Here is a 60,948-nt window from a genome sequence, read left to right as displayed (position 1 = left end):
GAGGAATGGTTGATCATAGCATGCACTGTTGGACTGAGACATTTATGGGACTCCTTATGAGATGGAGTGCCCCACATGATCATGCGGTACGCGCAGGAGTGATGCATGACTGGATGGTGTGACTCATGCATTTCGCATTCCGTGTGACGTGATTCACTATATGCCTTAGCGACATTAGGGTTGTGGCCTCCACATGCACATCGTGGATGGCCGGATTGGATACCGAAAATATTGGCTCTAGTACTGTGGGCACATAGGATGTCCTTGGGTGAAAGTCCCAGAACCTTTTTGGTACCAGGAGATGCTCCAACATCTAGACCGAGTGGAAATATGAGCGGGTGAGTGCCAAATACCAGTAGGCCATATCTCCCCCTATGTCATGGTCAGTTGGAAGGGGGTGTGGCCTTATCCGCCCAAGTGAGGGAGTTATAAGTTAGGTTGAGTTTAACCAGCTCGCAAATGGGTCCTCTATCGATGAGCCGGGTAGGTATTGGCAGACTACTGATCAGGCAGATAATGTGGTCTCTTCCACTCACTGGGCTGTACAGCTAGGGACGCGGCAGTCAGCATGGAGTGTACTAGACCTTGGTGATATCCTAGAGAGGAATTGTACTGATATATGTACTTGATAAGGACTAACATGCTTACGTTGCATCTTGCATATGACATTTAGCTACGTAGGCCTTGCATCACATGACCTTGGTATGGCCGATAGCATTCATGCCTTGCATCGCATAGCCTTGGTACGGCCGATAGTATTCATGGATTTACTCATATATTTCCGTATTACTCTGATATTGCATACTTGGCACTTGCCTTATGCACATACATACACCACCCTCTAAGCTTTTTCATAAGCTTATGTACGACCGTTGCGTGCAGGTGGTGTCGAATAGCAGCAGCGCTGAGGCGGCGCGTGTTGCAGATTATTTTGGAGCTTTTTAATCATCTTGTATTTCCCTTTCCATATTGACTCAAATGTTTCATTATAGTAGATATGTGGTGATGTTATTTTGTGACTTAGTTATGCTTGTGGTTATGCTCCATTACAAAAAAAATTCATATTGAAAATCCCCTTGTAGGATGCCAAGATCGGAATCTGGCATATCGGTGTCAGGAATCGAGAATGGGGCACTACGAAGGCTGTTGGCACCGGATTCGGTGATCCGAAATTCTGTGAGCCCGGTTTTTGAATTTGGGGCATGACAATTGGTATGCTTGAGTTGCGTCTTACATCGCATGGCCTCGGTATGGCTGACAACATTCATGCCTTGCATCGCATAACCTTAATACGGCTGATAACATACACGAACTTACCAATATTTTCACATTACTCTGATATTACATACTTGCATTCCTACCTTGTGCACATACTTACACCACCCTTTAAGCTTTCTATAAGTTTATGCATAATAGATGCATGCAGGTGACGCCAGGACGTAGTCGCAGTTGAGCAGAGGCAGGAGTGTACAGCCGAGCTTTTGGAGTTCCGATATTATCTTATATTTCTTTTTATGCATTGTACTTAAAAAGTTTTTTATTATAGTGGATACGTGGCGATGTTTCTGGTTGTTGTTGTTATGGGTTATGCTTATGGTTATGCTTGTTATGAAACAAATTCATGTCGAAAATCCTCCTTGTAGGATCTTAAGATCGTAACCTGGTATATGGGTGCTGGGAGCCGAGAATGGGCTGCTACGGAGGTTGTCGACACCGGATTCGGCGATAGAAAATTTTGTGAGCCCGGTTTCCGAGTTTGGGGCGTGACATAGAAAATATTCATTGGCACCTCCGGTCCTTTGTTCTTTGTATAATGTGTTTGGTAACATGATAAGTTATTGTAAAAGCCTTCAAAATGGAGAGCTAGCGATGTCCTGGGGGGTGAATAGGACAATGCCGAATAATTGAAATAAATGCGGAATATGTAAAGATTATAAAAATCTCAATCGCTTGAGTATTGAAACCTTGATTCCAAATAATTTGTAGGACAACCTTCACCTAAAATTTTAGGCAGGACAACTTTATTTCACGAATGTCTTTAAAATTAATCTTTTAAACTATTAAGAGAATATATAAAGATTACAACATTTACCACTAAAATGAAATAATAAATGACATCCACTCACCAAAATGAATAAAGCATTCACCACATGACATAAAGAGTTACAGTGGTTCGGTGCTTAAAACAACCACACCTACTCCACTCCCAAAATTATTACCCTTGTAATTTTGGCTTTCACAATAATAAGGTTTTCATAAGGTCACGTTAACAACCTGATACAGTTCCTTGTGATTTTCAAGGGCTATCACAATAAAAACCCAATTGAGATTTTCACATGCTATCTCAGACAAAACCTCACCGAGATTTTCACAGGCTATCTCAGAAAAACCTAAAAAGAATTTTAAAATGTATACTTATCTTCAAATGTAGTAGACGTAGCAGAAGCTTGTAACAGAAGGACTTCTTTCTTAAACGTAGATGTCATAATGTTTAATCAGATAGAAAGAGTCTAGGGTTCTATAGATTTTAAAAATGAAAAACCCAAATGTTACTTAATTCAATTCTCTTAGATCTCAAAGAAAAGTATAGATTACTCTCTCAAAATAAGACTTAAATGATCTTGAGAAAAAGGGAATTGAATAAGCTATATTAAAAAAATGTATAAATACCAACAAATATCTTGCTGAAGATTGGAGCTTCTCTCTCTTTCTTGCAGAAGAATTATAATAATTTTCGTTGTCATTTAGAATGAGAGAAAGACTCAATTTATAGGCAAAAAAATTTGAATTTCGGCTAGCCTAAGGTTTGCTTCGGTTGGTCGGAGTTCACCGGATTCGATTCAACGGCTCTCGGATTGTGCGGGATAAGATTTGTCCAAAATTTGATTGGCCCGAGGCTAAGTTCAGTTGGCTGAACATCACACTTCGGCTGGCCGAATTTACCATTCTGATGGCCGAATTCCCACGTATTTTAAAAGATTGCATTGCTGGAATTTTAGCCGAACTTTCTCGAGCCAGCTGGATTTCAAGCTTAGGCTAGCCAAACAAAAACTTTGGCTACCCGAATTTTCAACAGAATTTGTTATTTTTCTTCGAGCTTAAAGTTAGGTTGGACAAGAAATTCGGCTAGTTGAACCAGAAGTTAGGCTGGCCAAATTCCAAGGCAAAAACACTTATAAAAATCTAATATAATGAATTTTTGAAAGCACTTAATCCTAAGGTCTTTCTAAGGTTATACCACCTGAGATATAACGAATATTTGAGTCACCTTGTCTTGAACTTCGTCTTGAACTTCGGGCGACGATTTTTGTGAGAAGACGTGCCGACCTTGACTTGATCATAAGTCGATATTGAGTTGATCATATTCCTTGAAGCACTTTTGTCTTACAAATTTGACAATCTAAGTGTTCTAAACATAAAAGCAGTTATAATCTCCCCCTTTATCAATTTCATGAAAAAACATACAACATTACACAATACTACATTCATCAACAAGATCAATCATACACAATCTTTAATAACCTTGAAGCTGCCTATGTGAGCATCCTTGTAATCTGTGTAGCTCATAGCTAATGATGCTCAACTGAATTGATACTCCCCCTGAGAAATACACATATAACAACATTCTAGCAAGCATTCTAGTTCAAAGTATTCATTCCAATTATATAGTTCAATGTATTCATTCCATACTAGCATGCATTCAAAGTATTCATTCCAACACATATATTCCAACATATATACAACACTATTTTCCCCCCATTTTGTCACAAGTTGACAAGGGAAGATATTATAATAACATGAATATCAAAACTATATAATTAACATGTATTCACAACCCCAAGTGTAGGGTCGCGATGTAGTAATAACTTGTGAGAATGAGGTTGAATCCATGGGGACTAAACTTGTACGTATTCTGAAAAGAACTAAAACTAGAACTAAAAGAAGATTTAAATCTGAATTCTGGATTAAAAGAGAGTAATTGTGAATAATGTTTAAACTATTAATTAAAGGTGGGAACTAGGGTACCAAGGACACTTGTAGCTATTAAGATGTTACATTGCTTAATTCAATAAACACAATTGGAATTGGAGTCCTATCCTATCCAATTGGAAGATAAAGCAATTTAAATGAAATCTGAACTTTTCATTGACCTAATTCTTAATGGAGGAGAATTGTGAAGATTAGAAGGGATTCCATCACCCTAGCATGCCCAGGAGATGATGGTCAATAATAGGATTTACCAATCTTACTATCTCAAAACAAGAAAAGAAGATATCCAAAGCTATCACAACGTCCATTGTAATTTGAGTCACAATAAATCATAGAAAACTGAAAATATTCCTTTAATATTAAAGTAATCAATGAAGTTCAATAAGAACAAGAATCAAAGAAAAATAAACATCCCAACACGCTATAAGCTTCACCTCTTAGCCCTAGCTAAGATGTTTAGCCAGCCATAGACATGATTGAAACCAAATCTCTTAAACAAAGCATGAAAAATAAAACAGGGAAGAAGAAAAACTCTTTGGCTGCTGCTCCACCCTTGTGCTATGCTCTTTGAGACCTTTTCAAATCCTAGAAGATGCTTTAGAGCATCCTAAGGAGTCCTATTTATAGTTATGGAACTCCAACTTTCGCACTGAGTTGGAAAAATCTAGAAACCACCTCAAATTTATGCACTCTTCGCAGTTTCCCCAAATAGACTCGGGGTTTAAACTGCCTCAAATTTAGCACTCTGTGCGGTTTTTCAAAATATCTCGGAGTTTCAAAATATGCTTTTAAGGATAATTTCAGGATTATGTTTGTTTTCATGATAATTTCAGGATTCCTTTTTTTCACTTCAAATATTTGATTCTCTTCATTTCTCACTTGGTTTTCTTGAATATTTGGTATGTGAATTCTTCATTAATGACTTTCAAATCTCCAAATCTTCATTTAGTAATCTTTTGAGCATAAATTTTTCTTTTGGCATCGATTTCACCTTAAGCTTTTGAAATCACCTCGCACATGAAAACACGCATAATTAAATTGATTAAGCACTATCATGTTTATAAAACCAAGGTATAAATAGGGAGAAATATGCAATATTTCATATTCAACAACATGTAGCAGGTAAATTAGGAAAAATAGGACAACAAGATAAATATCACTGTAAAAGACATTGCCAAAACACATTATCCAAAATATCCAAATTCCATCAAACACATCATCCAAACTATCCAAAGTATCAAAACAAACCATAAAATAAGTTTAATACAAAACCATCATAAGTAAAGAAGATAAACTAATCAAGCTCAGTTCGATCTTGAAGAAGATGGTGCAAACATCGAGGGATCATTAAGCTGCAAACTCTAGTTGATGCAATGGAAGTATTTTTTCATGGACTTCATTGTAAACTGTTGGGTTTGAGCTAATGAAGCCTGTGATACATGTAGAGCCTCAACCTTCTCCTCTAGTGTAGATAGCCTCTCATCAAATTGAGAGGGATGATAGTCAAAAACAACCAGATCATCAGAATCTTCTAACACATTAAATATGTCATCCATGGTTGTCTCTGACTGTAAGTGCCATAATTTATAGCCCTTTGTGTTGTCAAATTTGTGGTGCCAAAGACACTGTTATGAAGCTTGCATCTGTGAAAAAATGCTCTACTCAAGATCAACTTAGGTTGACAAGCATTGTTCACAAGTCAAGAATCTCAAGATGCTTTCAAGTTCTACCTCAAGATCTCAAGAAGCTTTCAAGCTTGAGCTCCATCAAGACTTCAAGCTTCACTACTTTCAAAGGTCACTTGTCTCCTATGTTCAATGTCCTTACTTCACTCCTGAGGTATGACTGACCTTAGGTTGACCTTTAGAGTAGGCCATTTTGGCTACATAATTCATATGTTTTCTATAAGTAAGTTTGGCCTGTTCTAAGACTAGTCCTGGACTTTGTTCGACTAGTCCTAGCACTGCTTTGACCTGTCTAAGAAATTCCTGGATCAGTCGTATGTTTGTTACAAAAAATGAAAATTTTTTGTTAGGCTTCGACTAGTCCTGGGGACTGTATGACCAGTCATAGGTACAGTGTCGACTGCATCTTCGACTTGTTGTAGAGCTACGACTCAATGTACAACACTGAAATTCGACTTGCTTCGACTAGTCGTATGAAACCTATGACCAGTCGTAGGAGACCCACGACTAGTTGTAGACCACCTACGACCAGTCGTAAAACTACCAAATCTTATCGCGCCTGAATTTTTCAAATATCTATTGGTTCTACGACCAGTCGTAGAGGTCCTTAGACCAGTTGAAGACATGATTTGCTCACCTATAAATAGAGCATGAATCTCAGAATTATTTCATTGAAAAAAAAAGGGCATTTCAAGTTAATTTAATTCGGTCTTCTGAGAGATAAGTCGGTGCTCCATTTAAGCTAAGTGTGCATATTTAATATTCTCTTTCTTTAGTTTTCTTAATTGATTTTGTTCCTTGTATTCCAATCTAATCTGAAAAGAGGAATTGTTGTTTTCCTTTTTCTGGAATCAAAATCAATTAGAGCTAGCCCTTTTGTTTTAATTTAAAATCTATTAGAACCTAGAACCATTATAAAGTGAGTATTGGACATTGAACTTTGACATTTAAATCTTTACTCCGAATTGGTTCTTCTGGGTTGCTACAACGAAGGAGAAAATCAAGTATTTTATAATTTGTGTAATTTACATTGTTTGGTTTTATTTGAGGTTAAGCTAGAAAAATCTTAAAGTTGTTGGTTATCTGAAGAGAACTAGAAAACTCAGAAGTAAGGGTTTTTGAATTGTGTAAGCCCTTTGAAAAAGACATAATTGTGAAGGTTTTGGGTGAACTTGTGAAAACCTATTTGATAGTGAACGCTAATATCCCCTGTGTGAGGATATTAGGAGTGGAGTAGCATTCTATGTGGCTGTTGTTTAACAGTTGGTGAACACACAGGCGAACCACTATAATTCTTTGCATTGTGAATGTGTGATTTATATTTCTTATCTTTTATCATTCAGAATTGTGGAATGCATGTGTGAATGTGAATGTTATAAATTTTACATTTCAAGCACAGTGGGAAATGTTGTAATAATTTAGAATTACATTTCAGCATTATATTTTTTGCTATCTATTTATTACGTTGAGCTTCTGTTTCTCTATTTGTTCTAGAAATATGGTTATCCTACCATAAACTTTGGTTTTTGGTGTAAGGTTGTCCTTAGAACAATTTTTGTTTCTATTTCTCTATTTGAAGTTGTTTTCCATTCCTATACTGTGATTGGTGTATAGTGCTATCTATTCCTTGTTTCATATTCCACTGTATTTATTTTAAATTTGGCATAGTCCTATTCATCCTCCCCCTCTAGGATATATAGCTTGGCCATTTCAAGTGGTATCAGAGCCTAATAGCTCACTCTTATTGCTTTTTATTTGGATTTAATTCCTGAGCTAACGATCTAAGCTATATATAAGATGTCAAATTTTGATAGCCTATCAGTCAGTAGGCCTCCACCCTTTGAGGACTCCAACTATGCCTATTGGAAAGTCAGGATGAGGATCTTCCTCAAATCCATGGATAAAAGTGTGTGGCTATCGATAGTGAATGAATGGACCCCTCCTACCACTGAAGTAACCGGGATTGATGGTTCAAAATCTATGAAAATTACACCATATTTCTCTTGGACCACACTTCAGAAAACTGAGAGTAGTGCAAATGTTAAAGCACTAAATGCAATTACTTGTGCACTATCACCGGATGATTTCAAAAGAATTATATCCTGTGATTCTACAAAACATACTTGGGATATATTGGAAATAACACATGAGGGTACTTCAATTGTCAAGAAATCTAAGATACAAATCCTCACAACTAAATTTGAGGAAATACGTATGGAAGAAAATGAAATGTTCATAGACTTCTATAACAGATTAAATGACATTGTAAATTCTATGTGGGGTCTAGGCGATAAAATTCCTGAAAGCAAGATATGTACTAAAATACTACGCTCACTTCCTGAACGGTTCAATTCTAAAGTAACCGCAATCCAGGAACTTCGTGATATTGACAATATGAAGGTTGAGGAATTAGTTGGCTCATTACAAACTTATGAGTTAACCTTTAAGCTCCAAAAGGTAAATCTATTGCTTTAAAAACTTCTGAAAATGATTTAAACTCTGATTTAGAAAACTCTGAGGATGATATGGCTCTTTTGGCAAAGAGATTTTATAAAATTTTTAAAAGTAAAAAGAGGGTTGATTTTCAAAAAGCATTTGAGAAAAAGAAACTTAAACCTAAAACTAAAAAATCTTTAAAAGACAGTCAATGTTACAACTGCCATGAGTATGGGCATTTGGCTAACAAATGTCCTAATAAGGGCAAGTCAAAAAAGAAAAGTATGATGGCTACTTGGGATGAGTCCTCTGATTCTAAAGTCTCTTCTGAATCAGAAGATTCTGAAACTGAGTCAGGGTGTGATGTTAAGGCCCTTATGACTCTAGCCAAATTCACTTTTTCAGATAATGATGACTCGACTAATGAAGAAAATTTGAAAAGTGAATATGAACATGAAGATGATCTTCAAGATGCTTACAATGCCCTGTACAAGGAAAGTTGTAAAATTGCTGTGAAATTAAAACTTCAAAAAGAGAAATTTTCTAAACTCAATGAAATTTATGAATCTCTTGTTTTAGAAAAGTCTCGTATTTCAGACTGTTTTGAAAAGACAAAATGCGATTTAGATTTTAAAACCTCCCAATTTGAAAATCTTAAATCTGAAAACGAACAACTAAAACATGAAGTCTCTTCTCTCTTAATTTTAAAGGAAACCTGGAAATATGCCCAAGGTGATCCTAAATTAGAAAAACTCTTATCTGGATCGAGAAAATGTGGCGATCGATCCGGTCTGGGCTATGACAAGAGTGTTCCTCCTAAACCGAAGAATACTTCTCTCACGTTTGTAAAGGGAGAGATCTTAAACTTAAAAGGGAAAGATCAAATGTTTTCTAAAAACTTTAAATCTTTTCAAAAATGTAAAAGACATATCAACTATAAAAAGCAAAACCAAAGTCCTTTGGTAGAAAAGATAGTTGATCTACTTAAGAAGCTTCTAAAGTCTAACTCACTAGGTCATACTTATAACTCTTACAATCGAAAGAAGACCTACTATCCTCCTAAACCCAAAATGATTATGAAATGGGTTCTAAAGGTCACTTGCTTGGTTACCACACCGCTTTCAAAGCAACAAGCCATTCTAAGTGGTACCTAGATAGTAGATGCTCCTGTCATATGACAGGCGACAAGGCTTTATTCACCGATCTCAAAGACATGACTGACGGTTCAGTCACATTTGGAGATGGCAGCAATTGCAAGATTATGGGCTAAGGTACTGTTCAACTCTATATCCTTCCTTTATTTAAAAATGTTTTATATGTTGAAGGTCTAAAAAATAACTTGCTTAGCATATCTCAAATATGCGATAATAAGCATAGTGCACGGTTTTCTAATCAAAGCTGTGAGATTCTAAACAACAAGGGTTCAGTAATACTAACTGGACATAGAATGTCTGAAAATTGCTATATTGTTAGCGAATCCAGCTCCTCTAACAATCATGTTATATGGTCTATACAGACGAGACTAACTTATGGCACAAACGTCTTGGACATGTACACTACCGAAATCTATATAGATTGAGTAAACGGAAACTTATAAGAGGTTTACCCAAACTACAAAAATTAGATAAAATATGTGGTGAATGCTAGATTGGCAAACAAACAAGGAACTCACACAAAAAGGTGAATTCCATTACCGCATCAAGACTACTCGAACTTCTCCATATGGACCTAGTAGGACCTACCAGGACGAAAAGTCGAGGTGGCAAAAGATATATCTTGGTAATTATAGATGACTTTACCAGATATACATGGGTAGTCTTCTTAAGGGACAAATTAGAAACCTTTGAAGAAGTGAAAAAGGTTCTCAAAAGGATTCAAACTGAAAAAGGTTCTCAAAAGGATTCAAACTGAAAAAGGTTCTCAAGTTAGTAAGATTCGTAGTGATCATGGATCTGAATTTGAGAATACCGGTTTTGAGAAGTTCTGTAGCGATCAGGGAATATTACATGAATTCTCAGCGCCCAAAACTCCACAACAAAATGGTATAGTTGAAAGAAAAAATAGAGTGCTTCAAGAAATGGTTAATGTCATGTTGAATAGTATGAAGCTCTCTAAGAACCTTTGGGCTGAAGCAGTCAATACAGCTTACTATATTACTAACCGGGTTTACACTAGTAAAGGTAATAATAAAATGGCTTACGAAATGTGGTTCGATAAAAAGCCTACTGTCAAATACTTTCGAGTTTTTGGCAGCAAGTGCTATATTTTACGAGATCGTGAAAATCTAGGAAAGTTTGATACGAAGAGTGAGGAAGGGATCTTTCTAGGATATTCTTTAAATAGTCGAGCTTATAGGGTTCTGAACAAAAGGACTGGTGTAATTCAAGAGTCCATCAATGTGGTCATTGATGATCACTTAAGCACACCTGTCTTAAGTTCAGATAATGATGAAGTTCTTGTAATTGATAAACCTGATACTTCATCTAATCAGACTGATTCTGAACTAAGGATTGTTAAAGATCATCCAACCACACAGATTCTTGGAAACCCTCTCACTGGTGTTCATACCCGTAGACAACTTAAGGATATATGTAATTATGTATGTTTTACATCCCAGATAGAACCATCTAATGTAAAAGAAGCTCTTGCTGATGAAAATTGGATTGTTGCGATGCAAGAAGAACTTAACCAATTTGTGAGAAATGATGTTTGGTATCTCGTACCTAGACCTAAAGATAAACACATCATTGGAACCAAATGAATTTTTAAAAATAAGTCTGACGAACTTGGCAATATAATTAGAAACAAAGCTAGGCTAGTGGTACTAGGTTACACTCAAATTGAAGGTATTGACTATGATGAAACCTTTGCACCAGTAGCACGTCTTGAATCAATCATACTATTTATATCTATTGCGTGTTTTAGAATGTTTAAGATTTACCAAATGGATGTGAAAAGTGCATTTTTAAATGGTGATTTGCATAAGGAAGTTTATGTTGAACAACCAATGGGTTTTGAAGACCCCAAAAATGCTGATCATGTGTATCGTCTTAAAAAAGCACTTTACGGCTTAAAATAAGCTCTTAGGGCATGGTACGAGAAACTAACAAAGTTTCTATTAAGCTATAATTTTCAAATGGGATGTGTTGATAAAACTCTGTTTATTAAAAAACATGAGGATCACATCTTATTAGTACAAATCTATGTTGATGATATCATTTATGGATCTACCTGTACTGACATGACTATTGAGTTTACAGATTTAATGAAATCTCAGTTTGAAATGAGCTTGGTTGGGGAATTAAATTATTTCCTCAGGTTACAAGTAAAACAAAAACCTGATGGAATGTTCATTTCTCAATCTAAATATGCTATGAACTTGATTAAGAGATTTGGATTTGAGAATGGTAAGAACTTTGATACTCCTATGAGTACAACCTTGAAACTCTCAAAAAATTCTGCAGGTAAAAATGTGGATCCAAAATTATATCGGAGTATGATTGGTAGTCTATTGTATCTAACTGCTAGTAGACCTGATATCGCTCTAAGTGTTGGTATTTGCACTAGATATCAGTCTGAACCTAAAGAGTTGCACTTGACTGCTGTCAAGCGGATTATAAGATATGTCGCAAGTACTGTTAATCTCGGTCTCTGGTATCCTCATGAGACTAGTGTTCAATTAGCTGGGCACTCGGATGCTGACTGGGCTGGTAATCTTGATGATCGAAAATCAACCAGTGGTGGTTGTTTTTTATATCAAAAACTATTTAGTTTCTTAGTTTAGTAAGAAACAAAGTTCTATATCACTTTCAACAGCTGAAGCTGAATATATCGCAGCTGGTAATGCATGTACATAGCTTGTTTGGATGAAACGTATGCTAAGTAATTATGAAATTAAACAGGATTCTATGTTATTATATTGTGATAATTCTAGTGCCATAAATATTTTAAAAAATCCAATTCAACATTCTTGTACTAAGCACATTGATATTAAATTTCATTATATTCGGGAATTAGTTGAAGAAAAGATTATATCTCTGGAATATATTCCTACCGAGAATCAACGTGCTGATATTTTCACTAAATTGCTTGACAAAAGCAGGTTTAACAAAATGAAATTTGATCTCGGTATGTGCATTTTAAAATGATTAATTATGCCTATTTGTATCATATTGTATATATTTGCTAGTTTAGTTTTCAAATCTTGATAAATATGCAAAAATTAGATTTTTTGTCCTGTACTCGACTAGTCGTGAGCATCCACAACTAGTCGTGCTACGACTGGTCGTGTATACCCACGACCAGTCATGAATCGCGTGGATTCACTTAAAATTTGGGGGAAATCACTTTCTTCTTCATTTCAACTTCTCTCTCCAACGAGCCGACACACGACTAGTCAAACCCATCTTCCAAAATCTTTAAGGTTAGTGCTCCATTTGTATTTTACTTGTAGATTTGTGTCTAGATTGCTTCTATTTCTCTCTTAGAGTTGTCTATTTTGAATTTAGTTGAGATTTGGGAATTTTCTTTTGAAAAATCTGATTTGAGAAAACCCATTTCTCAATCTATTGCAACTCTTTATATTCTTGAAATCATGGTTGCATATGGCTTCTAGAGGAAGAAAATCAACGTCCCGTGGTCCGTCTTCTTCTTCCAGATCAGCCCCTATCACTAAGCGTCATCTTAGGGCTCTTGAGGACGATCCATCTTATGTTCGGGACATCCGATTGCGTAATGTTATTATTGAGTATCCAATTGATATTAATCATGTTGCTCCTTTTGATATTTTTCCCATGCTTCAATCTGTAGGTTGGAATGACTTATTACTTTGGGGTGGGCCGGCATACCGGTCCATTGCCCAATCTATGTTTGCATGCATATGTGCTTTCTCACTAAAAAATTCAACTTTTTCTATCTCCAGAAGAGAAGTGCCATTTGAAGTTGATCGACATTTGATTTCAGCCCTTATGGATATTCCAGTGAATGATGAGGGTATTCTTATCCATACTTTATATGATAAACCCTCTATCGTTGAAAAATGTATGCTAACTAATGACTTATGCAATTTGGATATACAATGGACGCATAAAGGGAATGCGCTTCCCTCAAGGTATTTGTTACCCAAACACAGAATTCTTCACAAAATCTTTGTGTCTAATTTGTATCCTCGGTTGGGTAACAAATCTGAATTGACATCCTTTAAGGTTCGTATTCTTCATTCTGTTGTTAGAGGTGTTAACATTTGTTTACCATCCTTGATTTGTCACTTCATCATTCAGTTTCATCTCCATCCTGGTCATAGTGACATTTCTTTTAGATATTTGATGACTGTGTTGACTACACATATGTCAGTCGACATGTCGGTTGGAGAGGCCCCTATCCATCATCTGATATTTAACAATTCCAATATCAATAAGATGAAACTAGATTACCTTCCTGGCCAAGGTGATGGTGTTAGCGGTGCTGAAGTTGTACATGAGGAAGAAGCTGGTGATCTTCCTCCTAATGATATTAACATGGATGATATTTTTGAAGAGCTTGAGTTTGATTTTACAAATGATCCAGATTATGAGCCTTCTTCATTTGATGTACCTCTGAGTGTATTGAAATATAAAGTTGAGGGTCTAAATGTTAAAATGGAAAACATGTCCGTTGCCCATGATTTACAGTTCAAATATATGCGCAAATATCTTAGGCACTTGAACAAAGGCATGCATCAACTTGATCCTTCCATTCCTGCTCCTTCATCTGGGTCAGATTAGTATTTTTAACTTTACTGGCCTGTAATAACTTTATTACTCCTAACTTGTTTTGAGTTTGTCACTCTCTTTAACTTAGCTCAGTCTATGAATTATGTGTGTTGCTTATGCTATGTTCTCATATCTTGATTGGTTACCTCTCATATTTCTCATTAATTATTTCTCCTCAGTCATCTTTTTTGTGCTTCCTTTGTCCTATTGTGACAAAAAGAGGGAGTATGGATATGTCATGGATATGTATATGGATATGGATGTTGTCATGAGGAAGGAGTAGCATTGTATTGTATGGTGTTTTATGAGTATGTTACTCAGGGGGAGTATGTCCAGAGGTGTGAGCAGAGGTGTGCAGAGGTGGACTGTATGTTGAAAAATATTGATTTTCAAGTCTGCAGGATGCCGGTTGATAACAACTGGTGCATAATTCTTTAATCAGATATTCTGTGTTATGTAACATATCTTGAAAGTATGTTTTGTCACTAATTTGACAAAGGAGGAGATTGTAAGTGCCATAATTTATAACCCTTTGTGTTGTCAAATTTGTGGTGCCAAAGACACTATTATGAAGCTTGCATCTGTGAAAAAATGCTCTACTCAAGATCAACTTAAGTTGACAAGCACTATTCACAAGTCAAGAATCTCAAGATGCTTTCAAGTTCTACCTCAAGATCTCAAGAAGCTTTCAAGTTTGAGCTCTATCAAGGTTTCAAGCTTCACTACTTTTAAAGGTCACTTGTCTCCTATGTTCAATGTCCTTACTTCACTCTTGAGGTATGACTGACCTTAGGTTGACCTTTAGAGTAGGCCATTTTGGCTACATAATTCATATGTTTTCTATAAGTGAGTTTGGTCTATTTTAAGACTAGTCCTAGACTTTGTTTGACTAGTCCTAGCACTGCTTCGACCTGTCTAAGAAATTCCTGGATCAGTCGTAAGTTTGTTACAAAAAATGAAAATTTTCTGTTAGGCTTCGACTAGTCTTGGGGACTGTACGACCAGTCGTAGGTACAGTGTTGACTACATCTTCGACCTGTCGTAGAGCTACGACTCAATGTACAGCACTAAAATTCGACTTGCTTCGACTAGTCGTGTGAAACCTACGACCAGTAGTAGGAGACCCACGACCAGTCATAGACCACCTACGACCAGTCGTAAAACTGCCAAATCTTATCGCGCCCGAATTTTTCAAATATCTGTTGGTTCTATGATTAGTCGTAGAGGTCCTTAGACCAGTCGAAGACATGATTTGCTCACCTATAAATAGAATACGAATCTCAGAATTATTTCATTGAAAAAAAAGGGCAATTCAAGTTAATTTAATTCGGTCTTCTGAGAGATAAGTCGGTGCTCCATTTAAGCTAAGTGTGCATATTTAATATTCTCTTTCTTTAACTTTCTTAATTGATTTTGTTTCTTGTATTCCAATCTAATCTGAAAAGAGGAATTGTTGTTTTCCTTTTTTCTGGAATCAAAATCAATTAAAGCTAGCCCTTTTGTTTTAATTTAAAATCTATTAGAACCTAGAACCATTATAAAGTGAGTATTGGACATTGAACTTTGACATTCAAATCTCTACTCCGACTTGGTTCTTTTGGGTTGCTACAACGAAGGAGAAAATCAGGTATTTTACAATTTGTGTAATTTACATTGTTTGGTTTTATTTGAGGTTAAGTCAGAAAAATCTCAAAGTTGTTGGTTATCTGAGGAGAGCCAGAAAACTCAGAAGTGAGGGTTTTTAAATTGTGTAAGCCCTTTGAAAAACACACAATTGTGAAGGTTTTGGGTGAACTTGTGAAAACCTATTTGATAGTGAACGCTAATATCCCCTGTGTGAGGATATTAGGAGTGGAGTAGCATTCTGTGTGGCTGTTGTTTAACAGTTGGTGAACACACATGCGAACCACTATAATTCTTTGTGTTGTGGATGTGTGATTTATATTTCCTATCTTTTATCATTTAGAATTGTGAAATGTATGTGTGAATGTGAATGTTGTAAATTTTACATTTCAAGCATAGTGGGGAATGTTGTAATAATTTAGAGTTACATTTCAGCATTATATTTTTTGCTATCTATTTATTACGTTGAGCTTCTGTTTCTCTATTTGTTTTAGAAATAAGGTTGTCCTACCATAAACTTTGGTTTTTGGTGTAAGGTTGTCCTGAGAATAATTTGTATTTCTATTTCTCTATTTGAAGTTGCTTTCCATTCCTATACTGTGATTGGTGTATAGTGTTATCTATTCCTTGTTTCATATTCCGCTGTATTTATTTTTAATTTGGCATAGTCCTATTCACCCCCCCTCTAGGACATATAGCTTGGCCATTTCACCTACTGCCTGCGCTTCTTCTTCTCCACCTCAAACTTTAAGATGGGCCCTAATGTGAACTAGTAAAACAAATGAATGGAGTAGATCTATCATGTACCACACGTGGGTCCCACATTTACAAAGTGTGTGCGCACAGGGAGTTCTCACCCACACCGCACCAAAATTTAAAGACCGGTCAAAGGAGGTCTGACCTGACTCCTTTTAAGGAATTCTTCCACCTGCGTCTGGACAAATGAGCAGCGTCCATTTGGGACGTGTTGTGGCCCACCATGATCGACCATCTGCACGATCCGGACCGTCCATCACGTACAGACCCCACCTTCGACCAAGACTCAGCAAAGGACAGAGCGTGAAACATGCCATGATTAACCGCGGGGGCCATCAGAGCATGGATTGACTCCAAAATTTGAGCCATTACTTGAAACCTCTCTACCAGACTGATGAACGAAGTGGATCTTCTAAAGAAGTAGTAGAGATGGGCCCCTTGGACTCCAGCAAGAACCGAACCAAACTCCTTCCGTACTCCTTCCGTTTTCTTTCCGTAAATGGCGCCAGCAAAGAAACCGAGTGTGATTCCAACTCTCTCGCATAAGAAACCCAAAGAGAATTACCTGGCTCCACTCTGAGCCATCCAAAACAAAGAAGGTTGGTTTCTAACTCCCTCCACGATGCTTGAAAGAAGAGAAAGAAGTCGAAGAATTTGGCGTCCGCTAATCTCTCATGCGGGATAGCCGCATCACGCGGAAAGATTGTTTTGCAAACTTCACGTTCAGATGACTAGATAGTTGATTTGGTGGGCCTGAGAGCTCTAAAAGTTGATCTCAAGATGACCAGAAGCATCCCTCTGAACCTGAGATTATTAAAAATCAATCCGCCATTAAAATATAACCCTCCATCCCAAACAATCTCTGGGCGTTGGTGTCTATCCTAACATCTGAAAAACAATCACAACCACCCATCGATTGGCTCTCCCAAACTATCTCTACTTCCTAAGAAAGGATAGAGGGAGAATCTTACACAAACCAAACTAATTCACCAAAATTGAACCAACACTAGCCACCTTACGCATCACCTTAACATTACACAAGAAACATCGCCCACTATACCCAATCTCTCTAGCCTTACGCAAGAACACTCTAGAGAATAGGAAGACCTATAAATTCCATCCCTATCACAACAAAACAAATATTCTGGAGAAAGAAAGAAGAAGAGAAAGAAACTCAAGAAAAAGAAAGAGGAAGAAGAAAATGAGAGGGAAGGAAGAAGAGAAACGGGAGAGAGCCAACAATCTTGCCAAACTCGTTGCTGCAGCCACGATCCATCCAGGACGTCAACTCGACTGCAGGAGCGGGCCGAGTTTCCATATACCTAAAAGAATAAGGAATAAATGCCTAACTTTAGACAGAAACAGTTTAACTATAAAAGTGAGGGATTCTTTTAAGCTTACCTTGATTTAAGTTTATATGATTTATCCTACCTTTTACATGTTTTGCTTTCATGTTATTATGATTCTTTCCCTGTAATTGTTTGATTTACCACCAATAATTATTTATCCTTTGGGAATGATGGTTAAGGCATGATTTTAATTATGCGTGACATTATTAATTTATGTGGGGTGATGGATGCAAGCCTTACCCTTGCCTTTACCAATTTTGTTGAGTTAGCCATTGCTACTCTCCTCTTTGTTGAGTTAGCCTTGCGTTGTCTACCTTTATGGTTTGAGCATGTGTCTTGGAATTCTAAAACTCCCATGATTCAGTTACATTCTCTTTGATGCAAGTGATGTGTTAAAGGTATCACAACTAGTGATTCAAATATTTTATCATGGACGTAATATGCTCTGGGTAGAGACCCTCTTGGTTGATGCGTAATTCCATGGGTTTGGGTAGTGGTGTACAAACCGATGTAAGTAATTCGCAATGCGTTTACATAACTTCCGGGATTGGATGTCATAAATAGTCACTCTATGAACAAATCGTGTCACATAATTCATCCGACTCATGTATTGTGCCACCTCGAGGTGTTCACGTAAATCCACAGTGGCGTTGGACATATCGGTGAATCTTCGTAGTGTGAGAATGTGGGGTTAGCCGGGTTTTCTATAAATTATATTCCATATTATGATGATTACTACATATGATGAACCATACACACTTTGTTAGGCATACATTCATATACACATTGATTGTACATACTGATACCCCTCGTAGTAGTGGAGTACGAGACGTATCAGAACCTTTATATTACTTTTATGAACCTTTTGAATTATTATTAATCTTAAAGGATAATCATCACTATGAGTAGGGCATTGACCATCTTCAACTGTATAGATAATGCAGGTGACGTACAGATTGAAGATCCAGAGGACTACTTCCTAACAAAAGATTATGCTAAATGAATAAGAAAACAGTTTATGATTTAGTTTATTTATATTTCCGCTGCAAATTCGGTAATGTACTAAGCTCCCATTATGTGAGCATTAGAAGTTTTGAAAGTTATATTTTACTTTATGGAATAATGAAACTAGTTAATTTTCATTCTCATGAATTTCGTTCTTTATAAATGAGGAATGCCCGTCGGTTATAAATCAAATGGTTTAATAAAAGGGTATAGAAGAATTAACATATGGGATTTCTGTGCTAAGAATTAGATTCGGGTCACGAAAATTTTAGGATGTTACTGTTGGCATCAGAGCATGAGAATGAGATTAGCTAGCCTGAGGGAACAGACCATCATAAGTGTTGACGGTCAAATATTGCATATTGAACCCCATTTATATCTTAGTTTTATGAACATGATATTGCTTAATGTCCTATTTTACTCATGTTTGTGTTGCAAGGTGAATTTAAGAGCTTGGATTGGAAAAGGTGCTAAAAGCATAGATTTGACACTCAAAGATCACCAAGGCAAAGAATGGTTCTTAGTAGATAAAGATTGAAGATTTTAAAAACCAAAGATTCAAGAAAACCAAGTGGAGAAGGAACAAAGTTGAAAGAACAAGTGCTGAATACACATTAACTATGTCATCGAACATCGTTCGATGACATCGAGGACATATTCGATGACATCGAACACAGGTCAATGACATCGAATTTATGAAGGAAAATTGAGTTGGTCGCTGGAAAAATTGAAGACATTTTTGATGACTTGAGAACTTGTTCGATGACTCGAAGCTTTGCTCGATGACATCGAGTTTTCTGTGGATTTTCGGCAAAACTTGGTGGACATATTGGGCACCATGTTCAATTACTAAAAGGTTTCCTTGATGAATTAAAGATTTGCTCAATGACATCGAAGTACGCTTCAATGACATCGAATTTATTAAAGAAATTGAATAAACTCTCTGGACTGTTTTGGACACATTGTTGATTCCTTGAACAACACTCGATGACATCGAAGGCCTCTTTGATGACATCGAAGGTAGGTTCGATGACAGAAATGGTTATAAGGTCCATATAAAGCTACAAAAGTGCGAAAAAACATGTATAAAAGACACTTTCGATGACATCGAAGCCTGTTCGATGTCATCGAACGAATTACGCGAAGTCACGCAGAGTGCGTAAATTTGAGGCAGTTTCCGGATTTTTCCAGAGAGGTGTGAAAGGAGGTATTATACAACTATAAATATGAGTCCCCAGGTCATCCATAGGGATCTACCAAATCATTCTAGTGTTTGGAGGAGCGAAGCACAAGGGTGGAGAGCCTTTGCCAAGCATTTTCTTTCTTTCTTAGTTTTTCATGCTTTCTTCCAGGGTTTTAGTTCCAATCATGTCTATGGTTGGCTAAACCTCTTAGCTAGGGCTAAGAGGTGAAGCTTATAGTGTGATGGGATGTTTTTTATTGCTTTGATTCGTGTTTATGTTGAACTCTTTTTTATTCTACTTTGATATTTAAGAAATACTTTTAGTTTTTAATGGTTTGTTGTGACTCAAATTACAATAGATCTGTGATAGCTTTGAGTATGTTTTTTTTTACATGTATTAAGATTGTGAAATTAGGAAATCCTGTTGTTCACCATCGTTCCTTGGGCATGGTTGGATGACGGAATCCCTTCCAATCTTCATGATTCTCTTATGTTTGGTTATGAGATTGGTATATCCTATTATGAGCCATTGTCTCCTGAGCATGGTTTTGTGATGGAATTACTTCCAGTTCTCACAACTCTCATTCATTGAGAATTAGGTTAAAGGAAGTTCAGATTTGGTTTTACTAAGATATCTTCTAATTGGATAAGATGGGACTTTGATTCCAGTTGTGTCCTTGAATTAAGCATAGATCTCCCTGATTGCTATAAGTGGATCCTTGGAAACCCTAGTTCCCACCTTTGAATTTCTTAAGGTTTAGTTAAATAATTCATAATTACTCTATCTACACTTGGGGTTGTGAACAAGTTTTAGGCGCCATTGCCGGGGATTAACGGTTGCGTTTTTATGAGATTAACTAGTTTTAGAATTAGTTTAAGAATAAGGTTTTTCTATTTTCTATTTTTAGGATTAGTTTTTTTTGGAATTATTTTAGAAACTAACTTTGCTTTTTAATTCCAGGTTTAGAAACTTTCCTCTTATGTTTTTAGAAACTTTCCTTTTTCTACTTTCTAATTTTAGAGTAGAAACTTTCCTAATTTGCTTTTAGAAACTAACTTTTTAATTTTTAAAAACTTTCTATTTTCTGTTTTTAGAAACTAACTTTTTAATTTTTAGAAACTTTCTATTTTCTGTTTTTAGAAACTTTTCTTTTTTCGTTTTTTAGAAACTAGGTTGCTTTCTTATTTCTTTTTTAGAAACTAATTCACTTTCCTTTTTTTATTTTTTCGCAGGATCCTAACATATAACCTTCTAATTTGGTAACTTCTTTCTAATTCTCTCTCTTTTTATTTCTAGATTTTTAGTTCCTTCTTTCTTTTAGGTTTAGGTTAGATTTTGAAATTAAGGGCTGTGAGTGTTCATGCCCAAGTGGGTCTGTGACAACACTTGACGTCTTTTGAGTGAAGGATGATTAGTTGAGGGGTTATCTATCCATCACGGGGTTAGACACCACTTGAGATCCTCAGAGTTAATTGAGGTTATGGATGCAAATCAACCTATATATCAATTGGTGAATCAGCCGCAACCTCGAGTTGTGGAAGTCCTGGATGAGAATGAGGTACGCCATGCACACCCACCTCGTACTTTATGAGATTACTTACAACTAGTGGGGGTGAGCACCCCTTCATGTATGGTTTTTTCAGAAAACACAGGAAACATGGATATCAAGCCTGGAGTGATCCAACTCCTTTCAAAGTTCCTTGGACTTGAATCTGAAGGTCCATTCCTACACTTGCAAGAGTTTGATGAGGTTATAGCCACTTTATAATTTCCTAATGTATTTGAGGACATGATTAGGCTGAAACTCTTTCCTTTTTACTTGAAGGAAAAAGCTAAGACATGGTTGCACTCACTACGTCCGTGATCTATTGGCACATGGAATGACATGATGGAGTTCATAAAAAATTCTTTCTATACCATAAGACGAACACCATCAGGAAGTTGATTATGAACTTCGCCCAAAAGGAAGATGAAATATTCTTCCAATGTTGGGAGCAGTTCAAGGATCTCGTTAGTTCATGCCCACAACACGATTTTGAAATGTGGCGCATAACAACTTTCTTCCATGATGGACTGACATCTTCCATGCGCCAATTCGTCAAGACGATGTGCAATGGGGAGTTCGTGAACAAAAATTTCGATGAGGTATGAGATTACTTTGATAAACTCGGTGAAACTGCACAATTATGGGACATCTCCCTAAAACCTAGCACCACATTTAAGCCTACTCAAGCAAGGGAGAGGGGTGGGATATATTTGCTGAAAGAGGATGGCGATATAAATGCTAAAGTGGTCAGTCTTGCAAGGAAGGTCGAGGACATGGAACTTAAGAAGGATAAGGCTAAGGAAGTTGTTTGTGGTATCTGTGCTTGCAACATACACACAACTGAAAATTGCCCAATGATACCTGGTTTTCAAGAGGTACTGAATATGCAATCGAATGTCATGAACAACTACCAAAGACCTTTTAATGCACCCATCTCTAACACATACAATCCTAGTTGGAGAAATCATATGAACTTTAGTTGGAGGAATAGATAAACTGCTACTCTGTAAGTGCTATGGTCTAATGCACTTTGGTTGTCAAATTTTGTTGTGCCAAAACTCTATCTGTGTCTTGTGTTTGTATGATGATATACATATGTTCAAGACATCACATCGACTCTATAAAGACATTACTTTTGTCAAGAACGACGAACTACTTCAAGCCAAGTCAAGCCATGTACTTTGTCAACTTCTGTAAACATCAATGTTCAGAGCTACATCGATAAACACTTCAAGACTCAAGTACTTTTCAAGACTCAAGTGCAACTCAAGATGAAGTGTAATTTCAAGCTTTAGAAGATCTCAAGATCAAGCTACATCAAGTAGAGATCTCAAGTTTTATAAGGTTAAAAGGTCAACCATTATCTGAAAAGAATGAAGTTCAATGTTCATACTTAATGTTTTAGGTATGAGAGACCTTAGATTGACCTTAGGGTAGGTCATTTTGGTTACATAATTCAAGATGAATCTTTATAGATGATTTTGGTCTGTTCTAAGACTAGTCCTGGACCTTGTTTGACTAGTCCTAGCACTGGTTCGACTAATCCAAGAAATTCCACGTCCAGTCCTAAGTTGTTGAAGATTTTTGGAATTTTTTGGTTAAGCTTCTATCAGTCCTGAGAACTGGTCGACCGGTCGTAGGAGGGTCATGACTCGACCTTCAATCGGTCGTGTATCTACGACTCGAACTACAACGTGGAAATCATGTTTCCTACGACCAGTCTTGGGTCAGCTACGTCCGGTCGTAGGTGGTCCACGACCAGTCATAGAATCCCTACGACTAGTCATAGAACGGTTTTTTAAGATCACGCTTAAAATTTTAAAATGCCGTTGTTGCTATGACCAATCGAAGCTTTCTCAAGACCAGTCGTGGACGTGATTTCTGCAACTCTAAATTGAACACGAATCTTAGAGTTTTATAACTCACTTCAAGAAAATCAAAGCTCCATTCTGAAATAAGTTAGTGTTCATTTTAAGCTACGTTGTGCATAATTAATATTCTCTTTTTGTTAGCTTGTTTATTTAATTTTATTCCTATATTCCAATCTTATTTGAAAAGAGAAATTGTTGTATTCCTTTTTCTTAGAATCAAAATCAAATATAGCTACACCCATTTGATTTAATTTAAAATCAATTAGAACTTAGAACCATTTTAAGTGAGTATTGGACATTGAACGTTGATTCGAACTTCTATTCTGATTGGTTCTTTCGGGTTGCTACAAAAGGAGAAATCCAGGTATTTTACATTTATGTAAAATTTTTATTCTTTTAGTTTTTGTTTGAGATTCGCTAGAAAAATCTCATTGTGTGGTTATCTAAGGAGAGCCAGAAAACTTAGATAGTGTGGGTTTTTGGATTGTGTATGCCCAATTTAAAAAGACACATCGTGAAGGTTTTAGGTGAACCTGTGAAACCTATTTTGTTAGTGAACGTGAATATCCCCTGTGTGAGGATATTAGGAGTGGAGTAGCATTCTGTGTGGCTGTTATTGAATAGTTGGTGTACATACAAGCGAACCACTATAATTCTTTGTCTTATAGTTTGAATGCTTGCTTAAGTTTTATATCTTTTATCATTCAGATTTGTGGAATGTATGTTGGACGTGAATGTTATAAAATTTACATTTCAAGCACAATGGGAATGTTGTAATAATTTAGATTTAAATTCCTGTAATTTATTTCAATTCCTTGCTATTTATTTATTCCTCTCCGGTTTGAGTTTTTGATACAAAGGACGTTCTAGAAATAAGGTTGTCCTATCATAAACCCATGGTTTTTATGGTGTAAGGTTGTCCTTAGAACTGAATTCGTATCAACCTCTCAATTCTTGTTTATTGAGGTTGCTTTTATTTCAACATTGTGAATTAATTTATTTTATTTGGTTATCATATTCTTTTATTCCGCTGTTAAAGTTTTATTTTGGCATTGTCCTATTCACTCCTCCTCTAGGACGTATAGCTAGGCCACTTCATACTCCTTAAGAATTCCCTAACTGTACACCCCAAACTCGAAAATCGGGCTCACCAAAATTCTCAATCACCAAATCCGGTGCCGACAGCCTCCGTAGTACCCCATTCTCGGCTCCCAGTGCGCATACGCCAGATTCTGATCCTGGGATCCTACAAGGAGGATTTTTCAACATATAGTTATCTCATAAGAAGCATAACCACAAGTATACACAAATTAAAAAGACAACATCATCATCACATATCTACTAAATAAACATTTGAATACAATGTTGAAAGAGAAATACATATGTCAAAAATCAAAGCTCCAGAAGACCGCTGCATGCTCCAAGCTCAACGCTGCTGCAACCTAACGCCACCTGCACTCATCTATCGTGCACAAGCTTATAGAAAGCTTCGAGGGTGGTGTAAGTGTGTGCGATGCATGTGCCAAGTATCCAATACAATGCCATAATCATACAATATTAGAAATACAGGCAAGATCATGAATCATACGATATCAGAGTAAGCGAAAATACTGACAAGATCATGAATCATACGATATCAGAGTATGCAATGCAGATCGGCTACACAAATGCAGAATCATAGAGAACTAAATATTAGATGCCTAATGATGCAATGTAATATGTAAATCCTGCTAAGTCCGTCTAGGCCATATAAGTGTAGAAACATAGTAACCTAAAATGCCATATGCTGCGGATGTAATGCAATATGTGATGCGAATGAAATGACCAAGTTTGAGTGTGAAGTCGGGATGATAGTATCACAGGCTACGGGGTCCACCACAAGGGACTTTTATCCAAACTAGTCTCATACCTAAATTTGGATAGTCAGACTCAATGTGGTAAACTCCTGATCTCAGGTTAGTCGCGCTCCTAACCAAAATCCTGGCCATGTGAAGGTACATGTAACAAATAGTTGCGCACTACCAGCCTAAGTGGATAGTGAATGAATGAATAAATGAGTATGCAATTCCTACTCAATAAGTCCACATATCAGTACGGTTCCTCTCTAGGATCATCACCGGGATCTATTACACTCCACAATGGCTACTACCTCCCAAGCCGAATAACCAGCGAGTGAAAAAGACCTCACTATCCACCTAGCCAGCAGTCTGCCAATACCTACCCGGCTCGTCGGTAGCGGACCCATTTACGAGCTGGTCATACTCAGCCTAGATTACAGCCCCCTCACTCGAGCGGATAAGGCCACACCCCCTCCCAATCGACCACGACACAATGGGAGATGTGGCTTACTGGTATTCGGCATTTGGGCACTCATGTATCCACTCAGCCTAGATGTTGGGGTGTCTCTTGTCCTCGGAGGTTTAGGGACTTTCACTCATGGACATCCAAAGTGCCCAGATGCTTGAAACAAACATTTTTGGTATCCCATCTAGCCATCCACGACATGCCTGTGGAGGCCACGGCCCTGATGTCGCAAGTACATTGCAGTCACAGAGGCATGTAAAGAGATGTTTTAGATGAAGAGGTTTCTACAAGAACTTAGCCTGAAGTAGGAGTAGCACGTGGTCTATTGCGATAGTGAAAGTGCTATACACTTGAGCAAGAATCCAAGTCAGTATACCAAGTTGAAGCACATAGAGATTCGGTATCACTGGATCAGGGATACTTTAGAATAGAAGGTGTTACAACTTGAAAAGGTCTACACGGACGATAATGGGTCAGACATGATGACCAAGGCTTTGCTCAAGGATAAGTTTGAGGTTTGTAGAAACTGGACTAGCTTGAAGAATGTGAATTCCTCCTCAGTTGAAAAGGGGGAGATTTGATGGAGATTTTTCTCCTAAGACTCGACCAGTCGAGTGGTGCTCGACTCAAAGTCCAGCAACCAATTGTGTTAAATCTTCCGTGCCGCTCAACCAGTCGAGGAGTCTACTCAACCAGTCGAGGGTACGCTCAACTGGTCGAGGACTTTGCTCGACCAATCGAGGTTATGCTGATTCATGTCCAGATTTTGTGCGAACTGTGTAAATTTGAGGCGGTTTTCACAGAGGTGTGGAAAGGAGTTTCCTAAACAATAAATAGGGGTCCCAAGGGTTGTTCTAGGGTATGCAAGAGAGTTTCCTAAAGCTTTATAAGGGTTTGCTAAAGGGTTTAGGGCTATTAAAGGTGTGTGAGAGAGAGAGGAAGCTTGTGGAATGGAGGTTCTGCTCATAGAGGTGATCTACTATGCACTTGACATCTCAGTGCTTATACATCCTCAAATCAGTGAGATCTCTCTATTTTTCTTTATTCTCTTATTGTTTATCTACTCCTGCGTGACTGAAAAATGTTTGATCCAAGAGGTGTGTGCTTGTGATCGTTTGTAATGTTTTACTTCATAGTGGATTGTTGCTCTAGATTAAGACCTGTGGTTTTTACCTCTTTGAGGGCTTTCCACGTAAAAATCTCTAAGGTTTTGTGTAAAGGCCCCCAACAAAATTCTCCTAAAAGAACTCCCCGTTTTGGGAATCCAAAGCGGATCTGAACCATCCAAAGTCTAATGGAGTGTATTCCAACTCCAATAAGGAACTTTAGTAAGATTGGAAGGACTCCACCTTGCTAGAAATAACTGAATCGTTTGGTCATCTATGTAATTGTAGAAATTACCTACAACATGATTCTTTGTAAACCACCATCTAAAGGATCTGGTGCATTTAATTTATGGGACCCACAATTCCTTGAGACTCATCCGCGCCTTCCAGTGGTGCCAGCTGGAAGAAATAAATCCTCACGACCAACTCACCATTAAAACCAGAGTCACCTTCATCGTTCAACGGTTGATTCTAACTCACATGATGCTGCACCTTGAAGAGATCTGAACCAACCGAAGGATGGCCCACCCAAAATCGATTCAGCCTTCCTAAGAAGGATGGGAAGAGACCTAGGAATTTCAACTGCCAATAAATTGAAATCCTTTCTTTTAGATAGTCGACCTGTAAGACCCGTATCCTAGTCCGTACCGTTCCGTAGACTTTCGTGGTCCTCCTGGTCAAATTCCGGCAACTCTTGACCTGTATCCGATGTTTGCGAGCAATCCTAAGCCAAGTCTTACATACTAAAGTCGGCTCGACCCGAAACTTGTACCCTAGCGACTGTGCCATCGCCGTGGTTCCAACGCCGTGACTTGTACAATGATTCGATACTCGAGCTAGAAGATGTGGGCCCGCATTCAGTTTGAGGAAAAATGTCGCGCATTTTAAACCCAAAGAATGTCCCATCAATCACATCAATCAAGTACACATCAATCACTTCACATGTCAAGTACAAGCAACCCTAAGTCAACTCTCTCTCTCTCTCTCTCTCTCCACCCATACCTAGTCAAGTGCACCCATCACTCCATCACTCACTCACAACCATCACACCCAGCTCCCTCTCTCTCACATCCCATCCTCTCTCTCTCTCTCTCTCTTTCATTTCAAACTCATTCTCCAAGTAACCATGGGAGGTGGACGTCCAAGCTCTCCATGAGAAAGAGCTAGGTGTGGCCCACCTTCTAACCATCCAATCCACCCTCTAAAATCAATCTCAACCATTGAAGTCCATCCATTGGAGCTCCAATATGCAGTGGTGAAAGAGGGAGGAGAAGATCTTAGGTGGGTGATTTGTGATTTGATTTTGATGATTTGAGGGCCCACTTGTAGTGGGACCCATTTTGATGAATGCAATGTATAGAGGGGCCCATAGTGGTGGGGCCCCTCCATCTGTTTCTCTCTCTCTCTCTCTCTCTCTCTCTCGATGTGTGGCCCACCAATGATGCATGTGTTTCATCTATGCTGTGGGGCCAGCCATGATGGATGGGCCTGTCTATACCGTCTAGAAACTGGACATGTGGGAACCACCCTAATGCATGTGTTTTGGCCCAGCCATCCATATGTGCTGGTCCCACCTTGATGTACCTGTTGAATAAGTGTGGACCCCACCATGGCAGTGTGTGGGGCCCACCTTGTGTGATATGTGTATTATCCCCACCGTCCAACAATGGGACAGTGGGATTCACCCACCTGCAGCGTGCAGGTCCTCTTTGATGTATGTATTTTTTTACATTCAGTCCAATTGTTTTTGACTTGGGGCTTGCCTCACATGTGTGACACGTATGGTAGGTGGGACCCACCTTGATGTAAGTATTTTACATCCACTGTCCATCTGTTTGGGGATGTGGAGCCCACCATGCTGTATGGGTTTCATCTGCACCATCCTTGCAAGGGCCACCGTGGTGTATTTGCTGTCCAATCTGTCCGCCCGTACTGGGCAGGAAGTGGGCAGGTGGGGCCCACCTTGATATATATTGTATCCAGACCGTCCATTTATTTTTCCATGGTCCAGCGGACCCACCATGCATGTGCCTTGCATCCAGCTCGTCCGTCCAGGATGCTGGATGCTGGGCTGAATTGTTTTAAATATATATATATATACAGTATAATATAATATTATTATTTTATAATATAAGGAGGGTGGCCCACCACGTGAGACCCACCTTATGTATTATATAATATAATATTATTATGTTATAATAGGAGGGTGGCCCACCACGTGGGATCCACCGTGATTTTTATGTTTCACTGTCCAGAGGTTTTCCTGGATGGTGGAATCACCGTAATGTAAGTGTTTTATTGGTGCTGCCCACCCTGCACGTGTGTGCATTCATGCAGCGTGGGAACCACCTTGACCATATGTAATTCATCCCAGCCGTCCATCCATTTTCTGGATGGTGGGCCCACTGCCGAGACATCAGTAGCCTTGTGGGTCTAGCCAGATGTAGGTGTTTTATTTATTTTTTTACACCGTCCCTTGGAAAGTCATCCAGAACGTCCATCATCTGGATGGTGGATGTGGGGCACCACCGTGATGTACGCTTTATCCATGTTGTCCGTCTGTTTTGGCAGCATGGGCCCCACCTGCTGTGTGTGCACTGTTCAGCATGTGGGATGTGCTGGACGCACTTTGATGTATTTATATCAAAACCGTTCAACAGCGGGTCCCACTGCATGACGTCATAAGTTCTATGGGTCTGGATCATGAGGGATGCGTTAAATCTCACCGTCTATCCATGTAGGGCCACTGTGATATATGTGTTTCATCTATGATGTGGGGCTAGCCATGATCGATGGGCCTGTCTATACTATCTAGAAACTAGACATGTGGGAACCACCATGATGCTTGTGTTACATCTAAACCATTCAACAATTTTGAAAGATAATTTTAAGGCTTGAGACTAAGAATGAGTCAGATCTATAGTTCAAGCAGACCCCACCATTGAAAATAGTGGGGACAGTGACATCCACCATTCAAAACTTCTTAAGGGCCAAGGTAGTTCCGATCAAGCTGACGTTTTGCTTTCACTCCATCTATCTCCATGTTAACTTATGAATAGGTCGGATCTCCAAATACATAACAGTAGGTCCTATAAATGTTTTAACGGTGGGTGTGGGTGCTCTCACGATTTTCTGTGGTGGGCCGTGTGATTTATTTAACGGTGGAAATCATTATCTCCACTGCTAGTTGTTATATGGTCCAGTTGATATTTTGATATGGTTCATTTTTATAATACCCTACATTGATTTCTAAAAAAATAGATGAATTCAACTTGGCCCATTTGAATTGGCCCATTTGATTCGGCTCATTCGACTTGGCCCATTTAATTCAGTCCATTCATTCGGCCCATTCTATTAGGCCCGATGTGATATATGAGGTCTGGTTAAGGCCCACCTTAATATATATATAGCCCATGTGATACGGCCCATTGGTGTGGCCTGTGGAGGCAGTCCACTTGATGTATATGAGGCCTACTGGAGCGGCCCATGTGATTTGGCTAACTCAATATATATGAGGCCCATTAAATGTGGCCCATTGATGTAGCCCACTTAATGTGTATGAGGCCTATTAGTGCGGCCCATTGATGTAGCCCACTTGATATGTATGAGGCCCATATGATGTATTCAAGGCCCATGGGCGAGGCCCATTGTGATGTATTCGAGGCCCATGGGTGTGGCCCAATGTGATCCATATGTGGCCCATGAGTGAGGCCCATGGCGATGTATATTAGGCCCTTGTGTAGGGCCATGGGCCCACTATATGTATGACTCTATGTGGACCACTCCTTGGGCACAATGTTGGTTAAATGTCCACATTGATGGCCAATGATGGTTTAAAGTCCACATTATAACCTTCCCTTGGGCCTTGTTAGGCCCATTCTCATCAGTGCCGATTGTCGAGGTCGATTTTGTGGCCGATTGCCGATTCTAATCATCGAGGTCGATTATCAATCGATTCTGATTGTCGTGGCCGATTGTCGATTAGCGATTGAGGCTGATTATCGTCACCGATGCCGATTCCGATTGTCATGGCCGATTGCCGATTCTGATTATCGAGGCTGCTTATTGATCGATTCCAATTGTTGTGACCGATTGGAGGTTCCGATCACCGAGGCCGATTATTGATCGATTCTGATTGTTGTGGCTGATTGCCGATTCCAATCATCAAGGCCGATTATTGATCGATTTTGACTGTCATGGCCGATTGCCAATTTCGATCATCGAGGCTGATTATTGATCGATTCCGATTGTCGTGGCCGATTGTTGTGGCCAGTTGTCGATTAGAGATCGAGGCTGATTATCGTGACTGATTACCGATTCCGATTATCATGGCCGATTGTCGATTTTGATTATCGAGGCCGATTATCGATCGATTTCGATTGTTGTAGCCAATTGCAGGTTCTGATTATCGAGGCCGATTATTGATCGATTCTAATTGTTGTGGCCGATTATCGATTCCGATCATCGATGCCAATTATTGATTGATTCAGATTGTCATGGCCGATTGCCGATTTCGATCATCGAGGCCGATAATCGATCAATTCCGATTGTCATGGCCGATTATCGATTAGCAATCGAGGCTGATTATCGTGATCGATTACCGATTTTGATTGTCATAGCCAATTGCTGATTTTGATTATCGAGGCCAATTATCGATTGATTCCGATTGTTGTGGTCGATTGTAGGTTCCGATCACTGAGGCTGATTATTGATCAACTTTGATTGTTGTGGCCAATTACCAATTCTGATCATGGAGGCTGATTATTGATCGATTCCGATTGTCATGGCCGATTGCCGATTCCGATCATCGAGGCCGATTATCGATCAATTCCGATTATCATGGCCGATTGCCGATTAGCGATCGAGGCTGATTATCGTGACCGATTGTCTATTTCGATTGTCATGGCTGATTGCCGATTCCGATTATTAAGACCAATTATTGATTGATTCTAATTGTTGTGGCCGATTGTAGGTTCCGATCATCGAGGCTGATTATTGATTGATTCCGATTGTTGTGGTCTATTGCCGATTCCGATCATCGAGGCCGATTATTGAGTCTGATTGTCATGGCCAATTGCTGATTCAGATTATCGAGGCTAATTATCAATTGATTCCAATTGTTGTGGCTGATTGCAGGTTCCGATTATCAAGGCCGATTATCGATTGATTCCGATTGTTGTGGCCGATTACCAATTCTGATCGTCGAGGCCGATTATTGATCGATTCCGATTGTTGTGGCCAATTGTCAATTTTGATTATCAAGGCCGATTGTTGAGGCCCAATGTGATGTATATGTAGCTCATATTTGAGGCCCGTTGTGATGTTTATTTAGCTCGTGTTTAAGGCCCAATGTGATTATATGAGGCCTATGTTGTGAGGCCCATTGTAATGCATTGAGGGCCAGGTGATAGATCCCATTGTAATATATGATAGGCCCATGGGAAAGGCCTATTGTGATGTGTATTAAGCTCTTAAGTGAGGCCCATGGTGTTGTATATTTGGCCCTTGTGTGAGGCCATGGGCCTACTATATGTTAGGCTCTATGTGGGCTATTCCTTGGGGGCAATGTTGGTTAAATGTCCACATTATCGAGGTTGATTGTCGATGTCAGTTATTGATACCGGTTATGAGTATGTAACAGTATACCATCATAATACATGCCCATACGCATCATCTGCATGTTTGTTATGAGATGTGGTTGACCATTGCATTTGTCATTTGGTGGGTTGTTATGAGACTCCTTAACAGATGGAGATTGTCTCACATGAGAGCACGGTATACGCAGGATTGATGCATGACTGGATTGTATGACTCATGCATCTTACATTATGTGCCCTAGCAACATCAGGGCCGTAGCCTCCACAGGCATATCGTGGATGGTCAGATGGGACACCGAAAATTTGTTCTAGCATACGGGCACCATAGATGTCCCTGGGTGAAAATTCCTAAACCTCCGTGGTCAGGAGAAGCCCCAACGTCGAGACCGAGCGGATATATATGAGCGCGTGAGGGCCGAATATTAGGAGGCTGCGTCTCCCATTGTATCGTGGTCAGTTGGGAGGGGGTGTGACCTTACCTGCCCGAGGGTGGGGGCATAACTAGGCTGAGTTTGACCAGCTCGTGAATGGGTCCGCTATCGATGTGTTGGGTAGATATTGGTTGATTACTGTCCAGGCGGATGGTGAGGTCTCTTCCATTTGCATGGTCACGCATCATTGGGCGGCGATTTGCATGTAGAGTGTACTAGAACCCGATGATGATCTTAGAGAGAAACAGTACCGATATGTGGACTTATTGGGCAGGAGTTGCATACTCATTCACTCATTCATTCACTATCTACTCGGGCTAATAGTGCGCAACTATTTGTTATGTGTACCTTCGCAATGACAAAGATTTTGGTTGGGGCGCGCGACTAACTTGAGATTTGGAGTTTACCACATTGAGTCTGACTATCCAAATTTAGGTATGGGACTAGTTTGGATAGAAGTCCCTTGTGATGGACCCCATAGCCTACGATACTACGTACTATCATCCCGACTTCACACTCCAGCATAGTCATTCCATTTGCACCGCATATTGCATTACATCCGCTGTATATGGCATTTTGGGTTACTGTGCTTCCGCATTTATATGGTATAGATACGGCTGACGGTATTCGTGAACTCATCAGGAAGTGTATATTGTATTGCATCCTCGACATCTGATATTTGGTTCTCTATGGCTCCTCATTTATATAGCTAATTTGTATTGCTTACTTTGTTATTGTATGGTTTGTGGACTTATCAGTATCTCCTTTTTTCTGATATTACATTTTGAGCATGCATATACTGCTCACACACTTACATAACCCTCTAAGCTTTTTATATGCTTATGCATGATAGATGCGTGCAGGTGATGTTAGGTTGCAGCATCGTTGAGCTTGGGAGCATGCAGCGGACTTCTGGAGCTTTGATTTTTATTTTGACATATGTATTTCCCTTTCTGCATTGTATTGAAAGTTTCTATTAGTGGATATGTGATGATGATGTTGCTTTTGTGATTTAGGTAAACTTATGGTTTACTTCTTACGAGATAAATGTACATTGGAAAGTCCTCCTTGTAGGATCCCAGGATCGGAACCTGACATATGGGCGCTGGGAGCCGAGAATGGGGTACTACGGAAGCTGTCAGCGCCGAATTCGGCGATCGAAATTCTTGTGAATCCGATTTCTGGGTTTGGGGCGTGACACGACCCGATGTTGCCCATATGAATGATTGATCTTACACATATCAGCGTTTCTTCTATGCTAGAAGGGTGTGGAAACAAGAAGGCCTATAAAAGCTCAACTCCTCACCGAGGAAACTCATGTTAAAGGTAAGAAAGAGAGAGTAACATCTAGCTCTCTGTTGGACATAGCAGAAAGAAAAGAAAAACAAAGAAGGAAAGAAAAAGAAAAGAAAGAGATAGAGAAAGAGAAAGATAAAGAGAGGGAGAAAGAAAGAAAGAAAGAAAGGGAAAGAAAGAAAAGAAAAGGAAAGAGAAGGAAAGGGAGAATTCATGCGGTGGTCGAGTCAAACCAAGTTAACTCAGTTGACACTTGCGGAAGTGTTGCCCCGAGTTTGGTTCAGGTCTGAATTTTCATTATTGTTCCATCATCTTCCTTTTTCCTTACCTTTTGAATATTTTCTTCCCCTTTCCCAGTAATAGAGGTGGAGAATTCCACCGAGACGAATTGAGTCGACTCAGTGGAATAACACTCCAAGAACTTATATATATATATATATATATATATATATATATATATATATATATATAACCAGAATTTTAATTTAGGTCTCCTCTCAAATTCACCAAACTAAATTAGATCTAACCATATTATAAATCAAGCTTTAATCTTAATCTTTCAGGCCTTGTGAATTAGGACAAGATTTAATCCTAAAGTGCCCTCCTGAACATATAACCTTGGTAGTAGGCAGACAGACAACCAAAGGTGAGGGTTTTTATCCTTTAAGCTTAGTTTGATTTAATTGATGATTATTATCCTGCCTTTTCATGTTCACATATTACTGAGAGTTATCCTTTCACTTGATTTATTATCATCATTATTTACCCTCTTGGGAATCACGATTTAGTTTACATTCCCACATCACTACAAGTGATGTGTTAAATGTATCACAACTAGTGGATCAATTATTTATTGTAGACGTAATGCATTCGGGTAGCTGCTCTCTTGTTTGACATGTAATTCCGTGGGTTGGTTGGCATGGTACACAATTAATATAAGTAAATCGCCATGCATGTTACATTACTTCTCGGGATTGGATGTCGCAAATAGTCGTTCCATGAACATATCGTGTTATGTAAATCCCCCAATTGCGTCGTTGTGTCTCCTTAAGATGTTCGCATAAAGCCACGTTAATGTTGGACACGGCAGCGAATATCCGTATAGTGAGAGTGCGGGTCGAGCCGGATATTATGAACAATCTTTCACATTGTGATAGTGATTACTATGTATGATGAGTTGCACACACTTTGCTAGGCATGCATCCATGTAGATTGTCTGTGCATACTATTATCTCTCGTAGTGGTGGAGTACGTGACGTATCAGAACCCATACATCACTCTTATGAATCTTTTGAATTATTGTTAATCTTAAAGGATAACCATCCCTATGAGTAGGGCATTGACCCTCTCCCAACTGTACAGATTATGCAGGTGACGTACAGATTGAAGACCTAGTGAATAATCTCCTTAAGGAAGATAATGTTGAAAGAATAAGAAGACAATTTATGATTTAGTTTTATACTTCTGCTACGAAGTCGATAAATGTAATAAGCTTCCATTGAGAAGGCATTTGATTATTCTTTTTACTTTAATGAAATATAATCAATACAATTGATTTTATTCTCGTGAATGGTACCTTCATGAATGTATCTGGATGTGATCCAAATGAAAAAAATAGGGTGCGATTGTCAAAAGCATCTAGGTTTATACATTATGAACACCCAGTTTTCTCGGGCATGAGTATGAACTCTGGCCGTGAAAATTTAGGGCATTACAGTTAGTATCAGAGCATGAGAATGAGATTGTAAGACCCGTGTCCAAGTCTGTATCATTCCGTTGGCTTCCGTGGTCCTTCCGGTCAAATTTCGGCAACCTTTGCACCATATCCGACGTTTGCGGGCGATCCTAAGCCAGGTCCCGCACACCAGCGTTGGCTTGATCCGAAAGTTGTATCATAGCGACCGTGTCGTCGCCGCGGTTCCAACGCCGTGACTTGCGCACCAAACCAATACCCAGGCAAGAAGATGCCGATCTGCGTTTATTCCGAAGAAACACCGCGCGTTGCGGATTTTGAGGGAATCTCTACAATTAGTCCCATCAATCAACCATCAATGCAAGCCTTACCTCAAGTACAACAACCCATTCCCTCCTTTTTTAAAAGTCTACCCTCTTTCCACCTCACCACTCCTCTTTTTCCAAATTTCAACCACAACCATACCACCTTTACAAAATTTTCAACCCAACCCATCACCCATCACACCTCACCCATCCATATCACCTCTCTCTCTCTCTCATTTCTCAAATCTCCAAGCAACTCAAGCCTCTCAAACGTCCAAGCTTTCCTCTCCCTCCCAAGTGTGGTCCACCTTCTCATCTTCCATCTCAACCATCTAAACCCCATCAACCTCCATCAAAGTTGAAGCTAAGGAGCATTGGAGTCTAAGGGACTAAGAAGAAGGAAGATAAGGTGGGTGATCCACCGTTAAATCTTGATCTTTAGGGCCCACTTATTGTGGGACCCATTTTGATGTATGTGTTGTATCAATGGAGGGCCCATAGTGGCGGGGTCCCTCCTCTCTATCTCACCGTATTTTTCTCTCTCTTTCGTTGTGATGGTGTGGATCCCACCAATATGTGTTACATCTACCCCGTCCATCTACATCAGACGGTGTGGTCCACTCTATTGCAGGTGATGATCCACACCATCCACTGTTTGGATGGGCCCAAGGCATTTCTTTTTGTTTATATACATGTTATATTTTATATAATATATATATAATATAATATGTATTATATATATATATTATAAAATATATATTATATGTATATGTATATACATATATGTTGGTGGGCCAAGTCCACGTGGGACCCACCACGATAATGTGTTTATGCATGCCGTCCAGTGTCCCTGGACGTTGGACGTTGGCAAACAGGGAAGTGTAAACTGTCATGGGAGGTACTAACGAGCTAGCCAAAATGGTGGGCCACTCATGCAGGCCCCATCTTGATGTATACATATAATCCAAGCCGTCTATCCCGTTGCCCAGATCATTTTAACCATTGAGCTAAAATTTGGGACCAATCGGAAAATCAAGCGGGCCATACCATAGGAAACAGTGTTCCTACCTTCAGTTTACTCCCTGATGCTCCTGTATATCAAAAATAGCCCAATATTGGACTCTATGGGCTTATATCAAGCCACAGGGACCCATGGCTGGAGTGGATCTTGCGGATGCGGGCCCAGTCTATGAAAAACCGCAGAAAAACCATGTTTTTCAAAAAAAAAAAAAACTCGCAGCAGCACTGCTGCTGCTGCTACTGACAGCAGGCGCTGGCAGCGCCTGCGCCCCAGCTGTGGGCCCCACTTTGATGCGTTTCGACCATCCACACCGTGCATTTGCTGGGTCCTCATGGACCAGCCGTCCACCCCAAAAATCAGTAGTAAACGGAACTCAGGTGGGCCACACCATCTAAAATCATGAGAAGACATGCCAAAAACATATGAAATCACTTGTGGAGCCTACCTGTAATTTGGATGCGGCTGAATCTTGGTCTAAACCATCAGTCCAGTGGGACACACATAATGAGTGGACTGGATTTGGGGACCACCTTCCAGTGGACTCCCTGTCCACGTGAATATAATAATAATAATAATAATAATAATAATAAAATATATAAATATACATCACCGTGGGCTCCCCTGGCCATGTAAACAGCTTGGGTGGAGAGTAAACATTGTAGTGGGCCCCAGTCCAGTGGGCCCTACCCCAGGTCCATGTGACCCTTTGAACGGTTGGGTAGCAAATAAATATTACAGTGGGCCCTACCTTGGTCCACGTGGTTTTATGAACAGTTGGGTGGAAAATAAACATTTTGTTGGGTGGAAAATAAACATTATGCTGGGCCCTAAGTTGGGTGGAAAATAAACATTATGTTGGGCCTTAGGCTGGGTGGAAAATAAGCATTATGGTGGGCCCCACTTATGTAAGTATTGTAAACCACACCCTCCATTAGTGTGGGCTCCATCAGGATGCATGTGTTTCATTCGACTATCTAACCGTTTTGGAGATAATTTAAGGCCCATTGTGGAGGCCCATCTTCATGAATTGGTGGTCCTTGTTGAGGCCCACCTTGATTTGTATAAGGCCCATATTATGAGGCCCTTAAACCATTACAACCTACACAAGGTTGACATTAGGACCTACAAAAGGTTCCTAAGGAAGCCTACACATGGCAACCACACATGCCTATACAAGGCAATCAGTGCCTACATAAGGCACTCAAATGTGTCTACACAAGACAACCAAAAGTGTCTACACAAGACAACTAATCATGTCTACACAGGGCATACAATAAATGCCTATACAAGGTACAATAGGTCCTACACAAGGACACTATACGTATTCTCTCGTCGGAGGCTTGTAAAAGGTCTTAGTAGGTTTATGACAACACGACCTGAACATCAATTCTACACAAGAAAGGATCTCCAGATTCTTTGGACTCTTAAACACTTACCTGTAAGTAGGTGAGCACCGTTTAACACACGATGAAGACTATCTCCCTTAATGATGGAAATTCTTCAGCTCCCTTGAACCGCAACACTTATAAATGCTCTAATAATAGCTAGGATTGGGTCAAGGTGTTTGGTGGAATCTACTCTATTAACTATGGACCTTTTAAGAGAGAGTAATTCCAGGTTGTGCATTCAAGAGATTCTCCAGCTCAATGATTTGCCATTAAGTAGTTGCTGGAAGATCCTTGAATGGTGAAGTTCATTCTCTAATCCAATCTATTGAGTATTCAATGAATAAGAAAGGGTTGGCGAATGAACTTCTATGAGAAGAAGGATTAAAGATGGCAGGTAAGAAGTTACCCCCTTTGAACTCTCTCTTTTTCTCAATACAAGCACTAGAACCGAGCTTCTATTTATAAAGACAAAATGTCCAAAGGTAATATAATTGTCAGAAGGTGATTGTGTTCGATGTCATTGAACTTGATTCCATGTCATCAAAATTTGAATTTCGATGTCATTGAATGTAGTTCGATTCCTCGAATTTATATGTGATTTTTCTTCAAAGCTTGCTAGACAATTTCGTGTCCTAATTTGATGTCATCGAGGTTTGAATCTCGATGTCATAGAATCTAGTTCGATTCCTCGATCTTTGTAGAAGATTTACCTTTGAAGCACGTTGGACATTTTCTTGGCCTTTTTCGATATCATTGAACCTTGTTCGATGTCATCGAAGTTTGAATCTCAATGACATTGAATCTAGTTCGATTCCTCAAATTTTCCAGAAGATTTTCCTTTGAAGCTTGCTGGACAAAAACTCTAAGTTCTTCGAGTCATCGAATCACCATTGATGTCATCGAATACACGTGTTCGATGTCATCGAAGGTATGTTCGATGAATTGAATTTTCAGTCCAAATATATACGTGGTTGCTGGACATATGAGCATCACTTTTCAATGTCATCGAGCCATGTTTGATGTCATTGAACACAAGTGTTCGATGTCATCGACCCACGCTCGATGGCTCGAAGTGACATGTATAAAACTTAGAAATTTAACTATTTGCACCAAGTTTTCAAGTATTTAATTCCTTTGTTGTTCTACGATTTTTTTAAAAAGGGAATTATATACCTGGAGGTTTTGGACATGGAATGTGAGGTTTAATTTGTCTTTGACATTCCTGAATCACACATCTAGTTGAGACAACATCTTGAATTTTCTTCACATGGGGCTCACTTGACTTACTGACTCAACCATCATGCTAATTGACAAATAAAGGCACTTTCAATCTCCCCCTTTGTCAATTACGTGACGAAACCTTATAACAACAACCTAAATTGTGTGTACATCAACTTTACACAAATTTACAAAGATTCTAGCTAACACACACAACCATAATGTCTTTTCTTGTAGCTGCTCCCCCTGTCAACTTGCAGCTGCTCCTCCTATCAACTTGCAGCTGCTCCCCCTATTAACTTACTCCTACTCCTCTTATCATCCTGTATCACCATGTCCTTAAACATACAACCACAGAGTTTACATGGTGGGATTGTTCTCCCCCTTTTTGTCAGTGATTGGCAAAGGGGGGTCCAGTGTATAGCAATAACATATAGTATGACTGAAGTTGCACTTATAAAGAGGAGAATCAATAAATAGGAGGAATAGGAATGCATCATTCCATGGTGAATGAGATAGATATGCATTGATTAAATATCATCAAAGTCAGATAAGATATGTAGGAATTCAGACATATAAGTAAGACAAAAAAAACAACTACTACCCTAGTTTGGCAGACATTCATCATTTAATCATCAAAGCATTCCAAAAAAAAAATATCCAGCTCATCCACAGGCATAACCAACCAAACAAAAATATTCTAAAACATTTAGCCCTTCCATGGGCAAGAACAGAAAGAGGTTAGCCTATCCATGTCAGTGTAATCACATACACGCATATATACTTAGGGCATCCAAAAAGATATCCAAGCCCTAAGCATCAATCAATCATCATATGTATGTAATGGAAAGAAGATCTTCTATGGAGCAGGAGAGCTTGCATTAGCACGACGATAGGTTAATGCATCAAGGATTTGCTATGTTGTATGTTGCAAGGCTGTCACCATCTGCTCAATTTCAGAGAGTAGGGTTTCACATTGTCCAAGTTGATTCGCCATATCTGATTGACTGTTGAGAAGATGTCTGGTGTGATCATTCTATCGAAAAATCTTGCGTGTGTTGACAGAAGCTGGACTGTACATAGGTACAGGAGTATGAGTGGAGTCTCTGGGAGTTAGGATCGGATTGTGCTGAGCCTTTCCTTTGCCTGAGGGCTGACCAAGTGGACTAGCGGGATATACGTTACCAGTCACATTTAAACTACATATGGTTTCGTGATTGAACTAAGCACATGGGTACTGGAAATTAGACGAAGGTGGCAGTCCAACAAACCTGAAGATCTTGGACATAAGACACAGAAATGAAAGTGTTGCAAGATGCTCTCCTTCGACAACACAGATTAACTGCTGTAGAAGAAAAGTAGGTAGACACACTTGAATCCCTTGATGAGCATCATATAGAATGCTGAGTACATAGGGAGAGAGCTCATTGCCAGTAACCTCACAAGGATGGACATTTATACTAACGATGTTGTGAAGTATTTTGAATGTGGGGTCTAGATACTTAGCATGGAGAATGTTTTGTGTATTCCTGGGTATCATCGAGGCATTGCACAGAGATCGAGTTACTTCTCCCCAAACTCCCAACGTGTTCAGATTGCATTCAGTCACTAGGATATGAGTAACTTCCAGACCCAAGAGATGACCTAATAGCACAGGAGTGACAAGCTTGGTTTGGTTCATGAATTAGATGCTGATGGATGGGGGATCATGATTAACTGTGTGACAGGAGTGTAGAAACTGATGTATGATGTCATACTGAAACTCGCCTCCCAGATTAACAATATTGTACTATTCATTCCATTCTAAAAGATGATCAACCCTAAAGGGTTTAATACATGTATTAAGGACAATCCGCTCAATCACAGGTTCTATGTCCGAAGATGAGTCAGATGAAGGAGATGAAATGGAGATAGGTATGTGTCTCTTGGTTTTCTTTCCTTTGGATGACTCACCATGTATTGGAGCCGGACCCTTATCTTTAGCCATGAAGAAAATAAGACAGGAATCTTTGTACTAAATAATAGGAATCCTAGGAGGTAGAACACCCAACACTCAACCTATTAATGAGAATGAGATGAAGAGATGGTGGATTTACCAAGATTAAAGCAGAGTTGAGCACAAGATAGGCCTCATGATATCCCAACCGTAGCGAGTGAGGAAGACGAATAGAAATGCCAAAAAAAATGAGGTTTTCGCGCTCTCCCAAACTTTTATAAGTTGGGGATCTTCGATGTCATTGAAGTTCAAATTTTGATGACATCGACAAATTGTTCATTGACATCGAAGCCGTGTTTGATGCTTAAGATTCCTCATATACCTTGATGACATCGAAGTATGTTTGATGTCATCGAACCGTTGTTCTTTAGAGTTGGTCGCTTGATCCAACTAGATAAAGAGAATGTGTATAAGGTTATGCTTATTGGCTCCGTATTCTCATCAAAATTTGTATAAAACAACTAACCACCAAGATTATAAACATATCCTATGTTTATGTTCAAAAAGAGATTTTTAGAGGCCTGAAAATCCTCAGATCTAGCATTAGATGCTCATAGATCACAGATGATATTATATTGCACATATTCCAATGGATTCTTGGAGATCTCCAAATGTATTAGCATCCAGAGGTTTTGTTAAGATATCGGCAAGTTGGTGCTCGGTAGGCACATGATCCAATATAATAATTTTGTCTTCGACAAGTTCTCTTATAAAATGGTGTCAAATATCAATGTGCTTTGTTCTTGAATGTTGGACTGGATTTTTGGAAATATTAATGGCACTTGTGTTATCATAGAAAAGTGTCATTGTGGATTATTCAATCCCATAATCCCGCAACATTTGTTTCATCCAAAGAAGTTGTGCGCAACAACTACCGGCTGCTTTGTATTCGGCCTCAACAGTGGACAAAGATATGGAGTTTTACTTTTTTGCTTTGCCATGATACAAGACAATTGCCGATATAAAAACATCCACCACTAGTTGATTTGTGATCGTCTATATTTCCAGCCCAATCCGCATCAGAATACCCGGCAATGATAGTGGATATATCGAATGGGTACCATAAACCGAAGATGGTAGTTCCAGCCACATACTTGATAATCCATTTAACCACAGATAGATGAGACTCTTTAGGATTGGCCTGAAACCGTGCACATGCACCAACACTAAAAGCTATATCTGACCGACTTGCGGTTAGGTATAGTAAGCTACCTATCATGCTGTGATACAAGTGTTGATCCACACTCTTGCCATTTACATCTTTGGAAAGTTTGAATGTGGTGCTCATAGGAGTATGATGAGTACGTCCAGATTCAAGTCCAAATCTTTTGACTAGATCTTTTGCATATTTGGACTGACATACAAACATCCCATTGTGCATTTGCTTCACTTGTAGACCCAAAAAGAAATTCAGCTCACTAACCATGCTCATTTCAAATTTGGATTTCATCAAGTTAGCAAAATTATGAGCAACATCTTCACAATCGATCCAAAGACTATATCATCCACATAAATCTGGGCAATGAGTAAGGAGTTCTTTGTCTTCTACGTAAATAGTGTTTTATCAACACCTCCCCGACAAAAATGGTGGTCTAGCGAAAATTACATCGGATGCTCATACCATGCACGGGGTGCCTGTTTAAGACCATAAAGCACTTTGCTCAATCGATATACATGATGAGGGTACTTAGGATTTAAGAATCCCTTCAGTTGTTCAACATATACTTCTTCCTCAAGTACACTATTTAGAAAAGCGCTTTTCACATCCATTTGAAACAATTTGAATCGTAGAGCACAAGCAATAGACATGAGAATCCTTATGAACTCAAGATGCACTACTGGGGCTAAAGTTTCATCAAAATTGATGCCCTCTATTTGTGAATATTCTTGCGCCACAAGTCTTACCTTATTTCTTACCACATTCCCAGATTCATCGGATTTATTCTTGAAGATCCATTTGGTTCCGATGATATTTGTATCAAGTGGTCTGGGGACTAGTTGTCATACCTCATTTCTCATAAATTGTTATAGCTCATCTTGCATAGTTGCAATCCATTATTCATCTTAGAGAGCTTTTATAACATTTTTGGGCTCAATCTTTGAGGTGAAGCAAAGATGACTATTAATACCCTCGAGTTGACGTCGGGTTTTCACACCATCATTAGGATCTCTAATGATTTAATTGAGAGGATGATCCTTAATAAATGGAGTGTTGTTCAATGATTGAGGGTCATTAGGGGAGATGGATTTGTTATTAGATTTACCTATTATGCATGAATCTACATTATCCTCTACATCGGTTGAAGGACTATTTTCATCATGTGGTTGGTCATCAACAACTACATTGACAGATTCTTGTATAGTAAGAGTTCTTAAATTATACACTCTATATGCACAACTGTTTAGGGAATATCCGAGGAAAATGTCGTCGTCACTTTTAGAGTCAAACTTACCTAGTTGCTCTGTTTTTAAGAATATAATATTTGTTACCGAAGACACGAAAGTATTTCACACTAGGTTGCTTCCCATAACACAACTCATATGGAGTTTTATTTAATCCTGCTCTTAGATACACCCTATTAATTATGTAGCAGTCGGTATTGGCAACTTCAACCCAGAAACTTTTAGCCATGTCTTTGCTATTTAGCATAACTGATCGTATTTCTTGCAATACCCGATTCTTTCTTTCTACTACTCCATTTTGCTGTGGTGTTTTTGGGGCTGAAAATTCTTGTCGTATTCCATTTACATCACAATACTTTTGGAATCGAACATTTTCAAATTCCCCACCGTGATCACTCCTTATACGATTTATGCAATATCCTTTCTCATTTTGAAGTCGTTTTGCCATAATCTGGAATTCATCAAATGCATTAGATTTTTCTCTAAGAAAGGCGACCCATGTGAATCTGGAGTAATCATCTACCACTACTAGAAAATATCTTTTTCTACTATGACTCTCAACTTTGGCGGGACCCATAAGATCCATATGCAACATGTCAAGTGGTTTGGAAGTTGCTATGGTGGTTGTCTTTTTTATGTCCAACCTTTATCTGTTTGCCTTTAAGATAATCACCGCAAACAATCTTCTCTTCCTTTTTAATCTTGGGTAGACCTCTTACCAAATTTTTTTAGCTTAGTTTTGCCAAGTTCCAATAATGGGCATGTCCAAGTCTTTGATGCCATAACTTGGTTTGATTATTTACTACCATGTGGCATCTTGTAGATATGATATTTTCCCCGCTACTTTTAATCACGTGGCAATTGTCACTTGTGCGAAGACCCTTCATAATGAATTTTCCTATAAGGTCTGAGATCTTGCACACATCTCTAGAGAAGGTAACCATGTGTTCTTTGTCGCGGATTTGGAAATACTCAGAAGATTATGTTTTAATCCCTCTACACAAAGAACATCTTCAATCTTGGGCAAACTAGGGCCAACTATTGTTCCTTGCCCAATTATCTTAACAGAGCTCCCATCTCCAAATGTAACCGATCCTCCATCAAATTTTGAATAATAATAGAAATGAGTCCGATCATCGGTCATGTGCCTGGAGCATCCAATATCAAGATACCACTTAGAACTACTGCCTACTTTGAGAGCGGTATGAATTACAAGGCAGTTGTTCCTGTTCTTTATTACCCATTTGATTATAATTGGTCCATCTTCTTTGCTCATTATTCCTACTTTAGTCAAGATCTTCCTCTAGGTGATTAAACACTTCAAGAGGAACCCTCTCTGATACTAATTGAAATTGCAGTTTAGACCGCTATAGTAGAAGTATGGAATATGTCAAAGTGTCCTAGAGGGGGGTGAATAGGACTTTATAAAATTTATATCAATTTAAAATCCTAATTCCTGATCTTGAACTAATATGCAATTAATCAAGATGTAGCAACCTTAACTCTACAAGCTTCCAAGCTAAGTAGAGGATCCAAACAATAGACTACTTAGGATGAACAATTCAAACATTTAGTCTATGTAGAATGTATGAGTGTGTGGTATGTGATTCCAACTAGTTCTAATCATTCACATGCATCATTTTAAACATTCAAGATAAATATGATCAAATGAATACACAAATAGCAATCCCAAACACAGTCATATATAATGGTTCGACTATGTGCCTGCTCCACTCCCGGCAGATGCACTCAACCCTTGAGTGTACAAGATTTCACTAATGGAGGTTGTTAAATCAGGTTCACCTCAAACCATTACAACCTACACAAGGTTAACACTAGGACCTACACAAGGTTCCTAAGGAAGCCTACACAAGGCAACCACACATGCCTACACAAGGCAATCAGTGCCTACACGAGGCACTCAAATGTGTCTACACAAGACAACCAAAAGTGTCTACACAAGACAACTAATCATGCCTACACAAGGCATACAACCTGTGAGACCCGTATTCTAACCGGTACTGTTCCATAGGACCCCGTGGTCCTTCCGGTCGAATTCTTTCGACCCGCGGTGTGTAGATAACACTTGCACGCACTTTTGAATCACATCCCGTAAACCCAAACTGACTCAACTCAAAACCTATGCCATTGCGACCATGTCGTCACTACGATTCCGATGCTGCGTCTCGTGCGTCAATCTGACGTCTACATCCCAAGATGACCCGTGCACGATCATAGTGGTGGACCGCACGTTACGGGCCATAGTGTACATGTTTCCCCATAATCATAATGAGGATGATGTCATCCTAGGGATGACATCACCCTATTCTACAACGTAACTTACCCCCTACCTAGCCTACCCCATAAATGCTCCTTTTTTTTTTCAAAACTCATTATTACAAGCTCTTACAACCCATCCTTTCACTCTCTCTATCATCTCACTTTCTCTCTCTTCTTCTTCACTTCCATTGCTAGCCATGGATGTCCCAAGCAAGCTCCATTTCCATCCCTCTTACCTTTAGATCCTTCATAATCTAACCCTTAGAAGCCCATCTCCATCATTGGAAGGGGTCCTAGAAGGCTTATGAACCCATGGGAAGAAGAAGGAGGAGAAGATCATGGTGGGTGCTCCTCTTTCTCTCTTTTTCTCTTCCCTTCTCTCTTTTTATTCCTCTCTCTTTTTCTTTGATGGAGATGGCCCACCTGATGGTGTATATTGATCCACGCTACCCATTAAGTGGGCCCACACGCTGTCCAATAGTGAGACGCCCACTGTCCAGCAGCTGGGCGACCTGCTGCCCGTTTTTAGTTCAGGTGAAGGGGAAAACACAGATATCGGCCTCGTCCTGGGACTGTGTGGTCCATCCTAGTGGACCCCACCTTGATGCAGGTGATCTACATCCATACCGTCCAGCTATTGCCATCTAATGCATGGCCAGGATGGGGCGAGATCAACTGGGCCTGCTGTTGTCCAGCAGTAGGAGCTCATGAAAGGCAATACAAATATTAGTTTGTTGCAACCGTGCGGCCCACCACATGGCCATCACCATGATGTATGCTTCGTATGCTCACCGTCCCTGTGGTGGGACCACCTTATACGCAGACCAGATGGGCCAGGTGCACTGTCCAGCCTGTTGTCCAGCAGCAGGCCTAGGCACAGGCAGAGTACAATATCGGCTTAATTCAACTCAAGTAGGCCACGTGTACGTGGACCCCACCCTATGATGTATAAGATCTACATCCTCACCGTCCACACTGCAGGACAGTGGGACCCACCTTGATGCACACATATCCACACTGTCCGTGTACGTGGCCAGCTATAAAAGTGTGAACTGACAGTGAGGTGTACTAGCAGCTGCAACAAATAAAATAATAATATAAAATATATAATATTATTATAATATGTAATATAATATTAACACGTTATTGGGGAGGGTGGCCCATCACGTGGAAGCCACCCCATGTACTTCATCCTCATCGTCCATCCATTTTTCTGGTAGGAAGTGGGACCCACTCCACATGTGTTACACATGTGGAGATGGCCCACACAGATGTATGCATTCTATCCCCCACACCGTCCGTCCAGATTGGACGCTGGAGCCCCCTCTCACTTCTTTATATATATATATACACACACACACATGTATGTGGTGGGCCCCATGTGGGACCCACCTACTAGACGGATTAGTAGAGGTACCGCACACCAGCTATATAGCTGCTGGTGACATCACCAAGCTTTGTGGGGCCCACTGATGTATGATGTATGCATTGTATTCCATACGATCCATTAGTGCGGACTTCACTGGGATGTAGGGGTCTTATGCACACCATCCAGATGGCTGGAAGGTGGGACCCACCATTAATGTATTTATTCTATACCATACTGTTTATCAGGTGGACCACTGCAGAAATCAGTGGAGATTGAGCGTCTACCATTGAAACCCTTTTGGATCACAGAAGTTTTAGATAAATATGAAATTTGTTTTTCCTCCTTAATTAGGTTTGTATGACCTTATCAACAGGTGGGATGGAAAATAAATGTATGATGGGCCCCACGTGGGACCCACCTCTGTGGAGGGATTGGCCAGTGTACCTCACTCAGCCATATAGTTGTTGTATTAACGTCAGCCAGGTGGGTTTGATCATGAGGTTTATGTTATATCCAGATCATCCATTATGCAAGTCCCACCTTGATGTACCTGTTATATACGTGGACCCCACGTGATGTATATGTTTTACATCCACACCATCTGGCTATCTGGATGGTGAAAATCCACCTCGATATATGTGTTTTACAACCACACCATCCGTCCGTGAAGCTGGATGTATAAGGCCACTTGTTGTATGTGTAGGGCCCACCTGTTATGTATTTGAGGCCCGTTAGTGCGGCCCATTGATGTAGCCCACTTAATGTGTATAAAGCCCATATGTAGGGCTCACCTATTGTGATTTGAAGCCCATGGGTCGTGGCCCATTGTGATGTACTCGAGGCCCATGGGCAAGGCCTGATGCGATGTATTTATGGCCCATGTTTGAGGCCCATATGTTAAAGCCCATATGATGTATTTGAGGCCCATGTGATGTGGCCCATTGATGCGGACCATTTTGATGTATATTAGGCCCTTGACTAAGGCCCATGGTGATGTTTATTAGGTCCTTATGTGAGGCTATGGGCCCACTATACTTTTGGCTATATGTAGCAACTCATTGGGAGCAATGATGGTTGAATGTCCACATTGTAACTTTCCTTTAGGCCTTGTTAGGCCCATTCTCATCAAGGCCGATTATCAATCGATTCCGATTATCGTGACCGATTGTCGACTCTGATTAACGTGATCGATTTGTCAATTCTGATTATCGATCGATTCTGATTGTCATGACCAATTTACCAATTTTGATTATCGATCGATTTTGATTGTCGTGACTGATTGCTGACTCCGATTGACGTGACCGATTTGTTGATTCTGACTATCGATCGATTTCGATTGTCGTGACCGATTGACGTGACCGATTTGTCGATTCTGATTATCGATCGATTCCGATTGTCGTGACTGATTTGCCAATTTCGATTATCGATCGATTCTGATTGTCATGACCAATTGCCGCCGATTGTCGTGACTGATTTACCGATTTTGATTATCGATCAATTTTGATTGTTGTGACCGATTGCCAACTTTAATTGATGTGACCAATTTATCGATTCTGATTATCGATCAATTCCGATTGTCGTGACCGATTTGTCGATTCCGATTATCGATCGATCCGATTGTCGTGACCGATTACCGACTCCGATTGACGTGACCGATTTGTCGATTCTGATTATCGATCGATTCCGATTGTCGTGATCGATTTGTCGATTTCGATTATCGATCAATTTCGATTGTCGTGACCGATTGCCGACTCTGATTGACGTGATCGATTTGTCGATTCTGATTATCGATCGATTCCGATTGTTGTGATCGATTTGTCGATTCTGATTATCGATCGATTCTGATTATCGTGACCGATTTTTCAATTCTGATTATCGATCGATCTGATTGTCTTGACCGATTGCTGACTCTGATTGACGTGACTGATTTGCCGATTCTAATTATTGATCGATTCCGATTATCGTGACCGATTTGCCAATTCCGATTATCGATCGATTCCGATTGTCGTGACCGATTGCCGACTCCGATTGACGTGACTGATTTGCCAATTCTGATTATCGATCGATTCTGATTGTCATGACCGATTTGTCAATTCTGATTATCAATCGATTCTGATTATCATGACCGATTTGTCGATTCCGATTATCAATCAATTTCGATTGTCGTGACCGATTACCGACTTCGATTGATGTGATCGATTTGTCGATTATGATTATCGATCAATTTCGATTGTCATGACTGATTGTTGACTCTGATTGACGTGACCGATTTGCCCATTCTGATTATCGATCGATTCTGATTGTCATGACCAATTGCTTACTCCGATTAACATGATCGATTTGTCGATTCTAACTATAAATTGATTTCGATTGTCGTGACCGATTGACGTGTCTGATTTGTCGATTTTGACTATCGATCGATTTCAATTGTCGTGACCGATTTACCGATTCCGATTATCAATCGATTCTGATTGTCGTGACCAATTGCCGATTCAGATTGACATGACCGATTTGCCGATTCTGAATATCGTTCGATTCCAATTGTCGAGGCCGAGTATCGAGGTCGATTGTCGAGGTCGACTATATAGGTTGACTTCGATTGTCGAGGCCGATTCTAAGTGTCAATTTCGATTGTCGAGGCCGATTTCAATTGTCGAGGCCAATTGTCGAGACCTATATGATGTATATGCAACCCATAGTTGAGGCCCATTGTGATGCATTTGAGGGCCAGGTGATATAGCCATTGTGATGTATGTTAGGCCCATGCGAAAGGCTCATCGTGATGTGTTAAGCTCTTGAGTGAAGCCCATGGTGTTGTATATATTTGGCCCTTGTGTGAGGCTATGGGTCCACTATATGTTAGGCTCTATGTGAGCCATTCCTTGGGGGCGATGTTGGTTAAATATCCAAATTGTCGAGGCTGAATGTCGATGCCAGTTATTGATACCGATTATGAGCATCTGATAGCATAGCATCATGATACATGCCCATACGCATCATCTGCATGCTTGTTATGAGATGTGGTTGACCATTGCATATGACATTAGGTAGGTTATGAGGCTCCCTGATAGGCGGAGGTCATCTCATATGAGCACATGGTATGCGCAAGATTGATGCATGACTGGATTGTACGACTCATGCATCTTACATTATGTGTTGTGATTACTGTACGCCCTAGCGACATCAGGGCTGTAACCTCCACAGGCATATCGTGGATGGCCAGATGAGACATCGAAAATGTTTGGTTCTAGCACATGGGCGCCATAGATATCCTTGGGTAAAAATTTCTAAACCTCCGCGGGCAGGAGACGTCCCAACGTCGAGACCGAGTGGATACATGACCGCCCGAGTACCGAATACCAGGAGGCAGCATCTCCCACTATGTCATGGTCGGTTGGGAGGGGGTGTGGCCTTACCCACCTGAGAGTAGGGAGTATTGCTAGGCTGAGTTTGACCAGCTCGTAAATGGGTCTGCTATCGACATGCCGGATAGGTATGAAAGACTATTGGCCAGGCGGATAGTGAGGTTTCTTACGCTCACTTGGACTGTGTGGCTAGGAGAGCGACAGTGCCATTTGGAGTGTACTAAACCCCGGTGATGATCCCAGAGATGAACCGTACTGATATGTGGACTTATTGAGCAGGAGTTGCATACTTGTTCATTCATTCATTTACTATCCACTCGGGCTGGTGGTGCGCAACTATTCATTATGTGTACCTTCGTAATGGCCAAGATTTCGGTTGGGGCGCGCGACTAACCTGAGATCAGGAGTTTACCACATTGAGTCGGACTATCCAAATTTAGGTATGAGACTAGTTTGGATAGAAGTCCCTTGTGATGGACCCCATAGCCTGTGATACTACGTATTATCATCCCGACTTCACACTCCAGCATGGTCATTCCATTCGCACCATATATTGCATTATATCCGTGGCATATGGCATTTTGGGTTACTGTGTTTCTGTATTTTTTAGATACTGATGTATTTGTGAACACATAAGGAATTGTACATTACATTGTATTCTCGACATTTGATATTTGGCTCTTTATGACTTCTCATTTGCATAACTGATTTGTATTGCGTACTTTGATATTATATGACTCATGGACTTGTCAGTATTTCTGCTTACTCTAATAATTTATGATCTTGTTAGTATTTTTGCTTACTCTGATAATTTATGATCTTATTAGTATTTCTGCTTATTTCGATATTGTATAATTTATGGATTACTAGTATTTCTGGTATTGTAGGCTTATGACATTGTATTAAATACTTGACACTTACCTCGTGCACACACTTACACCACCTTCTAAGCTTTCTATAAGCTTATGCATGATAGATGCGTGCAGGTAATGTTAGGTTGCAGCAACGTGGAGCTTGGAGTATGTAGCTGACTTATGGAGCTTCAATTTTATCTTGACATATGTATTTTTCCCTTTCGGTATTATATTCAAAGTTTCTATTAGTGGATATATGATGTTGATGTTGCCTTTGTGATCTGAGTATACTTGTAGTTATGCTAATTACAAATCAAATCATATTTGAAATCCTCCTTTTAGGATCCTAGGATCGGAACCTGGCGTATGGGTGCCGAGAGCCGAGAATGGGGTACTATGGAGGCTGTCGGCGCCGGATTCAGCGATCGGGAATTTTATGAGCCCGGTTTCCGAGTTCAGGGCGTGACACAACCAATGCCTACACAAGGCACAGTAGGTCCTACACAAGGACACTATATGTATTCTCCCGTTGGAGGCCTGTACAAGGTCTTCGTGGGTTTGTGACAACACGACATGAAGATCAATTCTACACAAGAAAGGATCCCCAGATTCTGTGGACTCTTAAACACTTACCTGTAAGTAGGTGAGCCCCATTTAATACACGATGAAGACGATCTCCCTTGATGACGAAGATTCTTTAGCTCTCTTGAATCGCAACACTTATAAATGCTCCAATATTAGATGGGTTTGGGTCAAGGTGTTTGGTGGAATCTACTCTATTAACTATAGATCTGTTAAGAGACAGTATTTGCAGGTTGTGCATTCCAGAGATTCTCTAGCTCAATGATTTGCCATTAAGTAGTTGCTGGAAGATCCTTGAATGGTGAAGTTCATTCTCCAATCCAATCTATTGAGTATTCAATGAATACGAAAGGGTTGGGGAATGAACTTCCATGAGAAGAAGGATTAAAGATGGCAGGTAAGAAGTTACCCCCTTTGAACTCTCTCTTTTTCTCAATACAAGCACTAGAACTGAGCTTCTATTTATAAAGACAAAACGTCCAACAGTAATATAATTGTCAGAAGGTGACTGCATTCGATGTCATCAAAATTTGAATTTCAATGTCATCGAATCTAGTTCAATTTCTTGAATTTTTACGTGATTTTTCTTCAAAGCTTGCTGGACGATTTCATGTCCTAATTTGATGTCATCGAGGTTTGAATCTCGATGTCATCGAATCTGGTTCGATTCCTCGATCTTTTTAGAAGATTTACCTTTGAAGCATGTTAGACATTTTTTTAAAGCTTTTTTTGATGTCATCGAACCTTGTTCGATGTCATCGAAGTTTGAATCTCAATGACATTGAATCTAGTTTGATTTCTCGAATTTTCCAGAAGATTTTCCTTTGAGCTTGCTGGACAAAAACTCTAAGTTCTTCGAGTCATTGAATCACCATCGATGTCATCAAATACACTTGTTCGATGTCATCGAAGGTGTGTTCGATGAATTAAATTTTCAGTCCAAATATATACATGGTTGCTGGACATATGAGGGTCACTTTTTGATGTCATCGAGCCATTTTCGATGTCATTGAACACAAGTGTTCGATGTCATCGACCCACACTCGATGGCTCGAAGTGACATGTATAAAACTTAGAAAATTTACTATTTGCACCAAGTTTTCAAGTATTTAATTCCTTTGTTGTTCTACAATTTTTTTTAAAAAGGGAATTATATACCTGGGGGTTTTGGACATGGAATGCGAGGTTTAATTTGTCTTTGACATTCCTGAATCACACATCTAGTTGTGGCAGCATCTTGAATTTTCTTCACATGGGGCTCACTTGACTTACTGACTCAACTGTCACCCTAATTGACAAACAAAGACACTTTCACATATTACCTCGAACACAGGAAGTAAGAAATCCTTAGAGGCTTGTAACATGTCTTGTATAATAGAAGTATTAAATTTCAGGGGCAAAATTATGTTTAAGGGGGGTAGATTGTAACGCCTCAAACATTTTAATACTCGAGCATCGAAAGTTCTCGAGCATTACCATGAGATTCAACGAAACATATGTGTGTATGATACCAATCCAACTATCCTAGCCTCACATTTATTCCCTGACATGAATCTAACCCTTGAGAACAGGCTCCATCCTAAAATAAAGTCATCTGACTGTTGATTTGTAAGACAAGATCACTCATCTTGTGGTTTGAAATAGGTAAACTCTCTTAATTAATTTGGCAAATAGTTCTTTATCTGTTATGATTTAGATATAAGTCCTTTTATAAGAATTACTTAGAACCATGCCTATAACCATGTAGAACCATTAGATGTCCTAAAACTCTCATATCAGCAATAATTACGAAAATGCCATTAACCTAGATCCCTGAATTTTAGATCACATGGGTCCCATAATCCGTTTGATGAGAAATTTTATATCATGCCTTTGTATCATAAATTAACCACACACATTGAATTTCAGCCCTAAAATCATAGTAAATTAGCTACTTGACTTCCACATTCATCCGTACACCTATCAGATCAAGATTCTAATCTGTTCATCTTGTTCACCCCATATGAATATGCTTAACCCACCATCAGAACTATAATATGAGAAACTTACACATGTGAATAAGACACTCAAATCTAATGATACACATGTTTTAGCCCCTAATCACTCCAGAAACCCATCTTATATTCTTCTATTTAGAAAACCGATGGTACATGTACCTATATACACCGTTAAAGTACCAACAATCAAGTCTTCATATTCTTAGCATATCATCTGGCTGTCCATCATATTGGGATCCGCCAAATGGGTCATCCAAACATCAGAATAAACCACTCAGTTCGAAGATCTTAGAACACAGGTCCAAACTATCGGATGATATTGCAACTAGACATATAGAAACGTCTCATTAAAACCCAAAGTAGTATAGTCCATTGAAGTGGCATCTTGGTCGGTTGTAAGCGATCAAGGCGCGAGCTTAGGCATTAGAAAGAGCACGGAAAATAACAAATGTTGGTGAAATTTTATCCCATTTGCACGGCGCAACTAGGAGATACAAACGACAGAGGTTATAATAAGGGAGAAGGGCATAATTGTAATTATGAGACTCAAAACTCATATATCCAGCAATGTTGCAATCTGTTACGTGTGGTTTTCACGGTAAGCCAATTACAACAACGTGTGGCTCACCTAAGACTTATATCGGTCCCATACTTGAGGCCATAGCTGAATATGGTTTTGCAAATATGATCTTCCGAAAAGTCAAAAAATGGACCCCACCTGATTCCACAGCCAATCTAGATATCTTAGTTACGTAGGTTTCACGTTTCACGGACGTTTAAACCAGTAAGAAGCATTGGATTATCAAATGTGTTGTGGCCTCCACCAAAGGCTTGGATTTACTCCATCTTTTGGGCCATGGCCCAACACAACATGCTCTTACTGATGAAGGGAGTGGATTTCCCTAGAACTCAACACAGTGGACCCCACCTACCCCTTACAATTGAACCAGAAACTAGAAGTTTCCGCATGCTGTTACAGCGCTGGACAGCGTCCGAGAAGCGTGTTTGCGAGAGAAATCCTCCTAAAAGAACTCCCCGTTTTGGGAATACAGAGCGGATTTGAACCGTCCAAACTCTAATGGAGTGTATTCCGACTCCAACAAGGAACTTCAGTAAGATTGGAAGGACTCCACCCTCCTGGAAATAACTGAATCGTTCGGTCATCTACGTAATTGCAGAAATTACCCGCAACACGATTCTATGTAAACCACCGTCCAAAGGATCTGGAGCGTTTGATTTATGGGACCCACAAGTTCCCTAAGACTCATCCGAACCCAGTGGTGCCGGCTGGAAGAAATACATCCTCACGACCAACCCGCCATTAAAACCGGAGTCACCTTCATCGTTCAACGGCCGATTCCAACTCGCGTGATGCTGCACCTCGAAGAGAACTGAACCAATCGAAGGATGGCCCACCCAAAGCCAACTCAGCCTTCCCAAGAAGGATGGGAAGAGACCTAGGAATTTCAACGGCCAACAAACCGAAATCCTTTCTTTTAGCTAGCCGACTCGATGTTGCCCATACGAACGACCGATCTTACGCACATCAGCGTATCTTCTACGCTAGAAGCGTCTGGAAACAAGAAGGCCTGTAAAAGCTCAACTCCCCACCGAGGAAACTCACGTTCAAGGTAAGAAAGAGAGAGAGCAACGTCTAGCTCTCTGCTGGACGTAGCAGCAAGAAAAGAAAAACAAACAAGGAAAGGAAAAAGAAAAGGAAGGAAAGAAAGAGAAAGAGAGAGAAGGAGAAAGAAAGAAAGAAAGAGAAAGAAAGAAAAGAAAAGAGAAGGAGAGAGAATTCACGTGGTGGTCGAGTCAAACCGAGTTAACTCGGTTGAGACATGCAGAAGTGCTGCCCCGAGTTCGGTTCAGGTCTAAATTTTCATTATTGTTCCATCATCTTCCTTTTTCCTTAACTTTTGAATATTTTCTTCCCCTTTCCTAGTAATAGAGGTGGAGAATTCCACCGAGACGAATTGAGTTGACTCGGTGGAATAACACTCCGAGAACTTAAATATATAAAGATATATATATATATATATATATATATATATATATATATAAGTTGAAACATATAGAACCAGAATTTTAATTTAGGTCTCCTCTCAAATTCACCAAACTAAATTAGATCCAACCATGTTATAAATCAAGCTTTAATCTTAATCATTCGGGCCTTGTGAATTAGGACAAGAGTTAATCCTAAAGTGCACTCCTGAACATCTAACCTTGGTAGTAGGCGGATAGACAACCAAAAGTGAGGGTTTTTATCCTTTAAGCTTATTTGGATTTAATTGATGATTATTATCCTGTCTTTTCATGTTCACATATTACTGAGATTTATCCTTTCAATTGATTTATTATCATCATTTTTACCCTCTTGGGAATCACGATTCAGTTTACATTCCCTATCACTGCAAGTGATGTATTAAAGGTATCACAACTAGTGAATCAATTATTTATTATCAATGTAATGCGTTACAGGTAGCTGCTCTCTTGTTTGACACGTAATTCTATGGGTTGGTTGGCGTGGTACATAATCAATGTAAGTAAATTGCCATGTGTGTTACATCACTTATCGGGATTGGATGTCACAAATAGTCGTTCCATGAACACATCGTGTTATGTAAATCCCCCAATCGTGTCGTTGTGTCGCCTTGACATGTTTGTGTAAAGCCATGTTAACATTGGACACGCCGGCGAATATACGTATAGTGAGAGTACGGGTCGAGCCGGATATTATAAACTATCTTCCACATTGTGACAGTGATCACTATGTATGATGAGCTGCACACACTTTACTAGGCATGCATCTATGTAGATTGTTTACGCATACTGATATCTCTCGTAGTGGTGGAGTACGTGACGTATCAGAACCCATACATCACTCTTATGAATCTCTTAAATTATTGTTAATCTTAAAGGATGACCATCATTATGAATAGGGCATTGACCCTCTCCCAACCATACAGATTATGCAGGTGACATACAGATTGAAGACCTAGTGGTCAATCTCCTTAAGGAAGATTATGTTGAAAGAATATAAAGATAATTTATGATTTAGTTTTATACTTCTGCTACGAACTCGATAAATGTAATAAGCTTTCTTTGAGAAGGCATTTGATTATTCTTTTTACTTTGATGAAATATAATTAATATAGTTGATTTTATTCTTTTGAATGTTACCTTCATGAATGTATCTGGATGTGAGCCAAATGAAAAAAAAGGGTGCGATGGTCAAAAGCATCTAGGTTTATACATTATTGATACCCAGTTTTCTCGGGCACGAGTATGATTTCTGTCCGTGAAAATTCGGGGCATTACAAAAACTTTCTATTTTCACTTTTTTTAAAAACTAGGTTGCTTAACTTAGTTCCTTTTTAGAAACTAATTCACTTTCCTTTCTGTTTTTGCAGGATCCTAATAAAGAACCTTCTAATTTGGTAACCTCTTTCTAATTCTCTCTCTTTCTATTTTTAGATTTCTATTCTCTCTTTCCTTTTTAAGTTTAGGTTAGATTTTGAAATCAAGGGCTGAGAGTGTTTCAATGCCAAGGGGGTCTGTGACAACACTAGATGTCTCTTGAGTAAAGGAGGATTAGTTGAGAGGTTATCTATTCATCACAAGATTAGACAACACTCGAGATCCTCAGAGTTAATTGAGGTTATGGCTGCAAATCAACTTGTAAATCAACCGGTGAATGAGTCGCAACCTCGAGTTGTGGAAGTCCAGGATGAGAAGGAGGTGCACCATGCACCCTCTCCTCGTACTTTATGAGATTATTTACAACTGGTGGGAGTGAGCACTGTAAGTGCTATAGTTTATATCCCTGTCTATTGTCAAATTTGTGGTGCCAAAATCACTGTTATATATAACTTGCATAAGTGAAGCTCTCTCAAGGATCAACATTCATAAACAAGCAAAGCTCACAAGACAAGACTCAAGCTGCAAGACTTCAAGAAGAGTTCAAGGCAGTTTGTACACTTTCAAGATTGAGCTACATCAAGATTTCAAGATTGATCTACATCAAGACTTCAAGGCTCATACTTCAAGGTCACTAGTTCCTAATGTTTCAATGTCCTTACTTTGTGGTTGAGGTTTGACTGACCATAGGTTGACCTTAGAAGTAGGTCATTTCGGATACATAAACCGAATGTTTATTTTACATGAGTTTGGTCTGTTCTTCGACTAGTCCTAGGCCTTCTTCGACTAGTCCTAGAGTTGCTTCGACCAGTCTAAGAAATTCCTCGAGCAGTGGTGAGTTTGTTACAAATTTCGGATAAAATCTGTTAGGCTTCGACCAGTACAGGAATCTGTTCGACCAGTCGTAGGAACAGTGTCGACTGCATCTTCGACCTGTCGAACATCTTCGACTCGAAATCCAGCGAAGTTTTTCAGGATCTTCGACCAGTCGAAGGAAACCTACAACCAGTCGTAGGTGACCTACGACCAGTCGAAGGAGACCTTCGACCAGTCGTAGAACGGTCAACGCATATCCCGCCGGATTTTTCAAATATCTGTTATTGCTTCGACTAGTCGAAGAGCTCCCTAGACCAGTCGAAGACGCGATCTACTCACCTATAAATAGTGCACGAATCTCAGAAGAAATCATCAAATTAATTAATCCATTCAAGCCAATCTTCGTCGAACTTCTGAGAGATAATTCTGTGCTCCATCTAAGCTAAGCGTGCTTATTTAATATTCTCTTTCCTTAGCTTTATTTAATTGATTTTGTTTCTGCTATTCCAATCTGATTTGATAAGAGGAATTGTTATTCCCTTTCTTTGGAATCAAAATCAATTAAGGCAAGCCCTATTTAGTTTAATTTAAAATCTATTAAAATTAGAACCATTGTAATTGAGTACTGGACATTGAACTTGGACATTCAATCATCTACTCTGATTTGGTTCTACCGGGCTGCTACAACGAAGGAGATAATCAGGTATTTTACATTTAATTGTAAATTCCTTTTTGTTTTGGTTTTTTCAAGATTTGTCAGAAAAATCTTGTTGTATTGGTTATCTGAGGAGAGCCAGGAAAACTCAGAAGTGGGGTTTTTTAATTGTGTAAGCCCACAGACAAAGACACAATTGTAAAGGTTTTGGGTGAACCTGGGAAAACCTATTTTGTTAGTGAACGCTAATATCCCCTGTGTGAGGATATTAGGAGTGGAGTAGCATTTTGTGTGGCTGTTGTTTAACAGTTGGTGAACACACAGGCGAACCACTATAATCCCTTGTGTTGTGGTTGAATGATTTATACTTCTAATCTTTAATTATTCCTTTGTGGGATGTATGTATGGTGGTGAATGTTGTAATCATTTAATTCAAGCTTTGTGAGAATTTTGTAATAGTTTAGAATTTATTTTCTGCTATTCCTTTATCAGCTTGATTTTTAATTTCCTTTGAAAGTTGTTCCAGCAAGGTTGCCCTGCCATTTTTATGGTGTATGGCTGTCCCTAGAACAATACATTTGTGATTACAATTTATTTTAATTCAGTTTGTATTTATTTCTGTATTCCTCTTCGGTTTGAGATTTGATACAAAGATCTTTCTAGAAATAAGGTTGTTCTACCTTAAACTCTGGTTTTTGGTGTAAGGTTGTCCTTAGAACAACATTTGTATCAACCTCTCAAGATCTGAATTTTGAGGCTGTTTTACTTTCCTGCATTGTGATTTACTTTGACTATCATATTCTTTTTTAATTCCGCTGTTATAAGTTTTATTTGGCATTGTCCTATTCATCCCCCCTCTAGGACATATAGCTTGGCCTTTTCAAGCACGGCCTCATGTATGGTTTTTCCAGGAAACATGGATATCAAGCCTGGAGTGATCCAAGTCCTTCCAAAGTTCCTTGAATTTAAATATGAAAGTCCATACCTACACTTGTAAGAATTTGGCGAGGTTATAACCACTTTATACTTTCCTAGCATGTCTGGGGACACAGTCAGGCTAAAACTCTTTCCTTTCTCCTTGAAAGAAAAAGCTAAGATGTGGTTGCACTCACTATATCTGCGATCTATTGGCAAATGGAATGACATGATGGAGTTCATAAAAAAATTCTTTACATACTATAAGACGAACACCATTAGGAAGTCGATCATGAACTTCGCCTAAAAGGAAGATGAAAAAATCTTCCAATGTTGGGAGCGGTTCAAGGATCTCATCAGTTCATGACTACAACATGGTTTTGAAATGTGGCGCATAACAACTTTCTTCCACGATGGACTGGCATCTTCCATATGCCAATTCGTCGAGACGATGTGCAATGGGAAGTTCATGAACAAAAATGTCGATGAGGTGTGGGATTACTTTGACGATCTCGCTGAAACTGCACAATCATGGGACATTTCTCCAAAATCTAGCACCGCATCTAAGCTTACTCAAGCAAGGGAGAGGGGTGGGATATACTTGCTAAAAGAGGATGATGATATAAATGCTAAAGTGGCCAATCTCACAAGGAAGGTCGAGGCCATGGAACTTAAGAAGGATAAGGCTAAGGAAGTTATTTTCGGCATCTGTGCTTGGAATCCCTAACCAACTCTTGAATCA

General features: G+C 39.4%; 1 non-coding gene across 1 annotated transcript; it reads right to left on the bottom strand.

The window, feature by feature from the left end:
* Positions 1 to 21,707: 21,707 nt before the first annotated feature.
* LOC131254615 (small nucleolar RNA R71) lies at positions 21,708 to 21,814 on the bottom strand. The gene has a single exon (XR_009175736.1). It is a non-coding gene; the product is annotated as a small nucleolar RNA R71 (small nucleolar RNA).
* Between the last annotated feature and the right edge of the window lie 39,134 nt (positions 21,815 to 60,948).

Source organism: Magnolia sinica, chromosome 8, assembly GCF_029962835.1.
Source record: "Magnolia sinica isolate HGM2019 chromosome 8, MsV1, whole genome shotgun sequence".
Lineage (NCBI taxonomy): Eukaryota > Viridiplantae > Streptophyta > Magnoliopsida > Magnoliales > Magnoliaceae > Magnolia > Magnolia sinica.
The sequence above is the reverse complement of the archived record's forward strand: the minus strand, read 5'-3'. Positions and strand labels throughout refer to the sequence as shown.